Here is a 58,957-nt window from a genome sequence, read left to right as displayed (position 1 = left end):
CATCAGGTTTAAAATTGAATACGCCAAAGACGCGCCTTGTCAAAAATCAACAGTGACGCCCAGATATAAAAGATCGAAAGTGAAAAAAGTACAAAGTTGTACAGCACTGAAGATCAAAAGTTGAAAAGGTTTCGCCAAATACGGCATTGTTTTTATGCCCGGGATAAGAACATTCTTATTATATAGATCAATTCATGCTATTGCAAACAGTAAATTTTATCAAATGTATATGAAAGAGTTAACATAAAGAAACTGAGGTATTAATGTAATACACACAGAATCGAACTATAATATAACAATGGCCATATTCCTGACTTGGTACAGGGCATTTTCAACAATGCAACATAAAACAAACAAAAAACAAACATTGGGGTTTTAAAGTGATTTTTGTTGTTTCGAAGATAATAAAAAAAAGTTAAACGGTATCACATTGCTGTGCACAAATAAATAGGTTGTATGTTTGTCTTTCCGGAAGAAATCTTTCATTCTAAGTGATTTTCTGACTTAGTGTTCTGTTTAGTTTTTCTCGTCACTATTACTGCGATCTATAAAAGATCATCGTACCAAGTCATTCGATGTGACAATTATAGACATATTTTAATTAAAAAAAAACTTAAACATTGTTTATGTACTTATCTTATACAATTTACTTATGTAACATATTTCTGATGGATTGATGTCTCATTGACAACCATATTAATTTATTTTAAATTTTACATTCATAGTGTTAAATTGAATTCTCTGTACACCGAAAAATATTTTAATTTTTAATTTTATTGTTGAAGCATATGTAGACTTGCTCATTACCTTCGTCACTTGCGTCTTACAGCTTCAAAATACGTTCTTTAATAAATATTTCTTGATGCAACATAGGTATTTAATTACCAAAAAAAAAATTTAACTTTTGCATAATAAATGTGATTTGTAGTTGGTATGCAAACTTTTTTTTTAATTTTTATTTTTTTTATAACGAATACATTAATTCATCATATAATTATAACTAATACATTGTTAATGTATGTACTTTTATTATACTTTATGCAAATTTCTTATATCATCCTTTCATCTCAGTTGACATGCGCCATTTGTTATTTTTCACTAACCTTTCATAATCCGCATGCACTTTTAGCAACAAGTAATAAAATTAGAAATGAGTGCTTATGTCTAAAATTAACCCCCGCCTAAACCCGAAGATTTTCGACTCGGAACAATTAACACCCTTTACGGTATTTACCGATTCTTAAATCTACATCATTTTCGTCGTTTTGTAGTTGTTATTAGTAAACTATCTCAAGTTATGATTTTTTTACTTTTCATTATAATTTTCCTTCAAATAACATAGTGCACACTGGAATTATAAGGCACTTAGTATAATAAAACAAAACATACTGTCCTGGAATGAAGGTGTTAGCGATATTAACGTATTCGATGTAAAAATCTTCTCCCGTACCGTCGTCTTGTGAAATATGTTTTGCCCTCGTGTGTTAATCTTCACTAAAACCTTCACCCAAGGACAGTATGTTAATAATAGCGAATACATTGTTAATGGATGCAAGAATAACGAATACGAATTTGTCATATCAATAGTGGAATGGAATGTTCCAGTTCTTACAATAGTAGTCGAGGGTGACTTAGATACAATAGAAGCTGTTAACAAAGTTCTGCAGCAAGATTTGCCTATACTGATTATAAAAGGTTCGGGAAAAGCAGCGGACTTTATTGCTGAATTCATTGAACAGTAAGATATTATATTTCGAAATATTTCAATAACACACAGAAAGAAATAAGCAGTATTGACTCTCATGTAAATGTTACAGTAACATTACTCTACATCGTACAACATTCATTCGAATACCACATTCAACACATAATAATAATGTTCTTTACATTGTTTTTTTAAATTGATCCGTAAACCGATATAGAAAGTTTGTCACACATTTCGAGTGTGATAATAATGATATTACTGAAAAAGGGTTAAGGTTCACATTAGGGGTTTATTTAAAGCGTTAATTCACTAAAATAATACAATATTTAAAGTTGCTCTTTAATCAAGATCTTTCTTTTTCTTGAATGAGTTTTTCAAAGAATTTATCAGCTGAATGAACCAAGAGAACAAACGTCGACTAAGTAATTATTTCGCCAGTGAATAGTTAAACACAAAACTCATCAAGATTTTCTACTTTAGGATGGAATGACCTTATTTTTGTCCATCTGATGAGTTAAGCCTTTTTCAACTGATTTTTATAGTTCGTTCTCATGTTGTACTGTTATACCACTGTCCCAGGTTAGGGGACGATTGGGATCCCGCTAACATGTTAAACCCGCCACATTATTTATGTATGTGCCTGTCCCAAGTCAGGATCCTGTAATTCAGTAGTTGTCGTTTGTTTATGTGTTACATATTTGTTTTTCGTTCATTTTATTTATACAAATAAGGCCGTTAGTTTTTGTCGTTTGAATTGTTTTTCATTGATTTATCGGGCCTTTTATAGCTGACTATGTGGTATAGGCTTTGCTTATTGTTGAAGGCCGTACGATGACCTATAGTTGTCAATGTCTGTGTCATTTTGTTCTCTTGTGGACAGTTGTCTCGTGTGGAATCATACTACATCTTCCTTTTCATATTTGCTTTATTTTGCTAATCCATTCGGAACTTAGGGTTCTTAATGATCTTCAACTTCGTTCTGCTTCTTGCCTTTTCGTTACTTTTGATTCAACCGTCATTTTTGAGTCTTTTGAAGGCGTTTGACTTACACAATCGTATATCCTGGTATCTCTGATGAGTGTATTCACCTACTTTTTATGTGTCTTTTGAGGGACGGTTGTGCTCGAAATTAATTCTAAGCAGGTACCTTTCAAATAGTCTAAATTTGTGTATAATATCGCCATCTTAATTCACCTTATCACTAATACCGGCTGACCCGGCCGCTTAAACTTTTGACGCATACAGCAATCACTTTTTCGTTGTGGCGTCAGATATTTTGTTTTATGACGACAACATTTTCCGGGAACCTTGGTGATATCCAGTTATGACGGACAAATAGCGGTAAGGTGTATTGATCTTATTGCCGTTTTTTTTGTGAGAAGTGAATACTTCTAAATAATTCTGGAAATATTTAATACTTTGAATAATAAAGGCAACAGTAGTATACAGCTGTTCAAAACTCGTAAATCCATGGACAAAAAAACAAAATCTTGGTGACAAACTTAAACTGAGGGAAACGCATCAAATATAAGAGGAGAACAACTACACAACATTAAAATGTAACACATACAGAAATGGACTAAGCATTAGACGAAATCCGATGAGAATAACAAATATAAACATATTCTATTTGAGGGCCAATTTGTTTCAAATCGTACCTAATCTTTACACAAAGATTAACAAATTAAAGTGTTCTTTCAGTGATACCATTAAGATATCTGAATATATCAAGGACAAAACACCACTGTTATTTGGTATTTCTTCTCACGACCTTATGAACAGAGAATTTGTCGGTAAAGATTCTGGTTCACAAAAGCATCAACGAAATGACCTTCAATCAAATATGAAAGCAATTAAACAGAACAAATGCTTGGTAAGTTGTAAATAGATAAATGAAGCTAAAAGACATCAAATACAAATGGTGATAGAAGTTTATTAAACTTTATGGTCAAAGATAAACATTACTGGATGATGCGTCATCATAAGAAAATTGCACTGGCCATATAGCTATTCGTGTGCTTTGGTTATGTTGTTTTGCAAGACTGTTATTTTATTTTCATGACTTTCAATACGATATAGGTTAATCTTTTTGTTGTTGTTATATGTCTTTTATTAGTGTTGTTACACATTTATGGTGACTTCAGTGTTTCTATATGCTTTTTGATGTATTAAGATATTTAAAATGAAGTCGAAGTGATTGTGCTCAGGAAGAGGGATTGTATCATCTCAATTCATTTAGTTATGTTGTAAGTTTGTTTAACAGCCACTTTTGAGTGTAAATCCAGACGCATATACATGTTTGACATATATACAATATAAGGTCAATATCAGAAAATATTAACGTTTTCGTATGAGGCTGAGAAACTGGGGAAAGTTTTGCGCTGAATACAAAAAAGTTAATATTTCTATCATTACATTGACCTAATATAGTTGTTAAACTGTAACTTGAATTGATACATTGATATCATTTTAAATTGAAATATAAATTAGTCTAACTTATTTTCATCCCTTAATTAACCCCTGATTGTGGAGAAAAGAGAGCAATGATGCAATTGACATTGCACAAAATATAGCTGTGTTAATATATTTCGGAAATAAACACAACTAGTTGCAGTATTGTATCCTTGCTCGGGTAGTTCTGTATACGTACAAACTGTAGAAATCACACCTGTGTTCAATTTATCATAACAGATAACTATTCTTGATATCCACAAACAAAAATAACCGAAAGAGTTTACTGACGCAGTTACAAAAGCGATCATTAGCGGGTGGTCCCGGAACAAACCAAACGAAGACGAAGAAGAACCGATTTATGGCAACATAGTTAACCAAACTAAACGAGGTAAAGTATTTAGATTTTTTGTTATATCCTTGATTTATTCAATTTGCATCAAGCTGTCCCTCTGCTCCATCTATTCTGTTTTGTTGTACATATCTCAAACTTTTTCACGATCAGGTTTCAGTATTAGAGAAATAGAACGAACATAGATCGTGTCAAACGTAGATTTTGCTGAAATGCACCAACACAGTTCAAAATTCAAAAAGACTAAACGCAATAATAATTGTTCTGGAAAATCAGTTGGTCCAAATAATACATGTAAATATAAGATATAACTTATCTTCACTTCTCTATCATCTTCGACCATTACAAAAATATGTCATACTTATAATATTTTACCAGGAAATTTGATTATTTTGGATTCAATAAGGAATCTGTACGGCAAACTACACAGTAATTGCTACGAAATTCAAGACATTGGTAGTGGAAATAACAATATGAAGCCGCAAATATATTGTGCACATCGTAGGCAAGTTGAATATAGAATTTAACTATTTTTGTAAGGTTGAAATGCCATTCATTTTGAATAAAAGTCTTGATTACATACATATTTTACAGCACAAAGCTATTACAGTACTTCTATCGATGACAAGCAATTTTCGTCACCAACAGCCGTATCTATCAATGCTATTAGCGGGACATTACGAGCTGATAATCGGAAATTTATGAATTCGTATAAGGAAATACTGACGCCATCCTCTTTACCACTGTATTATTACATTGCATATCAGTTTATACAAGAAATGCAAGCAGAGAAAAAGGTTAAAATAGAGGTATAATTTTCATATGTATTTCGATATTATATTCAAATTACATTTATCTTCAAAATCATTTTAATGCGTTAATCAACGAAGAATTACCATAACCTTTAAAAGTCGGATTTTTAAATCAAAATTAAAATAAAATTTGCTTTTGCGAGTATTTTACAATTATTTTTCTCAATACTTTTAATCATCGTCTAATTACCTGGCTAGACAAAAAAAACGTTGCATGTAAAATGGATTCGAAATTGCTAAGAATATGATATGTTGTGTGCCACGAGTGGTATATACTCTAGCTTCTCTGCCGGTGCACCTGCAATCGCCTCCTGGTTTTAGGTGGGTTCGTGTTACTAAGTTTTTATTTTTTAATGATTTATTTTTGAAAAAGTTGCTTGTGTTTTGTTCTTTTTTGTATTTGCCATGGCGATGTCGTTTAAAATGTCTCTTTGTTAACTTTTTTTACCGATTAAGAATAGACAAAAAAATAGGGTTATAATAATTGGAACATATCTGGGGTCATCTGAGACGCATTTCCCCATAACGATTTATCCACTCGCGATGTCGGATGTATAATTTTCGAAGCGATAAATTCAACTTGATCATTTGGAAACTTAACGTCATATAACTCTATATCCAGAAAATAACGACAGGAAACGCAACCTCTGGAATATCGTACGTATCAACTGGAAGATCAACTCCGTAATCAAGCAGATACTCTAGACAGATACATTCGTGGATATTGACCCGGAACTTAAAAATATAACAGTATTTTTAATGATATTAATTAAACATGATATTTTGCAATAAACATAGTTTCGGGGAAAATGATTTATCTGTGACCGATATCATAGAGGTGCTTTTAATAACGTAATTTCCAATTGCATTAAGAAAAATAAAGGCCTTTCTTTTTTATTAGAACTTTAATATGCTGTTAAAAGAAGCCATTGTAGCTGACAGAGATGAATATGTGTCGGTACTTTTAGAAGAAGAAGGTGTCCATTTTGATGATAAATACTTTCCAGATATTTATAAGGTACATTATCAGATATCAAATCGTTTTATTCTTACTGTTGTATGTTTAACAGATGCATTTTCAGGATTAATAAAGGAGTTATTTTGTTGCGTTTGTTTTATTTGTAGAGACACATCTTTTATATTTTACCACAGGAAGTAAAAAAATGCTTACGATTCAATCCATAATCAAATTACGGTCTACAAAACATTCAGTTTAGGTTATATTTAAGGCATGTATGTCTCCATACCTGTGTAAATGTTAACTAACTTAAGCCATTCATAAAATTGAATAGATTTTCATTACATTAAAGCACTAACTCAGTCATTCTTCACCATGTTTTTTTTCAATTTCAGGAAACAATTCAATCTCAAAGAAAAGCAAAGACAGCCCTTAAAAATGTTTTTAAGGTAACATAACATTGAAGGGTAGTTATTGTAAACATATAAATTAAAAATTAGATGTTACGCGTCTTCTGATTGGCTGACGTTATTTTGTTATCAGCCCATAGACATAATTTATTCATGTGACCGTGACGTCATCAACGTTTGTTCATGGTTTTCTACGGTTTAAAATGGAATTTAGAATTCAATTATAACAAATGACTATAATATTTTTTTCTGTCTATTGGAAATAACATAAAAGATGTGGTGCACACTGTTAAATAACCCGCTTCGGGCGTTTTTCAGTGTGCACCAAATTGTTTATGGTATTTCTTTATGGACAGAAAAAATATAACAGTCATTCCTTAAATAGATGGTAAAACGTATTGTTCCGAATTATTTTTTCCATATTGCACAAATGTACATACTTAAAGAATATGATAAAGCGCATTTCATGGTAAATGTGACATGGTCCTTTTGATATACTAAAAACAATCATCCAAATAAATATGTATAGTACGGGAAATGTATACCAGTTTGAAGCTCTATTACAAAAATGGAAACAAACGATAGTCACAGTCTGATAAGGTCTATTTTGCATCAACTATATTTGAATGTTAGTTACTTAATAATTTTTTACTTCATCAACAGAGAACGTTAGTAATAATTTCAATACTGCCATGACTAAAACAAGTATTATATTATAATACGTGTGTTAGTTATATTATTTTTGAAAAAGGAGAGACAACACGGGAAAGCCGATGATGATGGTTATATCCAATATATATGCAGCTGTTGAATAAAAAAAACATCAAGACGGGCATCATAATAAACTAAACCTAAGCATAGGACTTGTTAGACAACCGCATACGGTGAATTCATTATCATTCGTTACAAATCTTTTTTTGCGGATTTCGTCTGAACATGGGAACCACTAATTTGAATATTCAACGAATTACAATTACTGTCAAGGAATATGTGTAGTCTTTTGCAAACTTCTATATTCTATATCCACCAAAATGCTTGCTTTCCTCAATCGGTAAAAATGTGTAATTACCGAAAATAAATGAATCTGCAGTAATACAATTGTGAATGGCGATGAAAGATGTTTGATATTTTCTCAAGTATTTAAGAAAGAAAAAAAGACAAGAAATTAAATCAAATCGAAAGATGTTCCACAGTCCATTTTCTGTTGGTCTGATAAATTTGAAGAGTATACGTTGTCTGGATCATTTGGACGCCTCAATTATGTAGTTTGTCAACGAATGCATGAAATATTATATAACATACCTTGTTTAACACTTGTAAACATTTCTAAATCAAATATTTGTTTTTAAGTGGGGTTCCTCGCCAGTTATTAAGCAGTTTAAGGAGTTATGCTTTCACACGAAAGATAAACAGGACAAACAGGTTGATCAACTCACACCGACTGAAGTGTGTATGATCGCAGGTCGACAGATCTGTCAGTCTTTGTTAGAGTATCCTAGATGTAAGTGTGTATGATGGCAGGTCGACAGATTTGTCAGGCTTTGTTAGGGTATCCTAGAGGTAAGTGTGTATGATGGCAGGTCGACAGATTTGTCAGTCTTTGTTAGGGTATCCTAGAGGTAAGTATGTATGATCGCAGGTCGACAGAATTATCAGGCTTTGTTGGAGTATCCTAAAGGTAAGTGTGTCGACAGATTTGTCAGGCTTTGTTAGGGTATCCTAGAGGTAAGTGTGTATGATAGCAGGTCGACAGATTTGTCAGTCTTTGTTAGTGTATCATAGAGGTAAGTGTGTATGATCGCAGGTCGACAGATTTGTCAGTCTTTGTTAGGGGATCCTAGATGTAAGTGTGTATGATCGCAGGTCGACAGATCTATCAGCATTTGTTAGGGTATCCTAGAGGTAAGTATGTATGATGGCAGGTCGACAGATTTGTCAGTCTTTGTAAGGGTATCCTAGAGATAAGTATGTATGATCGCAGGTCGACAGATTTGCCAGGCTTTGTTGGGGTATCCTAGAGATAAGTATGTATGATCGCAGGTCGACAGATTTGCCAGGCTTTGTTGGGGTATCCTAGAGGTAAGTGTGTATGATGGCAGGTCGACAGATTTGTCAGGCTTTGATGGGGTATCCTAGAGGTAAGTGTGTATGATGGCAGGTCGACAGATATGTCAGGCTTTGTTAGGGTATCCTAGGGGTTAGTGTGTATGATCGCAGGTCGACAGATTTGCCAGGCTTTGTTGGGGTATCCTAGAGATAAGTATGTATGATCGCAGGTCGACAGAATTATCAGGCTTTTTTGGAGTATCCTAAAGTTAAGTATGTAAAATCGCAGGTAGACAGATTTGCCAGGCTTTGTTGGGGTATCCTAGAAAAAAGTATTTATGATCGCAGGTCGACAGAATTATCAGGCTTTGTTGGAGTATCCTAAAGGTAAGTGTGTCGACAGATTTGTCAGTCTTTGTTAGTGTATCATAGAGGTAAGTGTGTATGATCGCAGGTCGACAGATCTGTCAGTCTTTGTTAGGGGATCCTAGATGTAAGTGTGTATGATCGCAGGTCGACAGATCTATCAGCATTTGTTAGGGTATCCTAGAGGTAAGTATGTATGATGGCAGGTCGACAGATTTGTCAGTCTTTGTAAGGGTATCCTAGAGATAAGTATGTATGATCGCAGGTCGACAGATTTGCCAGGCTTTGTTGGGGTATCCTAGAGATAAGTATGTATGATCGCAGGTCGACAGATTTGCCAGGCTTTGTTGGGGTATCCTAGAGGTAAGTGTGTATGATGGCAGGTCGACAGATTTGTCAGGCTTTGTTGGGGTATCCTAGAGGTAAGTGTGTATGATGGCAGGTCGACAGATATGTCAGGCTTTGTTAGGGTATCCTAGGGGTTAGTGTGTATGATCGCAGGTCGACAGATTTGCCAGGCTTTGTTGGGGTATCCTAGAGATAAGTATGTATGATCGCAGGTCGACAGAATTATCAGGCTTTTTTGGAGTATCCTAAAGTTAAGTATGTAAAATCGCAGGTAGACAGATTTGCCAGGCTTTGTTGGGGTATCCTAGAAAAAAGTATTTATGATCGCAGGTCGACAGATTTGCCAGGCTTTGTTGGAGTATCCTAGAGATAAGTATGTATGATCGCAGGTCGGCAGATTTGCCAGGCTTTGTTGGGGTATCCTAGAGACAAGTATGTATGATCGCAGGTCGACAGATTTGCCAGGCTTTGTTGGGGTATCCTAAAGGTAAGTATGTATGATCGCAGGTCGACAGATTTGCCAGGCTTTGTTGGTGTATCCTAGAGATAAGTATGTATGATCGCAGGTTGACAGATTTATCAGCATTTGTTAGGGTATCCTAGGGGTTAGTCTGTATGATGGCAGGTCGACAGATTTGTCAGGCTTTGTTAGGGTATCCAATAGGAAAGTATGAATGATCGCAGGTCGACAGAATTATCAGGCTTTGTTGGAGTATCCTAAAGGTAAGTGTGTCGTCAGATTTGTCAGGCTTTGTTAGGGTATCCTAGAGGTAAGTGTGTATGATCGCAGGTCGATAGATTTGTCAGTCTTTGTTAGTGTATCCTAGAGGTAAGTGTGTATGATCGCATGTCGACAGATTTGTCAGTCTTTGTTAGTGTATCCTAGAGGTAAGTGTGTATGATCGCAGGTCGACAGATTTGCCAGGCTTGGTTGGGGTATCCTAGGGGTTAGTGTGTATGATGGCAGGTCGACAGATTTGTCAGGCTTTGTTAGTGTATCCTAGAGATAAGTATGTATGATCGCAGGTCGACAGATCTATCAGCATTTGTAAGGGTATCCTAGGGGTTAGCGTGTATGATCGCAGGTCGACAGAATTGTCAGCATTTGTTAGTGTATCCTAGAGGTAAGTATGTATGATCGCAGGTCGATAGATTTGTCAGTCTTTGTTAGGGTATCCTAGAGATAAGTATGTATGATGGCAGGTCGACAGATTTGTCAGCATTTGTTAGTGTATCCTAGAGGTAAGTGTGTATGATCGCAGGTCGACAGATTAATCAGGCTTTGTTAGTGTATCCTAGAGATAAGTATGTATGATCGCAGGTCGACAGATTTGTCAGGCTTTGTTAGGGTATCCTAGAGGGAAGTATGTATGATCGCAGGTCGACAGATTTGTCAGTCTTTGTTAGGGGATCCTAGAGGTAAGTATGTATGATCGCAGGTCGACAGATTTGTCAGGCTTTGTTAGGGTATCCTAGAGGGAAGCATGTATGATCGCAGGTCGACAGATTTGTCAGGCTTTGTTGGGGTATCCTAGAGGTAAGTATGTATGATCACAGGTCGACAGATTTGCCAGGCTTTGGTGGGGTATCCTAGAGATAAGTATGTATGATCGCAGGTCGACAGATTTGTCAGGCTTTGTTAGGGTATCCTAGGGGTAAGTATGTATGATCGCAGGTCGACAGATTTGTCAGCATTTGTTAGTGTATCCTAGAGGTAAGTATGTATGAGCGCAGGTCGACAGATCTATCAGCATGTGTTAGGGTATCCTAGGGGTTAGTGTGTATGATCGCAGGTCGACAGATTTGTCAGGCTTTGTTAGTGTATCCTAGAGGTAAGTGTGTATGATCGCAGGTCGACAGATTTGTCAGGCTTTGTTAGGGTATCCAATAGGAAAGTATGAATGATCGCAGGTCGACAGAATTATCAGGCTTTGTTGGAGTATCCTAAAGGTAAGTGTGTCGACAGATTAATCAGGCTTTGTTAGGGTATCCTAGATGTAAGTGTGTATGATCGCAGGTCTCCAGATTTGTCAGGCTTTGTTAGTGTATCCTAGAGGTAAGTGTGTATGATCGCAGGTCGACAGATTAATCAGGCTTTGTTAGTGTATCCTAGAGGTAAGTGTGTATGATCGCAGGTCGCCAGATTTGTCAGGCTTTGTTAGTGTATCCTAGAGGTAAGTGTGTATGATCGCAGGTCGACAGATTTATCAGGCTTTGTTAGGGTATCTAAGAGGTGAGTATCTCATGCAATTGTGATCTAGATCTTTAATTATTTAAAACGAGCCTATAAACAATTAATTAATGCATATACAAAACTAACAGGCTATTTAACGGAGTTTTTCAATTGAAAATGTTTCATCTTATGGTATCCGAATTATGAATACAAGCATTTGTATGCTTTGCGTAGCATTTTTATTCACGTTTTTGAACATTTTAGCCAGACCAAAACAAGATTCGCTTTTGTGACTGTCAATGCAGCAATGATTAGAGACTGACACAGACCTTTCAAATTTTCGAATTTTTTAATCAATTTTCTTTTCACTGATAGAAATTTCATTTTACTGTCAATATCTACAAAAATGTTTGCCTTGTATTTTTAGAGCGATCGACTAAGAAATTCGTTCATTACGGGACAGTTTCTTTTATAACAGGGGTAATCCCTAAAATCAAAAAAAAGATAAAAGGAAACATTTGAAAGCTTGATTGATGGTGGTAATTAATAACAGATGGTGTGATATTGAAGCTTAATTTAATAAACTTTGTGAAATTGACGGCTTATAACTGAGAGAAACGAAAAGCACTTTTGGTACATGGGTGTTGTGTATGTGTATACCTGTATGTAAAACGTCTGAGTAGTGTATCGGGATGTGAGAGATTGTTGAATTTTTCGAGAATGCTGTTTATAAAGGGGAACAAAAATGTAATAAACATGAAAACATATCCCCCCACTAATTAAAAAAAAAATCATCACAAGCATTATTTCGATAGATTAGAAAACAAATCTCCTGACGCGGTACAGGAATATTCTTAGTATTTAAAAATTAAGGCTTTTCGATGTTTGAATAATCTTTTCGATTCAAAGCTTTACTTTTTCAAATAAGTATTTTGACACTGAAAATTTGACAATCTTTGCAATCAATTTCTAAAAGTCTTGGTACAAAATGTAGATGTTGTGAAGGGACATGTGTAGTCTTATTTGAAAGATAGGTTGTATTTGTTTAAAATAGATAACTCTCTGAACAGACAGGAAAAATGTTCCCCATATCAAGATCTTCTGATATGGGCAATTTTTGTCAACAGACCAAAACTAGCCACCATATTCTGGATGAAATGCGAACAACCACTATGCAAGTATTAAATATTGAAAAATAAACAATATGATTAATTGAAAAGCTGGTAACTATTACGTTAAACATTTTAGAATGATATAATATCCTTGTTCATAACTTAATTTAATCTTTTATTGAAGTTCTCGCACTTAAAATTATATGTATATATATAAATATGTATATTGACGAGTCTAAATAGATAACAACGATCAAACCTATGATTGCGTTGGATAAAAACCGCAATTTTTATACGTGTGCATGTAAAACAAATTTCGTTGTAGAAGGGTCAAGCAACAAAGAACATTTTCCAAAAGACCAAAAAAGAGAAAAAGTATATTTAAACAAAACGCATTTGACCAGCAGGTTGAACAACTGATGTTCTTAAATCCTGCTGACTGCCCTTGGCGATTGTCAAATAAAATTGATCACGCGATGTAACAAAATGGATCTTAATATAAATATAATACTAAACAGAAAACGATAAACTTGTGGCCAAGATGTTATGCCACAAACACAAGGTGTCAATATTTTTTTACACCAAATCTAGATTTCGACAAAATATGTCTCTTCAGTGATGTTAGGGTTCGAAACGGTATTTGGAAGGCCATATAATGTACCGTCAATTTTAGATAGACTCTTGAATTTTAAGAGTCAATATAGGATGAACGGATCATATAAACCGGATGGAAAATATGATACAAATCCAAAAGAATATACAACAAAAGTATACAAGAGAATGGCAGCCAAAAATATAAACGAGTCTAAATTGAAAACTACGTTCAAACCTATGATTGCGTTGGATAAAGATATGTTTATTGTATATATATAGACATGGCCAAATGCAAGGGAAAAGTGACATAGGAAAACAATACACAATGAAGGAAAATAAAAGAAAAAAATTGACAAAAAGAAACGAAACGAAAAATACAACTACATGACGAAACACAAAAGGAATATATATTCGTTTTAATCCCCATTTTCTACATAAAGACATGCCTGTACCAAATCAGGAATATTCGTTTGATATGCGTGAGCTTTTCAGGTTGCCTGTTGATTAGGGATTTTCCGTTTTGTATTTCCTTATAGGTTTTTTTTGTGGTTTAACATTTTGAGATTTTTGTAGCTCTGACCCCATGACAAATGTCAAACAAACTTATTTAGTCGATTTTAGTCTCTGATGCATGATTTTTTACTATTAATTGGTTTTGGCTTTTAACTAGCTGTCAGTAACTGCGAGTACTCTCAAATCGTATTTTCTTGTTAATTCGACCTGTTGATACTGTTTATAATGCTTTTTTGTCATTTTTTATTTATATGGATCTTGTCTGTATACCAGCTTGGATTATTTGTAATATCTTCAATTTTTCCCTTATTCTTACAACATTTGTATAAACTTCAAGATTATAAAAAAAACGGTTTTTTTCTAAAGTGAACATTGATTGGTTAAATATTTCTCAGTGTGTTTGAATTTCTTTGTTAGCCTTTTGGTCATGAATGTTTGTCTCTAATATTTAATTAACTGTGCATTTGTATTCACATATCGCAGATCAAATTTTTCATTCATTGTGTAATCATACGTTTTTTGATTGAGTTAAGTCTGCCAATTGATATTTTATCGTATGTTTTTCTATGTTGTGATGTTATGCTATTGTTTCAGAAAAAGGGAGAAGGTTTGGGCCCATTAAAACGTTTAATCCCGCTGCAAATGTTTGCACCTGTCCTAAGTCAGGAATCTGATGTACAGTAGTTGTCGTTTGTTTATGTAATATATACGTGTTTCTCGTTTCTCGTTTTGTTTATATAGATTAGACCGTTGGTTTTCCCGTTTGAATGGTTTTACACTAGTAATTTTGGGGCCCTTTATAGCTTGTTGTTCGGTGTGAGCCAAGGCCCCGTGTTGAAGGCCGTACTTTAACCTATAATGGTTTAATTTTTACATTGTTATTTGGATGGAGAGTTGTCTCATTGGCACTCACACCACATCTTCCTATATCTAGTTATAGATGGTAGTACTTAACGTTGTTTTATCTTTCGCTAGTTGAAGCAATAGTTGAGCTTAAAGTGTCAAAACTTTGCATGTTATCAAAATATATTTTTCGTAAAAAAACCCTTTCCATGAGCTGTAAAGTGTACAGAATGTTGGTATGACACGGGTTATGTTCTTCTCATACATTTTATGATAGTATAATCTTAAACCCCTAACTGGAGGGATTGTGCCTGATATTCATATGATGTAGACACAATCTGAGCTGACATGTCAGTTAAATTGCTAGTAGTCTGTTGTTATTTATGTAGTATTGTCATTTTTTTTTATTTTCTTTTGTTGCATCTTTTGACATCGAACTCGGAATTCTCTTGAACTAAATTTTAATGTGCGAGGTATAGGGGAATGTTTGAGATCTCATAAACATGTTTAACCCCGCCGCAATTTCTGCCTGTCCCAAGTGAGTAGCCTCTGGCCTTTGTAAGTCTTGTATGATTTTTAATTTGAAGTTTCTTGTGTATAATTCTGAGCTTAGTATGACGTCCATTGTCATTGTACTAGTATACATATTTTTTTAAGAATTCAATCAGTAATTTAGTGGATGTCGTCTGTTTTTGTGTTTTGTATATAAATAAGGCCGTTACTTTTTCTCGTTTGAATTGTTTAACATTGTCAATTCGGGCCTTTTATAGATGACTATGCGGTATGGGCTTTGCTCATTGTTGAAGGCCGTAAGGTGACCTATAGTTGTTACTTTCTGTGTCATTTTGGTCTCTTGTAGAAAGTTATCTCTTTGGCAATCATACCACCTCTTCCTTTTTTATAATCAATAATGAAAGAGATAGATGCATCGTGTTTTTTTTCGATTTTCAGTTATAGCTCACTTATTGTTCACAAAAAAGCCAATTAACCGTTCCTTGACCGTTAAGCTTGGATCAGTTATTTTTTTTCAGTTGCCTCGTCTAAATTATGTCTCAAACAATTTGTATGAACGTCAATAAAACAGCAATCAAACGTCACAAAACACGGAATTTTAACCTTTTTTGCTAGAAATCATTCAAAAATGAGTGTCCTGCGAACTGAAACAAATGTGAATCACTTCAAATTTATATTGCATTATCTATCTATTGTATTATATTGTTCTCATTTAGTGTGTGCATTATTGGCCAGCAGTGTATACAAGAGAATGGCAGCCAGTGCCACTGACCAGGCAACAAAGTCTGACATGATTGCACAGTCAAGGTCATAACTTAACCTTTTCTAATACACCTTTATGTTTATGAAAATTGTATTATTTCTGCACAACTGCACTTATGAGACGAGACATGTTTTTTTTTATCTGGGAGCGACAAACGTCTAAATATGTTTGAAAAACTTAAACTTGAAAACAGTACAAAAAATACCAATTGGCCAATTGAATCATAAGTTAAAGAAAGAAAGACGAAAACATAAGTAAACGACGGAAAAACACCAAACGCAATTTAGCACTTCACAGGAAAATTAATAAACTACACAGGCCAAATACACGCATATGCATGACAGAAAACAGTTCCTGATCCGATTTTTTTGAGTGACATACGATGATACCAATGAAATATCTGTGATATATAATAACATAAAATGCATATCTGTATGTATGTAAAATGCATACTATTTTAATGCTGGTATCTAGTAGTTTATCTCCTGATCTAGAATTAAGCAGCTTTTCCAGTAGAGAAGTGGTCAAAAGAGTACATGTTTGATGACAACAAATATCAAATGAGTGGTTATATGTCATCAAATGTTTTAATTCTTATTTGTTGATTAGTAAAATTTGTTTATATAAAGGATCTACTGAAACTAATAAGTAAAACAAATCTACTTCATGTTTTAAAGTTTTGCCCGTCTGATATCAACAATTAAATCCACTGAAATCAATCTCCTGCTTCATATTTCTTACCACAAAACTGTTTAAGTGTTATGAACCTCGGTATATTGTTGCAATAATAAAACACACAAAAAATACGTGTACTCAAAGAGTAAGAAATCATATTAAAAGGGTGACTTTGAGATAAAAAGAAAAAAATGGTTGGACAAACTTAATGCCTGAAATATTAAAACTAAACATTTATTTACATGGTTAAATAATGTTTTTCTTCAACCAACACTTGTTAGATGTTACGTAAAAACAAAAACGAAAATGCTAACACCCTTAACTATTTTTAGAACACTATGAAAAAGCCTTGACTGTCTGTTTTTACAGGCTCTTTGCAGATAGAGCATTAGATTTGCAATCGAGATTGTATGACGATGACGCTGAGCTTGCAATGGATTTAGTTATCACAGAACGGATTGTTTGGGATATCACTTTAAGTCCAATGCAGTGTGCCTATGAACATGATATGCTGGACGTTCTTGCTCAAACATGTCCCCAGCGACGTTTAAACAGAATATGGTATAGCGGAATAAGTTCTAGTCTTGGAGGATTTTGGAAGGTAAAATTGTTTAATTATCCAGTTAAATTAAGACAGAATTGGTGTTTATGGTATTATATGATAAACTAAATAAAACTTACTTCGGGTCAAACGTAAAATAATATAAATTTTAATTAGCACTAGTCAGTCTTTTGTCAAAGGGAATATCTTCTTTAGTTATGAAACACTGCTTAGGCTTAACTGGATGTAAGGTAAGGAAAAATTCACACATACACACTTTAATCAACATTGGAAATTAAAAAGCGCGACTTTTTCAAAGGATGTCACTTATACATAAAAATAATTTTATTGTTTTCCCATGTATAACTGTGTTATTGTCATGCAGTATGCAACTAGCAACTCTGAAAAGGAGACAAAAGAGTTGTTGGTTTTTAAATCTTATAGAGCGACACCACTTTCTGACAACAAATTTGTAAGAACTATAACGAATTTATAATGGATGAAGCTAGGAACTTGATCTCATAACAACGGCATCAAGTAGACAACATTATGTTGATATGGTTTAATTGTGAACGAGTTGGAATCATCGTAACCATCACATAGATTGATAAGACAGTATTAGTAATCGAAAATTATAAGAGGGACGACAATAATAAATTTTGTGTACAACTGATTCATTCAAAATTTGCTGACCGTCCCATGCGAAATCTAAGACGTAGAACATCGAAATCTCTTATAACTCGGATCAGTAGAAAATGTAGGTGTTTGGGCACATACCTTGTCAATCATGTTCATTATGTTTAAAAAGAATCTACTGCAGCAATGGACTATAAAAGTTTATATCACGGATAAACTTTGTCTTTTTGTCTTTTTCATTTTTAGCCATGGTGTTGTCAGTTTGTTTTAGATTTATGAGTTTGAATGTCCCTTTGGTATCTTTCGTCCCTCTTTTGATATCTCAGACGAAGATATTTCTTGAATTTGTCATTTTGCAATTGATGATGAGGTCTTCGATGGCAATTTGGATTAACTAAGTGTAACAGATTTTCATTTTGATGAGGTTTATCGGGAGGATGACTTACGAAAGTTTCAAATATTCATACTGTTTGGGGAGCGTCAGTTTATATAACTTACCTACTGCAGGTTGATCATTTGAACAGTAATTTTAAGACGTATTTAATATAACCATGATCAGAACTACCACAGGGAAAATGTGTCAACTTACGTTTTTCCTCAAGAGCATATACTATAGATCTTTCTTTAAATTTTAGTAGCGATGACATTTTAAAATCTTAATAAATACATTTCTTTTTGTGCAGAAAGGCTTGAGTTATGGTTTGTGCTGTTGCAGAAAAACAACTTCACCGGATAAAGGACTTATAAAGTTAATCGGCGCTCCTCTAACGAGGTTTTTGCTACATTTCGTAAGTAGTACCATTCATTAAAAATCAAGGTAAACCGTTTAAATTTATAAAAAAAAAGGAGATATTTGAAATATAGTAGTGTTACACAATTTTTCATTTCCATCGAGCCATTTATTTAAACGCTTATTCAAAATATCAGCAAAAAGTTTACATTGGATAGATAAATTAGTTATACCGCTATATGACATTGGATCAAATTTACAACCACTATCATTTTTCTTCTTCTGAAAGCACAATTAAATAAGTTTACATAACAGGTCTATACCTTTTGGTCATGAATGTTTGTCTCTAATATTTAATTAACTGTGCATTTGTATTCAGATATCGCAGATCAAATTTATTCGTTCATTGTGTAATCATACGTTTTTTTATTGAATTAAGTCTGCCAATTGATATTTTATCGTATGTTTTTCTATGTTGTGATGTTATGCTATTGTTTCAGAAAAAGGGAGAAGGTTTGGGCCCATTAAAACGTTTAATCCCGCTGCAAATGTTTGCACCTGTCCTAAGTCAGGAATCTGATGTACAGTAGTTGTCGTTTGTTTATGTAATATATACGTGTTTCTCGTTTCTCGTTTTGTTTATATAGATTAGACCGTTGGTTTTCCCGTTTGAATGGTTTTACACTAGTAATTTTGGGGCCCTTTATAGCTTGTTGTTCGGTGTGAGCCAAGGCTCCGTGTTGAAGGCCGTACTTTAACCTAAAAAGGTTTAATTTTTAAATTGTTATTTGGATGGAGAGTTGTCTCATTGGCACTCACACCACATCTTCCTATATCTATACATATGCTATTGCGTAAACTTTCCACAGGAATATAGTCAAAACATGCAGCTTTATTCAATTTAGTCTTATTTACAGAATCAATGACATTTTGTCTCGTAACAGGGCAGTTTAAAGTGTCATAGTTCCTAGTCGGGAAAACATGATTGTTTTTACTTTACCCAGTCTAAATTATTGTTACCAATGTTGCTATTATCACCATATATAAATAGTTTTCCATAATCTGTTTTCCCTTTGTCCATGACAACATCTTCACATTGAATAATCCGCGAAGCGGATTATGTAAAATGTAAAGAGTCAAAAATTAGTTTTATGGTTCAATAAAATCAAAATAAATCATTGCCATTCATTATAAATAAATTTCTATCAAAAATAAGGCTCAAAGAACTTTTTATATTATTTATATTAACAATAACAAGCGTACACACATGTTGGCGTATGAATACTCAAGGTCAGAGTGGGCGTGTCGCCATCAAAATTGACAACATTGAAAATAAAACTAATAATTTTAACCAATCAGAAGACAGTAAAAACACCAAATTTATTTACTTTGATATAATTCTCCCCTGTTTACAATAGCGTACGGCGACTGTTATGATTTACTTTGTTTGAATCCTTTCAGGTTTTCTTCTTTGCAGCTATGAATTCTGGCAGTATCTTTCTGATGCAAATGAATGTATACAAAGATATAAGATCAATTGGTGTCTTCGAGATGATATTTTATGTGCATCTAGCTGGTGACATTTTAGAGGAGTATAGGAATATGGTATGATCTGTTCAATTCAACAATGAATTATCTGTCAAGAGCATATTCAATAAAATGTTGACACCACAATAGGAATGCAAAGGCCTGAATAATTTGCATTTTTCAATCTGTTGTCTGTTCATCAACAATTTTTGTGAACGGATAAAAATGTGTAGAACGCTGACATAATCAATTAAATGCATCGTGTATTTATATTTTATTGGAGACAATCGCAAACATGCATAGTTCGGTGTGAGCCAATGCTACGTGTTGAAGGCCGTACTTTGACCTATAATGGTTTACTTTTTAAATTGTTATTTGGATGGAGGGTTGTCTCATTGGCACTCGCACCACATCTTCCTATATCTATAGGCTTGTATAATACGCTTTTTTATGAACGCAAATTGTCCAAAAGTATAAGCAAAACTAAAAACAAACACTTTGCAAAATATATGCTTGCGAAGTGCCTTGTCTAGATTTACGTTCGCAAGGAACACTGAAAGCCGAATATTTGAATATTTGAGAGCCGCCCAGGAATTTTCAAAAATCGAAACAGTTGAAGAACTATATAACCAAAAATGACATACAATGATAGCCAAGTCAATATAATAATAAAATTAAAGGTACCAATTTTCTTGCACTAGATGGTTCATATGATATCAAATGTTGATATGCAAATAAGTGAAAACAACGGACATAATGCGCTAAATCAGAGTTAATCAATCTTTTAAATGTTCTACCAAGGACATGCCTGTACCAAGTCATGACTATGACAAGTGTTTCCCGTTCATTTTATGTATTTAAGCTTTTGATTTTGCATTTGATAAGGATCTTTCCATTTTGAATTTTCCTTGGAGTTCGGTAATGTTGCTACTTTTATTTTTTCAACTTGTAAAGTTGAAACACATTAATATTAGATGTACAACGTTGTCTTTATTTATTTTTAGATTTCGAAAGAAGTTTTAATGAAAATGTGTAAACGAACATCTGCACAAGAGAATACATTAAGCCATTCACCATGGTATAGATTTAAGAAATACATATGCGATTTCTGGAACCTCTTGGATGTTATTTCGTATACGCTGATTATCACAGCTATATGTTTTCGTTTCTTCCTTTTATCAGATGGTTGGCAAAAATTTAGCAGACGTTTTTTTAGCTTGAGTCTATCAACTACTTATATTAGATCCTTTCGAGTCCTATTGATGTCAAGGTTCCTTGGACCAAAAATTATCATGATCAAAGAAATGGTATGTTGCTTTTCATTAATAATTGACTACATACATGTATCCTTATTTTGACGTTCATGTACGTAATATACCCGTACAGTCGTTTATATATATTGCGATTAGTTCGGAGCGATTTTGTAAAGACACGTTTATGACCTAAATCTCGCCTTTATATAAATAAGTGTGTGAGAGGGACTTTTCATTGATATCTTCATCATGAACGCTACAACCGTAACATCTCAGAAAAAATGAAGTATATATACGTAGAGACGGTTGAATTTCGGGTTTGCAAGTTTCCTCAACTGCTGCATATGTTTTTACTTATGTTTCAAACGGACATTTTATGGACGTTAAAGATATATATAACATATGTGGAAATTTCTGTGAAACGATAAGATATATATGCAGATACAAAGAGATGAGGCCCCAAGTTTATTTTGTCTTTAAAAAATAATGATCCTTATACCATGCATTCTGTGTACTACGTACTTTTTATTCATTTTGAACTTTCAAATTTAATGTAGCAGCATTTCGTTATGTTGATAAAGTATGTTCTAGTTGATACGAATTTCAGAGCCAGAGCTTGCATATTCTGTCATAAACATATGAGTTGGTGAAATTATTGAGCCGGAATATCATAATTGTTAAGATTGAGTAATTTCTTCGTACGTTTTACGATCATCATCATGATTTGGTTGACCGTTAAATGATAAATTGATCCCCTAATGACCATAGAATTGTTTAAATGGTCGTTGACACAATCCAGTCCTCTTATTTGCAGTTATGAATTCTCCAGAGTGTGACTAACCGTCGATATTTTTACTTGCCATGAGCAATTGCAACAACACAATGTATACCACTATTAAGGCAAGATCTACTAACTGTTTATACCCATTTTAGATCAGCACGGTTGTTGTGGGTTCGTGTTCGATCAGTTTTTAATTTATTGGGTTGTGTTGTTTTTTGTAGACAAGTTATTTTCGGTTTTTTTTCAGTAATGTGCGTGTGTTTTTTTTTTTACTATTTTGCATTTTAAAATGTTTACTTGTTTTGTTATTCCTTTGTTCAGTGACCAGGGGTTTTGTTCAATTATATATATATGTGTCTATGTGTTATTCACATTATGATGTTTTTTTTCAGATAAAGGATCTCTTTCGATTCATCGGAATTCTATTTTTATGCATGCTTGGTGTTGGAGTAATGTATCATGCAAACATGTACCCCGAACACGACTTAAAAATGTCGAAAATAGGAAATTATCACCACTGGAGAATATGGAAAATCATTTCTATTCCCTATTGGCAAATATATGGGGAAACTATGCTCGCCAGTCTTCAGGGTAAGCTTTTAACTCATAAATCTTAATAACGAAGTCATTCAATATGAAGACACTTTAAACCATAATGCAAATGATAAAAATACTCAAATCTGTTAATGACCTAGTTATACCTTTTATGATGTAATAGGTTGAGTTAAATCCCAATAAATTATATTTTTGCAAGTGCAGAACAGCTGCGTTATCGAGTTCAGGTTTTCTGTTTTGAAAATAGTAGGTATATAGTTAAACTCCTATAAAGTTGTTTAATCGTTTAGCCGGTGCAGAAGGCGTATCGTTATATTGATTTAGTAAAACAAGTTAAAACTATAATAATTTGTGGGACTGTATGACAAGAGTCTTTGTCATCCTAAACGGTATTTTTTTAAATCAATATTATTGAGACCTAATCTACACTAAATTATACGGCGTTTAAAGAGTTTTGGATTTAGTCAACAAGGAAATGCATCGCTCGGCTTTTTCTCCATAACCTTGTTTGTCTAGTGTTCAGGGTGTTGGAAAAATGCTAGTTATGTTTTGTTTTGATGGGTTGACCGCTTTGTTTTTTTTAAGCCATAACGACCATGTTTGTTGATGGATCAAAACTTCGGATACAGTTTATAAACTAGATACCATAAGAAACGTTCAGTTTAAGTTAAGAAGTATAAATCCACTAGGTTCATAGGAGAAGATTTCTAAATGTTAGGAAATATGATGAACACATTGTGTAAAATTGTCTTTATAGGGCAACAACTCCTTGAGGGGTCAATTGACATGTTTGCTAAACATTATTGCAGTTAACAATTAATCTCTATCTATAATTATATTCAAGCTCATAATAAAAAACTGCAAAATTTTATTAAAAGTACCAATTTAGTGCAAGCAACTCAACATTGGGGTGTTCGATTCTTCTGAAAATTCCAGGATTGATAGATCTTAATCAATTGAACATTTTTATCCCTATAAGATTTGCTCTAAAAGCTTAAGTTTTTAAGATTGAAGCCAAAAACTGCATATGACCCCTATGTTCTATTTTTGACATAGCAGCAGTGTTTGTTAGGGAATCAAAAATTAACTTCAGATACAATCTATAAACTAGATACCCTAAGGAACATTCTGTCAACGTTTAAAGGTATTTGGCCCAGTAGTTTACGATGACGACAGACGTTCACAGGTGACACAAGTAAAGTAATTTCAACAGAGAATGCGTAGATGTATATACCCGATGAGTATCTGGTTAAGTTAGAGTTTAGTAATCACAACAGAGGCTTCGTGTTTATACATCCCAAATGAAAAGCAAATGTTCGATTTGAACTGGTACAATTCTTTAAATTAAAGTTAAAGTATGTCTATGATTAGATTTGGGATCCCACAAACATGTTTAACCATTCGTGCATGTGCCTGTCCAAAGCCAGGAGCCTGTTATTCAGAGAATGTTGTTTGCTGCTGTGTTACTTATTTGTTTTCGTTACTTTTTTGTACATTGACTAGGCCGTTAGTTTTCTCGTTTGAATTGTTTTACATTTGTGATTTTGGGGTCTTTTAAAGCTGACTATGCGTTATCGGATTTGCTCATTGTTGAAGGCCATACGGTGACCTATAGTTTATTTCTGTGTCATTTGGTCTCTTGTGTAGAGTTGATGCAATGCATTCTACTACATCTTATGTTTATAGTAATTAAAACAGATGCTGCATATGAATACATCCCAAATGCATACCACTGTAATTTACTATAGTACAATTCTAGAATTGCAGAGTTGACGAAAGTAAAGAAACTACAATAGAGACTGCTTAGTTATACAACCCAAATGAATATCACTGCGCAAGAAGAACGAAACTTTTCCATTGATCCCATTTGATGCCAACGTTCTTATCCAAAATCTTTCGCGAGTTTTTTTTTCGTTCCTACAACAGGCAGTGATATGAATAGTCAGTCGATTGACGTCTGCCTTAATGTGACCAAGAAATCTGAAAATGTCAGATGCTGTTCTGAATCACAAATATACTGTTTACCACAGATTATATAAACTCTTACAATTATTTTCAGAAAATATTACATCACCATGCACCATGACGCGCTCCGTATGGGAGAGTGACACGGAGATAGAACGATGCAATCAGTATGACTGGGTACTTATTGTGATCGCTGCAATTTATATGTTGATTTCAAATCTCCTTCTGGTCAATCTTTTGATTGCTTTGTTCAGGTATGTCATTTTTTGTATCACGAGAAAATAAAACCGTTCAAATCATGAAATATAAAGAACATTGTTGTTTGTTTATGTGTAACGTATATTTGTTTTTCGTTCATTTGTGTACATAAATAAGGCCGTTATTTTTCTCGTTTGAACTGTTTTACATTGTCTTATCGGAGCCTTTTATAGCTGACTATGCTGTATGGGATGTGCTCATTGTTGAAGGCCGTACGGTTACCTATAATTGTTAATGTTTGTGTCATTTTGGTCTTTTGTGGATAGTTGTCTCATTGGCAATCATACCTCATCTTCTTTTTTATATTGAATAAAACACAATTTATTGACAGTGTTGTATTATCATGCTTACACTTTTAATAACTTAAATGGTTTGATTGTTTTGTTGCAATGTAGAATAATTCAAACTGCGATTTGACAATTTGTACATTTCCACTCAACGTGTTGATGATTTAAAAAAGTATAATTTACGATAGAGCGTTGCTATTTTATATTTAAAAACAAAGTTAAACGCTATTGCAAACCATTATACATCATTGCTGTGTCTAAAAAAAGACTTCTGAAGCTAATGATATTTCTATTCCTTTCAGCATGCAATTAAATAAGATGTTTTAAAAAGCATCTAATGTATGCAGTCACTGTTAAACAATTAAACAATCATACATCATTCAGATTCGTCTGTCAAATCTAACCTAATTAAATTTGTGCAAACCGTATAAGAGTTAACATGATTTTCATTATGTATTGCCCTAAATTATTAAGACGATACTTTTAATAACATTGAGAATTGAAATGGGGAATGTGTCAAAGAGACTTCAACACAGTGAGAAAATCGAGCCAAAAATACAACAAACCCATTAAACAGAAGAAAGCAGCGGCGGCCACCAATTGGTCTTCAACACAGCGAGGAAATCGAGCCAAATAGACAACTACCCCACTAAACAGAAGAAAGCAGCGGCGGCCACCGATGGATCTTCAACACAGCGAGAAAAACGAGTAAAGTAACACCGATACGTTATGAATTTTCATTGATGTGTATGACTGTTGGCTTTTTCATATAAAGAACGATTAGATATATTACAGAGAATGAAAAGAACACTTTGATAGCTTTTTGGTTTATTCAAAACTATAACTTTCTCGAAGTATAACGTAAGATGTCTACATAAAAAAATAATGAATCGAAATATTAGTTCAATATTTAATGTTTTACAGCAGACTTATAGGTAGTTTAATGCTATAATTGTAATTGTTGCTACTAACCTACAGCTATAGATTTGAACGAGTCCAGGAAATCTCAGAAAAAATATGGCGATACTTGAGATATGAAGTCATCATGGATTATCGCACCAGGATACCTGCTCCTTTTAACCTTGTGATCAGACCAATTTACATCGTTTACTGGTGCTGTACACAAATAAAGAAGACACAATCAGATGAGAAGGCTAATATTCGTGAGTATGATTTTGGTGTTGCGTTCCTCTTGTTCTGCATGTTCTTATAGAAGAACTGAAATTGAATGAGAACATTTCTGCACCGAGTCCTTTAACAACCTACTTGTCTTACATCTAATCAAATTCGTAGCGGGTAAGCTAACATAATTCGACGGTTTTTCGAATATCCTATTTCATACTAAAACACTCAGATATATATTAGTTCTTAGTAAAACATTCAGAAATATGCATTTGTATATTTACCAATAGCATCTTTCACAACAATTATAATGCAACGTATGGTGTAACGCTATTCTTGGTTGACTGGAGTCTTCAGTCAGTCATATTGTTGACGGTATGGAACAGGGTACAGCGCTGCAAAGTCTTAGGTCAATCCTATTTTTGACGGTATTAGCATAAACTTGTTAAATCATGTCAGTATATTGAAAGTAGTTTATAACATACAATATAACATACACAGGTAATACGAGAGTGGTCACGAGTGTACAGTTACAATATCACCAGGAATATAATTTGCCAATAAATCATCTTACTTTAATTTGGAACTAAATGGATTTGGCTTTTATTTCGTGACACTCTTGTTCATACAGCTTTTCAAATGTGTCGATTCATATATATCCGTGGCTTTCAAATATTAAGTTTTAAACTTTTCTGGTAAAGGTAAATCCAGAAAAGCAAGTCGAACACGTACAATTTTTAAAGTGTGATTTTCATTTTTATGACGCGTCAAATTTACGTATGATAAAAATATTTTTTTTCTAGTGATAGAACCATAGCCACTTGTCTTTGAAAAAGATACACTATACGTTAATATAACTTAAGTTAATTTTAGTAACAGCAAACAAAAGAACTATGTCGATTGGACCTGCTTTAATACGACATCTGCACTTGAGTTTTTATTAGATAAACAATTTTGTTCGCCCAAGGCACTCCTTATATCGTCAAGTTATCAGAATTTCAATTGGGACTTACTGTGCACCACTTATTGCGGACCAGTTTCTGTATTGTCTTAAGTTTCAAGTTATAACCAAAATAAGCAAAGACCGATCGAAACAACATATGATACAGAACTTTAATAACATTTTCAGATATTTCGATGACGTATTGGCTCTCAATATTGACGACTTCAGTATGTACTCTTAAAGAAACTAGCATGCTGAACTGACTTAATTAATGCTAATACTAACAATGAACACTGTCCTTTCCTTGATTTTTGTATTTATACATCTAACGACAAGCTTAATACCAAAATTTACTATAAAAGAGATGATTTTTATTGCCTATTGTTAATTATACATTTTTAGATGTGAAGTTCCCCTGTCAACATCTTATGGTGTTTATATATCCTAATTTGTTCCATTCGTACAACGTATTTGATTTTATCGTAAAAACATGCTGTATTACTGAAAATTATGACACCACGTTTTTCGATATCACAGACTTATTGTATAGTAAATTTTTCATCGGTTCAAGAACATTATTCAAAAAATTAACGTGCAGACATCTTATACGTTCAAGTATTTCACATACAATCTTTTATTGTTCTATTCTTTAAAAAGCACAATATGATCTCATTCACATCGAAAGCAAATCAGACCTTTAACCGGACTTTATCAGAAGGGATATAGTTACGATACTGCTGTCATGTCATTAAAGATTGCATGTTTTGGAATTTATATTGATTCATTCTGAGGGTCTCTGTACAGGAAATAAACGCATAAATTTTAATCCAGTTGTTGTCATTATACGGGTTATGTTCTTCTCGTATACTTTCATAATGAATGATACTAAACTGCTTACTGTTCAATTTTGATATAACAAAATCTATGAATCAGTTTAAATGAGGTCTTCAGCTGTCATGTCAATATCTCCTAATAGTCCTTTGTTAATTTATGTTGATCATTGTCATGTTGCTAAGCTTCTTCTGTTACCTATTCTATTATTAGACTCGGGTTTCCCTCAAAGTGTGTTTAACCTGGCGTATTGGTTTGTGTTTGTTTATTCTACATTGGCTGCTAGAGGTGTAAGGTAGGGTTGAGGTCTCAGAAAACATTCTTTGTCGAGCCGTATGATATGTTTTTTTTCACTTTTGGTTCATCTATATGTTTCGGAGTTTAGTGTGACGTCCATATTCTCTTAACTAGTACACGGTTTTATTTAGGGATTAGCTGAAGCTCACCTCTGGCTGCAGGATTTGCTGGCTGTGTTGGAAACCCATTGGTGGCATTGGGATATTTTCTGCAATTTGGTTGGGTTGTTGTCTCTTTGACACATTCCCCGTTTTCATTCCCAATTTAATTGTTATCATTAAATATAAGATTATAAATTGAACTTAATTGATTATTTGTTCACCTACGTATGCATATAATAATTGTTGTGTTTGTCTTTTTAGATAAAAGGTCGCTGGATAGGATCAATGAACTTCAATCTACCAACGCAATTAAATGCGTTTACAATATTTGAAGAATAAAAATGTCGACTTACATTGACAAAATCAGTGCAATTTGCTTATCAATAAACGGATGAAAGATTTTGGGGAGATGAAGGAATCAATAATGAAAATGTGATTGTAATATTATATACATAGCATTTTACAACCTTTATTTTAAGATCACGTGGTGACCTTCCTTCTTTTTTTTTATTAGTTTGACCTCAGGATATTTAATACATGTATTTGATTTAAAATGTATGTACATAATGAAAAATGATGTATTACCTTTTCTTACGTCCTCAAATCTTTCAGAAATGAAAAATCAGTATCTTATGTTTTAATTATTTATCTACATGCACACGCACATTCTAACCTATATTTGTCCTGATCTGTTTCCCAAATAGTGTGTAATTGATATTTTATTATAGATATAACTTTTGAGTGAATCGCATAAAATTAAAACTGACTAAAATACAAACCATACTTGATGTATTATTAGGTGTGGGTGGATCCACTCTGTCATCCTAAGAGTGGATTTGTGGCAGATTTTTCTCCCCACCTTTGTTATTCTTTGTCATTTGTGATATGATATAAGTTGATATAATTTTGTATCAATTGTGTATTAATATTCTATATTAAGTATGCACTTTAATGTCAAACATTTTATTTGAAAAATGTATTTTTTGCATTTTACGATTTTGAATTAAGGTCCTTTTTTCGTCAGTTTTGTTTTCATATCATATAGTAAATCAAGCTCAGACTCTGTGATTACATAGTATGTTTATGGTAGCTAGCTGTCTGTTTTAAGGTAACACTACATAAACATTCAGAATTTTCTGACTCCAATCAACAGTCTTTAAAGATTAATTTCTCTACTCAATGGATTTTTAAATCTTTAACTCGTTTTAAAGCTTAAATATGACTTTTTTCTTAATCTATAGAAAGATTTATATTTGGTATGATTAATCTCAAAATATAGGTCATTAATTGCCAAAAAAAGTGGTCTTCCAACTTGGATATTAATGACACAATCAGGTCAAATGGTAGTAAACATTTGTTTTCATTCCTTTAATCAAACATACACAATCTAATAAACCGTGTCTCAGATATTTAGTGTTTGCCCCCAGTAAGAAGTTATATTGATTTTACTGCTGGATGTAAACCTCATTTCACATTTCATCTTTGGAGACCTACAAATTATCAAAAAACTTGGACATATAGTATTGTAGACAATACTCCATTTAATCACATATATCAAAGTCAAGCCAAATGGGGTACCCATAAAGTTTTTATTTTCATTTTTACCTAACAATTCTCATGAAAAATGTTCTGCAAAATAGCTTAAAAACGAAATTTCCCCCTAAGAGCCCCTTTAAATGCAACATAATTAAAACAAAATCTACTGCAAACACCCTAATGATTGTTCTAACACCATTACTTTTCAATAGAACCACACACTTTGTGTCTTTGATGCTTTATTGCTAGAAATGTTGCATTAGGGGTGCTGTCAAACACTAATTTGTCATTTGGCGAGAGTTTGACGTCACAGATTTGACCAACATCTGTGATGTAGTATTTAAATATATACAAAGCTCCTTCTCTGTTCAGACAGTCTAAGATAAGAGAAAAACAGGATTGACCAGATACACACAATCAATATTTAACATCCTTATTATCACTTAAAATAATAATTTTTCATTTGTATTCTAAAAAGAAATATAATAAGACTGAAATTATAGCTGAAAAAATAAAACTTGTGCAAATTTGTGCATCTATAGTTATGTTCATAAAAAGATCAAGACCATCCCCTTCTTGAAAATAGACTGTCCCACATGTTTTTTGAGTTTTATGGAATTGAAAAATTTCACATAAACTATAAATTGATTAAAATGCCTAAAACTGTAATATTTTGGAGGCAAAATAGAAGAAATTTTAACAGGAAGTCAGCCGTCATCAAAGATACTTTCACACTCTTTCCATAGTTTTTTGTTCCTTTTTTGAGGTTTTTGTTCCTTTAGATTTTTCCTTTGTACTTCTTTTTCCCTTTTTACTTCCATGCTATATAAATTACTTTTGTTGCAATACACAATGAGTTAAGGCCACACTATTTATCTTGTGGTCAGGGATTAACAGCTGGACACTGGTATCAACAGATGAGTGACATATTAACCCCTCCTAAATGCCTATATATTTAGATTAATAACCATGTGCTTTTATTTACATAGGTTCATTATCAATTTACTCCCTGTTGAGATATAACAATGACATTGGGACGTTTATAAAAGGTGCAGAATAATACTAACTTGTATTATATGATAAAAAAATATCTTCAAAAAATCATTGTTAGACTGTAGTGGTACCATAAAACCAATCTCATTTTCTTATTGAAAAGTAAAATCACAAAAATACTGAACATAGAGGAAAATCAATTAGGAAATTCCATAATCACAAGGCAAAATTAAGCTGAATAAAATAATTCAAGACAGCAGAGCAGATAATTGGGTTTCAATTGTTAATCTAAGACTTAAAAAAATAAATAAAATTTATACTGTAAAAAGATGTCTTGAGTCTGGTCAAAGGGTCAGAAAGTCCTACTTAATTATCCGATAAATTGTTAAACATTAGTTAACTTTCACGTGCAGAGAAATTTCCCATATGACCAATGCATCATTTGATTTTGTCTTTCTAGTTAGTCAATGATCTTGCTGGGTCAGCACGAGTGCACGTGTATGTGCGTTGTGGTCACTTCCTTTTATTAACAGCATTTGATGTGTTAACATGTGATTTTTATCAAACAATTTGTTAATAATTCGTACTATGTATATATGTTTATTTGTGGGGCAGACTTTTCTCCCAACCTTAGCTTCTCTTTGTCATTTATTCAATTGATATAATATCAGTTATGTAATTTCATATTAATTATGCATTATTATTTCATAGTAAATATGAACTTTTATGTCAAATGTATTATTTGCAAAATGATTTTTTTTGCATTTTATGATTTTGAATAAATTGCCTTTTTTCGTCAGTTTAGTTTTAATATAATATAGAAAATCAAGCTCAGACTCTGGCCTGTGTATACATAGTATGTTTATGGTATCTAGCTGTTCGTCTTAAAAGGTTTGATTGAATTAGAATAATTGCGCAAAAAAGAAAATATCGAACGTATTAAACAAATATCAAAAAACAAATATGTAACATAAACAAACGACAACCCCTGAATTACAGGCAATTTTTTCAAGGACTTTGTTCTTCTCAAAATAAGTCTAATATATTTTCTATTTCTATTTCTGTGTGTATTGCGTTTCTGTGTTGTGTCGTTGTTCTCCTCTTATATTTAATGCGTTTCCCTCGGTTTTAGTTTGTTACCCCGATTGTGTCCATGTCCATGGATTTATGAGTTTTGAACAGCGGTTTACTACTGTTGCCTTTATTCTACACTTGGAAACTATGATTTTAGTTTTCTATACTTTTTTCAAACCTACATTGATGCGCTTTCAATTAAAAATAAGTCCAACCCTGTACCATCCAATCAGGAGTCGCACAATGATTTTATTCTTAGTATTACTAATGTACAATAAACATTATCTTAAAAAAACTCAGTATAGATACTTCGATTACAATTGTGTACGTCATACGCGCGTTTCGTCTATAAAAGACTTGTCAATGAAGCTCTAATTATTAAAGTTTAAAAACATAAAATACAGTACGAATTTTAAGAGCATTGTGTGCCAAAAAGAAAAGTTTTGCCAACTATATCTAAGGTAATCTATTCCTAGGATAGAAAGTCATTACTATTACGAACATATCAACTCAACTACTTATTACTGTGCTAGTTATATAAGAACATCAGTTATACGGCCTGCTAGTCAAATGCGTTGTTAAATATATTTTTTTTCTTACTCTTTTGTTCATTTCGAAAATGTTGATTGTGCGGTATTTATACTCTTCTACAACGAAATTTGTTACATGCACACGTTTTTAAAGTGTGTTTTTTTTTATCTAACGCAATCATAGGTTTGAACATTGTTTTCAAGTTAGATTTGTATATATTTATTTAGTTTTGGCTTGTATCATATTCTCCCTCCGGTTTTTATAATCTGCAGATGATTGTTTTGTAGACGAAACGCGCGTCTGGAGGTTATATAAAATGTTGATCCTGTTATCTATGATGAGTTTATTATTCATCCTATTTTGGCTCTTTAAAATTCAAGAGTCTATCCTAGATTGAGGTAAATTAAATGGCCTGCAAATATTTTGATCCCTCACATCACTGAAGAGACATTAATTGTCGAAATCCGGATATGGTGTAAAACAATTATCCCCTCATGTTGTGGTTTACCATCTTTGTCCCCAGTTTATTGTTTTCTGCTTGGTATTAGATTAATATAGAGATCCACTTTGTTACACATTGTTATCATTTTTTTTACAAACGTCTCTGGCAGTCAGCAGGGTTTAAGACATAATTTGTTTTGATAAAATACATTTTTGGGCCTTTCAAAAAATTATAATGCAATAATGTTCTTCTTTGATTTTAAATATTTAGAGGTAATTTGTGACTGTTAAGCAGATATTTCTATCCGCGTTTTGATTTCCGTTTACTATGAGTAAACTGTAAATCTTGTATAGCAGATATATGTTTGGTTTTATAACTATTTTGATCTGAGCGTCACTGATGAGTCTTATGTAGACAAAACGCGCGTCTGGCGTACTAATTATATATAAACCATAAACCGATATTGTATTTTTTATTATAACAACAGCTATATATGGAAGGTAAGTTGACAATGATGTCTAAGAAATGATTCCAACTTTGAGTTAATTGGTCTGCGATAAAAGTTCCGGAGGAGACTTCAAAAGACGATTAATGTGCCTTATTTTCAACAGTTCAGCGATGGCAATAAAAGGAAGGAGTAGATAATTAGTAATATCCATCAAAGTACTTACTGATAGAAAATGACTGTCTATGTGCTCTTTATAGTTAATTCGGTCATCGGGGAAAATTACTGGTCAATGAAAGATCAGCCGGGAGATTTAACTTCAATATTCAAACGGTTTTGTCTTAAATGTTTATGTTTATGTTCTTTTGATTTTATGTTATCAAACTTATTCGGCTTTCAAAACTATTTGCTTCGGTCGAACCTGATGAATACCATGCTAGAACATTTTCCAAACACAGAGAAACGGCTTCCTATCATCATAACTTCTATTGATGTGGTACTGCTGTTGCTGTCCGGTTGTTTAACACCTTTTAAGTAGCCAGAATTAAGTACTAAGGTACAGCCATGATTGGATTGGCATTTCTAAAATGATTTACAAAATTGTGAAATGATCAAAGAGTAGGATTAACCAAAAATGTGTCAAAAGGACACGGATGCCCCACTCGCACTTTAATTTTCTATGTTCAGTGGACCGTAAAATTGGGTCAATAAATACAATAGGTAGGTCTTGTCATAATAAAAGCCATACGGGATGATGGTCGGGAAAATTTCGACTGCCACTGGAAAATGAGGGTATATTGGATAGGGGCAGAAATTTTGCCTTAAAACAGGCCACCTACGGGCTCTCAAAGACTTGTTGAAAGGGTTCTTTACGTGCAAAGAGCGTGGAACTCTCTTTAAACGAGACATCAGATTTAAGGGCATACGATACAGTCTTGATTACGTATTTACAGTTTTTCGAAGGAAAGACATAACTTTTTGTTTCAAATAAAAAAATATGAGGGTTCGCTCTCATCCCATATAAAATTTACTCAGCCGATATATATCGTAATAGCCTCACTAGCATGCCGTGAAAAAGAGAGGCGAAAGATATCAGATAGACATTCAAACTCATAAGTAAAAATTAACTACAACGCCATAGCTTAATTGAAAAAGACAAACACACAAAAGTACACAAAATACAACAATGAAAATTGTGTATTATCAAAAAGATTTCAGATAACAAATATCTTTCTTCAGTAAGATGTCACATGTATCTTTTTAATTATGTCGTACTTTCCTAGAACAATCTTGAACGTACAACAAAATAAAAACCGAAACACACCCTTAGTTTCAGTATAAAAATATTTGAAAAGAAGAAGTAATAGGAATATTTATTGAATCCATTTATAAGGCCCGTTACCGAGCATATACATAATGTTTATATATAGTATTAATTATACAGTAATTTTTACGTACAATATTGAAAATAAATGATTAAATACATGTAATAAAACTCCATACCAGATGGTGTTTGAAAATTATTAAAATAGAATATCAACACTTTATTGCAATACTATTTATATTGTATATTATTCAGTACGACTGCTGAATTTACTCGCAAAATGTATACGTCTTTTCAAATAATGTCCGCATATCCGCTAAGATGTTACGTTCGAGAACCTAAGCAGAGTTGGTTCCAAACCAGTTCTAAAATATTAGCATAACAAATGCTATTGTAACGACTGGGTATTTGATGAATGGACGTGAACTCAGTTCTTTTTTGCAATAAGCCTTCTTATACACTTATATCGACATACTACATAAATAGGACAATCATATAAAACTGAAAACGATGCAAACTGTAAAATTTTGCAAGCGATTAGTTTTCAACTATTGGACCTCGATGAAACTATTTGACTGCAAAAGTCATTATATTTCGCGATATTTAAAATACAGCTACGGGATTGATGAATTTTGAAAACTACGCGGTAGTGACGACGTCGCGTTTAACCTATATATCTAGGGCTGACGTCGGTGCAGGATGTATGTAGCCTTAGCATTTTAGAATATTTAAAATGAAGTAAAAGTTTAATGCTATGGCTGGTTCCTACTTTTTGTATTACGATAGTTGATTTATTCCCGCCAGTTATCATCTGTTGTTATTTTTGATATAATAATCACTTAATAACTGAGTATTCATGGAATAGTAAGTTTGAAGTAACACTTCTTCTGTATTGAATGGATGTTGTACCATAAGAAATAATTTAATGATAATAAGACATGTTACAGCCGCAATACGGAAGATCCGTTTTACTGACGTGGTACGGACGTTGTACGGACATATTATATAGCGTCCGTAATATGTCCGTAGCTATTTTACCTGTGTTAAAAACTATTGGAAAGAATTTATTATTTACAACCAGGAAACAGACTAACAATAAGCGCACATGTGAGTGCTATATAAGGCATATAATACCTGTTTTTCTGTTGCAACAAATTAGAGAAGGTATATCGGACTTTTTTTTAATGTTTAGAAAGGTTTTTGACTGGTTTAAACAAGTGGAAAAGTCGAAATTTAATAGTGCTTGTTCATGAATGACAGACACTTTTAAGGGTAGCTATTTGAAATAAAAATAAGTGGATTGTCCTGATACACACTTTTATCATACCTCACATCCTGGCGTTTACTGAGGTTATAACATAAAGTGGACTGTAGGTGGACTGTAGGTGGACTGTTCTTATTACTGCAAGTGGACTGCAAGTGAATTTTCCGTATTACTGTAAGTGGACTGTCCGTATCTATTTTCATGATCCTTTAACAAACTAAACGTATTGATGAAAGTAATGTTCAAAGTTCAAATTGAACCATATGTAAAACAAAGATGTAGCGACAGCACCAATTGAAACTTGGGTAACCATTTTAAAAGCATGTTAACATTCTTTATACATTGAAGTAAGGTAACTCTCGAATAAACAATGATAAATTGTAACATAAAGAAACAAAACAAATGCTACGAAGCATAACATATATAGTAAAAAACGGGTATGTGATGAATGGACGTAAAGTCGCTAAACTCAGTTCTTTTTCGTAATAAGACTTCTTATACACTTATATATCGACACACTTCATAAATGGGACGGTCAGATAAAACTGATTTCTAGTTATAACGATGCAACCTGTGAAATTTTGCATGCAATTAAACCAAAGGATAGGTTAAAAAATAATCAGAGAAATTTACAATTCCAAAAAAATGTATATGTTGTTGTCAAGATTAAGGGAAAAAGACAACAAACTGAATTATGCTATTAGTTTTCTCAAATCAATTGTTTTATGTGTTTCAAGTCGGGACCTTTTAAAACTAACTGTATGGCATGGTTCATCATTGTTGAATGCCGTACGGTTACCTACACAGGCGAAATGACGACGCACGTAAAACTTCTGTATTAGATGGATGTTATATTATGCAATGTTTTTTTAATGAACATAAGACAGGTGCTTATACAGCAGTAATACGGAAGATCCATTTACTGACGTGGTGCTGATACGGATTGTTAACGGACATATTTCATAGCGTTCGTGATACGTCCGTAGCTATTTTAACTGTGTAGAACACTATTGGAAGGAAAATATAATTTCCAACAAGGAAACAGACTAACAATAAGTGCATATGTAAGTGCAACATTAGGCATAAAATACCATTGTTTCCGTTGAAAATTTAAATTAGAGAAGGTATGTTAAAGGTATGTAGGATTTATAAATGTTTATTATAAAGAAACGTTTTTGACTGGTTTAAACCAGGAGGAAAGTCTGAATTCAATAGTGCCTGTTCAAGAATGAGGGTAGCAACTGAAAATAAGATTAGGTGGCTTTTCCTGAGGCACACTATTATAGATCTTCTCCATACTTTACATCCTGGCGTTTACTTAGGTTATGACATTAAGTAGATTGTAAGTGGATTGTCCGTATTAATGTAAGTAGACTGTAAGTTGACTGTAAGTGTACTGTCTGTATTTATCTTCATGATAGCAAAAGCCTTTCACAAATGTCTTTAAGAAAAGTAAGTTTTAATTGAAACATATGTAAAAACAAATGTAAAAGCAAAGCATGTTAACATTATTTAAACATTGAAGTAAGGTAACCCTCGCATAAAACATGATATATTGTAACATAAACAAGCAAGAAATAAATGCTACGATGCATGTTAACATATTCTTAAAAGTTATTAATTCAACACCGCTGTAAACTCTTTGTTATTGGCGATACTAACATTTACTTTGAATTGTATTTCAGTTATGCAAAACGAGAATCGCTAATTATGTACTCATATTTTGGCATTGCACAAGGACACATTCTTTATGACTTTTTTTTTACACCAGAATCAATTGGGTGTATCATCATAGATAAAAAATTAATCATCTAATTATTACTACAATTTGATATTAATTAGTATTGTTATGTTCATTGTTATTCATAAATGTTATATCAACATTATAAACCTAATTTTGAGTTCTATCCTATTTTAGGGAAATTTTAGAAATTCAAATGTGACGTCACTTTTAACTTTGTGCGTTTATCTATCATTTATGGGTAGACTTTACATAGATAATTCAGCCGTATAAGAAAAGCAAAATGAGAATGTTAAATTTGATGTATGCCTTTTTGTCCTTCTTCGTTACATTTGTTGTTTTTATAGTGATATTAAGATGATAACACAATATTGACTGTTGTACCCCTATTTTTGACATTTTTACTCTTTGAGTATGTTTGTTTTGTTCATGCATCATTGACAATGTTATGGAATTTGATGCGACTGTCATACAAGTGAGAGGTTTAGCTAGCTATAAAACCAGGTTCAATCCACCATTTTCTACATTAGAAAATGCCTGTACCAAGTCAGGAATATGACAGTTGTTATCTTTTCGTTTGATGTGTTTGGACTTTTGATTTTGCCTTTTGATTTTTGATTTTCCTTTTTGAATTTTCCTCGGAGTTCAGTATTTTTTTTATTTTTTTTACTTTTTATTGATTTGGTTAACGCGGCTGTGAATTTGTATATGCTGGTTTATGTTATTTATCTATCCGTCTTTATTTTGTAGTTAGTCACCGTTTTTTTATTTATATCTATCATAAAGTATTTTAAAAAAATGAAATTCTAAGGCTTTTCTACCTCAGGCATAGATTACCTTAGCAAAAGTATTTGGCAAAACTTTTAGGAATTTTGGTCCGTACTGCTCTTCAACTTCGTACTTTATTTGGCCATTTTAACTTTTTTGGATGCGAACGTCACTGATGAGTCTTTTGTGGACGAAACGCGCGTCTGGCGTATGTACAAAATTTAGTCCTGGTATCTATGCTGAGTTTGAAAAGTATAAGTAAGTAGTAAGTAAATCTTATTTAGAGTCGGCATATATATACATAATAACATTTGAACTTGAACTCTGGTGACCTCTTTAGAATATGTATGAAGTATGAATTTTTCTAAATAATAAAGATGGTCTTATCCCAGGCAGAACACCCTATTGGGCACAACATTTTGGAACATTTGGTTCCCAATGCTCTTCAACTTTGTACCTGTTTTTGGGGGTGGGGTGGTGGTGGTGGTGGGTTACGGACTTTTTTCACCGGAGCGTCACTGGTTTGTCTGGTGTGGACGAAACTCGAGCCCGGCGTAATTAAACCTGGCACCTTTTGTCAGCTATTATTCACGGTTTCTCTGTCTATATGCTCTCCCATTTATTCGTACTGTAGTCCTATAATTTAATGTTGTCATTTAAATGTTATAGTTAACGTAATGAAAACGTTGAGCTGCATAATTTTACAGCGTTATCTCTCTGTAGTGTTAGGTAACACCTTTACTTAGTTTGAATTACTACTCCATTCCTCTTGATTCTTTTAAGGTCCTTAAACAATTTATACATAGCTATAAGAAATGTAAGTTACATGCATACCTTTAAAAAATCAGAGGTTTCCACAGAATCATGTTTAGGTACATATTATGAATTTTATTTGGTTTTAAATATTTTGAACTCATTTAGTGATCTTTAGTGTATGTTATGAAAAGTATTGACTAAAATCTTAATTTGCATTTGTTTTGGTTTCACCTTTTTAAAGCTTTGATGATAAAAATGTTAAGTTCTAAATTATTTTCTTGTCATGCAATTTGTGGTGCAATATCATTATTATCATTACAATAGAGTTAAATTTGAGAAATTTTCCGGTTTCCAATTTCTGAGATTATATGATAAATTCTTAGTAATAGTCTTAAAATAACTATTTTGTGGTCTCAAAATATGGTCAGTTTCCTTGTATAAACATTAGTGTTATGTTTCAAAGAGTGATATTGTAAGAAAAGTGCTACTCCAAAAGAAATTTAAATCCCAAGTTTGTATTGATTAATGTTAATTACTGAACAGTACTGTAGTTGTAGAATTGCCACCGTCAATTGTAGATTTGAAGGTCGCAAATGCAGTTTTACTGGCGACGCGTATCGTAGCGTTATTCCGATTCTATTGCATTACAAAAAGAAAAAAAATACGATTTTTTGGCACAAAGACGTCATGCCTAAACGTGAGGTAAAACTATCTTTTATGTCACAGGAAGAAATTGCATAATTTTGTATTTGGATACTTTGTAAGCAATTACAAATTTGCTAATAAAGGGAAATAGTTTACATTATAATTATCAAATTTTGTTCTTTCAACTACCAACTTCCCTTATATCGACATTTCATAATTAATTTATTCTCAGCATCATTTCCGTGATTATTTGACTATTTTCTTCTGTTTTTTATTGAACACCGAATCTTTTTTTAAAATGATCAAAATAATTGTTAAAACATTTTACATGTATGTGGTGATAAGAGTTTGCATACATATATTCAAAACTATAAATAGTGATTCATATGTTCAAAACTATAAATAGTGATTCATATGTTCAAAACTATAAATAGTGATTCATATGTTCAAAACTATAAATAGTGATTCATATGTTCAAAACTATAAATAGTGATTTATATGTTCAAAACTATAAGTAGTGATTCATATGTTTAAAACTATTAATAGTGATTTGTATGCTCAAAACTATAGATAGTAATTTGTATGTTCAAGACTATAAATAGTCATATGCATCCATATGGTCGAAACGATACATTAGCTGGTCGGTTAAAATTTGAATCGTTAAATTTATTGAGGATTTGTTACCCTAATTATTAGATTACTTTTAAGCAGTATTACATGTAGCAAAAACCTTTCGAAGTTTTGTTTCCTCAACTTTATACTGATTTAAGAATATTTTTATTGGAGCTTTACTGGTGAGTCTTCTGTGGACAACTCTTGCTTCGAGCGTACACAATCATAAGTTGGTATCAGTAATTGTTTAAGCAAAAAAATATTCAAAATACGACAACTTCCTGTAAGAAAACAAAGCTATATTTAATGGAATAACCAAACAATTATTATAAATAATTGTTCATGAAAAGTCATTAGCATAGAAGTTTTCCGGTCAAAGTCCGAACCTTTTAAACCAGAGCCTTTTATTGTATAAGTTGATTATTTTATTTCAATTTCACTGACGTTGGAAGGTAAGCATTATTTTTATTTTACTAGCTAAACACTTCATACTTTTAACCTTTCAGTGAAGGTATCCACCATGATGTCTTACTAATTGATCTGTTTGTGGGATACATGCATATTGCAATATGGCAAATTGTTTTAACAATTGATATTATGATATTATGATAGGTCAAAGCCTTCTGAACAAAGCCACAGTGAATTAAAGAAAAGACAAGACATGTATATAATTGCGTCCATCCTCAGATAGACAAATCAACATGTCATTCGTCAAACGTTTTACAAATAAAAAGATGGAGAGCCAATGATACAACTATTCAACATAGGTAGATGTGGATGTAAAGCATGATAGCTAACGTACGGCCTTCAATAATGATAATTATCATACTGTATACTAGAAATCGGCTATGAAAGGTCTCAACATGCAAGATATGAAACAATTAAAGTGAGAAAAGAGGGACGAAAGATATCAAAGGGACAGTCAAACTCTTAAATCGAAAATAAACTAACAACGCCATGGCTAAAAAGTGAAAAATACAATCAGATAAACATTGGTTCACATGACACAACAAAGAACCTTCACGGTCTTATTAATAGCAAAGCAATTAACGAAAAACAAATACATGTATAAAATTAAACTAAAGGCATATGACTTATCAGAGGAAAATTAAAAAAAAATGTGACGGGATTAAAACTGTCTTAAAGCGCCAATCCTCCTTTGACCTATAGTTGTGTAACGGTACAACATACGAACAAACTATAAAAATCATTTGAAACTGGCTATCAAACATATAAAATCGACCGAATAGAATGATTATGTATCTAAGACTAAAACATGTTTACGTAACACTACCATTCTCATTGGAAAACAAATGATAGATTTGGTTAGTTTCATCATTTAAACAAATAATTAATATAAAAGGTTACTTATGACCATGATTAAAGAAAATGCAACTTCACTTATCAATGAGTCGTGTCTCCGATTATGACGGTTGCATTACAGTTTTGCACGTAAGTTTAAAAACGGACATAAAGTAATGGTACATTGCTTCTAAAGAAGTCTTTGATGTTATAAAGTAAACATAAAATTGATGTTGATAACATAATTAGGGGATGTCGCATTCTTATTTTTCTTTTTCTTATACACCTATGCATTCTCACCGATATGATCCAAATAATATGATGCAAATAATAATTTTTATTTTTCTTTTTCATATGTTGTACTGTAACACTCCTGTACCAGGTCAGGGGAGAGTTTGCTGGCCGCTAATATGTTACATCGCCACATTATGTATAAAAACTCATCATAGATATCAGGACTTAATTTAGTATATACGCAAGACGCGCTTTTCGTCTACAAAAGACTCATCAGTGACGCTCGAATCCCAAAAATTAAAAAGGGCAAATAAAGTACGAAGTTGAAGAGCATTGAGAACCAAAATTCCCAAAATTTTTGCCAAATACAGCTAAGGTAATCTAAGCCTGAAGTAGAAAAGCCTTAGTTTTAAAAAAAATCAAATAAGCGCCTGTCCAAAGTCAGGAGTTTGTAATTCAGTGGTTATCAGTTGTTGTTCATAATATATATGTGTTTATCTGTCTTATCGGGGCCTTTTAAAGCTGACTATGCGGTATGGGCTTTGCTCATTGTTGAAGACGTACGGTGACCTATAGTTGTTAATGTTTGTGTCATCGTGGTCTTTTGTGGATAGTTGTCTCATTGGCAATCATTCCACATCTTCTTTTTTATATTAGTCAATTGATTTTACGTAAATCCGAGCATTAGTTTTTCTAGTTTGAATTGTTTAACCATTGTCATTTTGCGGCTGTTATAACTGACTCTGCGGTATGGAATTTCCTCATTGATTAAGGTCATACAGTGAAGTAAAGTTGCTTACTTTTATTGCATTTAATTTCTATTGCAGAGTTGTTTCATTGGAAAATATACCACATCGTCCTATTATTTTTATTTATACAAACATACACATTGTTTTATAGTAAACTGTATGTGCATACGTTTTTTTTATAATTAGGCTGACCCTGATATGTTTTATAATACTTTACTTTTAATTCAAAAAGATTTCATCTAATACCCTGAGCTGCACTGATAAAAATGGAAGAGAATTTCTTGTGGGAGAATTTTCTACAGTTGCTGAAAAAGAAAACGATTGAATTGGAAAACAAGCAAAAGGGATGGTACCGCAAACCAGAAACAACTAAACTTGTCCTTTCTGTCATTGGTGATTCAAAAAGCTTTGTACCTAAACCATGGCTCGCATCAGTATTTAAACAAGGACTAATAGCAACCGCTAAAGGTGCAAAAGGTATATTTCAGCTTGTTGCGTGGCTGCCGTTTTTACAGGGAACATTGTATGGTTAAAAACAATATGATAATTTTCGAAGTATCAGTATTTTATTTTCCATGTATGTTTAATAGTGTCTATTGCTGAACAGATGAGAGTTTCCGTATCAGTCGATAAAAAAATTTAATTTTTCGTAGAATCTGATTAAATATTTCAAAATTAACCATAAGTTACCGTATTGGTATAGCTATTAAAACAAGCGATCTTTATTGAATTGAGCAATTCAACTGATGATTTAAATTGCTAAATTCAAATTTAATGAATAGATATGTAAAATAAAAAGATCAACGGTTAAAACAAATAGTAATGACATAAATCTTTCATTTCACTGAAGAATTTAACTACTAAGGTAATAGAATATCATAGTATATGATTAAAAGAATTACGTAATTTCAATTTGGTTACTTCAAATTATATATTTGCAGATTGTTTGATTCTCTACAAAGGTTCATCGGAAAAGGTTAGCTCTATCGTTAGAGAAGCGGTTGAGGATTTTAGTAGACTGCAATCAGAAGGTGATGATGTGTTTATGAGTCTAGTGGGAATTCTCCCGGAATATGAAGAACACGCAAAACATTATAGATGGGTAGGATTATCTTATTCATACTGTAATAATTATGTTCTGTAATAATTGGAACATTAATTTAAAAAGTCAAATTGAGAAAGGAATCTACAAACTGTAGAACAGATTTTATTTCCAGATTTGAAAGAAAATTGGGGTAAAAAATGTAACGTGAAAAAATCTATTTTTATGATTCAAAATAGTTTTATAGAAAATCGAATATTTGACATTTTTTTACTGGTTGTGGGATTTCGAGTTCACCAAATAAAAGACTTTTGTAGTCTAGAGATAGATAACTAAATAAATAAAATGTGGCGCTAAATGTTGCGAGTGTTACGTCAAAGACAGCGAGACGTCAATATGTGTCATTTGCATAAATGAAATTCAATAAACACAATATAAAGGAAAAAAAGTCAAAACCGGAAAACTGGTGACATGTTGACAGATCTAGACATTTGTTTAAATTCTTATATATAATGCATACATTTTCCGACGCACCTATTTTCAGTACTAGAATTATGCCAAATCGTAAAAACAACGTATTATTTTTCCTGTTTCATATCATGTACAGTTGATATGGTTTCTGGACTTACTGCAAACAGTCGTAGGATTAAGAATTTCAGTAATAATACGTATACTTAATTTAACAATAATGAAGAAATGGGATGACAATAACACAAATTATTCTTCCCAATGAATATATGATTGACATTGAGAATACATCTAAAAAAATGAATTTTAGATTATCAAGGTTTACGTAACAAGGACGTCACATTTAAGAAAGACAAGCTGTCTTTATCTCTTAGCACCAGTTATACTTAATTTATTCTCTTTATCTCTTAGCACCAGTTATACTTAATTTATTCTATCTATGTTTTATGATGTAATTAAACCATTCTGTATACGAAATGGAAACTTTCAAATTAACGTATTGTAGAATATCATTTTCTTTTTATTTTATTCTGAATGAATTTTCATGTTATTAGAAGAAATGATTCTCCTATTTTGTTTCGTGTTTTAATTGACTAAATACATTTTTTTAGGGCTGAATTTGCTTTGTATAAAATTTTAGAATTCTAACTAAATTCTGCTGTGGGTAAGAATGCGAACAAATGATTAGAGGCCGGAATTTTTAAACTAGAGAAAATCAATTGACAATTAATAAATAGAACAATGTAGATAGCGTTTTACATATATCTTAAAAGCAATCACTTTCAAATACATATGTGATTTATATATTGAAGGTCAAATTCTATTATTTCTTGACAATCGTGTCATCCTTCCATTAATGATCAAACAATAGAACGTTTATTAAAAACATTCGGACCAAAATTAGTTTTAATAATTTAATTTTTTATTTATTGTTAGGACTATTGGCAGAAAAAGTTCAGCGACTGCATACTTGGAGAAATATATGAAATCCAGATGGAAAACAAGAGGTCATATGCTGAATTTCATGCCTCCGTACTGAAAGGGATAATAAAAAATAAAATATATTTCATGACCCTTGAAGACAAAGCATGTTAGTTCAATTTCCATACAAATGTTTTATGTTATTGTTTTACATTGCAATGCATTCTTTAAAGTGCCAGTATTTACCAAAAATCACTAAAGCAACTACAATCATTTGGGTAAATCTGCGAACAACATAAAGCAGAGGTTATAGCAACATGTATCAAAACGCTTCCTGTGTAGAAGTGAAAATAATTAATATAAACAAATGATGAATTTCATGTCTGAATATAAGAATTGAACACAGGTTAAAGAAAACAAGAACAAAAAAAAAATAAAAAAATTGGGGCTTTAAAGTGACTTTTTTTCTCGATTACCTAAAAAAAAATTATATCAATAACACATAGCTGAGATGGTTAATTATAGAGCAAATTTTACCCCGAAAAAAACATTGTCTCCTGAGCGAAGCCATGGTGGACTGTTTTTTCGAGGGGTAATAATCTGCATATCACCCTCTTAGCTAAATGTGATTTAATTCATTTAAAGTTTAATTTAGATTTAAAGTATTTAACTATTTCAAATGTCAACTGAAGAGAGTCAAGATACTTTTTGGAATGTTTAAGACATCAAATGAGCTAAAATATAGAACATGAACATTGTCTTTAATTTTATAAATTCAATTTGATGTCGTATAAATTATAAATGTTTGAATGTACGAGAGGGTGACATTAAACAAAAATGTCTCTTACTCAGCCATGGAATAGGATGCATTGCCTCCTTCGTAATAGCCTATTAAAATCTGTTATTTTATTGGGAAGAAGAATTATAAACGATATCATTCTGCTGATAACATCAGTTATATATGTTTGATGCTGATTTTTACCCGGACGAAATCTGTAAGTCTAAGTGGTTTTGTGACTTTGTATACGATTTAGTTTATCTCGCCTATTTTTCTTCTAATTGTAAAGATTATCATAGAGTTACTCAAAATGACAATTGTAGACTCAGTCATATTCAATAAATGCGTATACTTTATACATGTTATATTTGAGTAACTTAGTTCACATGATTGTGTGTCTCCTGGATAGTTGTCTCGTTGACAATCATATATAAAACATAATGTTATATTTATAGTGTCAAATTCAATTCTCAGTACACCAAAAACATTTTCATACTATAATGTTTTTAATCGATCATACTACTGTAAGTGTACATTTGTCACTTTCAACTTACAACTTAAAAATACGTTCTTTGTTGCTTATACGTGTAAATATTTGTCGGATCGACTCGACGCAACATATGACTTCAATTACTGAAATTTAACGTTTTCACAACTAATTAGACTGACAGTTATATATGATGAGTATATTTGGTTAGCGAACATATTTTTACATTATATAAATATAAATACTACGAGTTGTTAATTTATGAAATTATGACGAAATTATTGTTAATTTATGCAATTTGAATGTTTAAGAATTTGTTATCATTAGTAGAGTGGAACGTTCCAGTTCTCACAATAGTAGCAGAAGGAGACTTAGATACAATAGAAGCTGTTAAGGAAGTTCTGAAGCAAGACTTGCCTTTACTGATAATAAAAGGTTCGGGAAAAGCATCTGACTTCATTGCGGAATTCATTGAGCAGTAAGATATAATATTTCGATATATTTAAATAATAACAAAAAATGAAAAGTCTTTAAAATGACGCTATAAGCGAGCTCTGACAGTTTTTCGTTTTATCAAATGATATCTTAGAATGTAACGCCTACAATAACCAAAATCATACACGTCGACCAGCGATATGGTTACGAGTGAATAGTACCACACAAAAGTCAAAAACGATTTTCTACTAAAGGAATTAAATACTTTACCTTTTTTGGCAAATCCTTTCGGAATTTGGAACCTCAACACTCATTAATCATTAATTCCTCTTCAACTGTTTTTAATTTACCGTCACTGATGAGTCTTTTGAAAATAAAACGCGTGCCTTATGTAAACAATTTCATTTCTTGTATCTATGATGATCATGTCCTTGTATACTTTTTAAATGCCTCGGCGGACGGTTTTGCTTTTCATCAATTATAAACATTTACTGGTCAAATATTCTAAAGTTTGTGCGATATTGCATTTTTACATTTGTAATTATACTTTTAGTTCGTTCTGAAGTATTGAATATTTAGAGATGAATTTTATTTTGAGGACTAATTTGTCTCAAATTGTACAGTTTCTTTACAAAAAGTCCATATGTAAGTGTTTTTTCAGAGATACCATTGATATATCTGAATATATCATAGACAAAACACCACTGTTATTTGGTATATCGTCTCACGACCTTATGCACAGAGAATTAAACAGCAAAGGTTCTGGTTCGAATCAACGAAATGACCTTATGTCAAATATGGAAGCAATTAAACAAAACAAATGCTTGGTAAGTTGTAAAAAAGATAAATGAAGCTAAAAGACTTCAAACGAATGGATAACAATTGTCATATTTCTGAGTCATTATTTTGGCGACGATGAGTTAACAAAACAAACAGACATAATAGGTAAAAATATCATCAAATAGGGTATAGCAGTCAAAATTGTGTTATAATCTTAATAAACACAAAAAATCAAGTATGTTATAAAAGAAAGCTCAAAAGGCAAATAGACAAAGCACATCATGTAAAGCAAAAGACAAAAATACAAAAAATTTCCATACCGTAATAACACAATATCGGGATGTATAAGTACAGAGCCACGTCATATGTAAAAATGTATCAATAAAATGCATATAAACAAAGAATATTATCAGAATGAAAATCTAGAATACAAAAATATACCATAGCTCTATAATACAAAGGCGGGATGCATAAGAACAGCGCTTCGTCAAATGGATATCACCGAACATAAACTAAACAGTCACAGTAATATGCATAAAGACAAATAAAAGATTACTATAACTACTATCTTAGTTCAATCTTGTTTCAATATAAATGTTATCATTGTTTTTGCACATATATGTAGACTTGAGTTCTCCTATGATCTTTCACACTCGTATTTCTCGTATAAATGATGTCGTGCTCTTATCGGGGTTGAATGATTGTATATTTAAGTATATAATGTTAAAGCATACAAACTTTACGAGGATAACAGATCACAATTACTTTTTCTAAATGCACGGAATGTTTATTTTAGTGTCGAAACCAAAAGTTGAAGAGTTATTGTTTGTGAACATACAGCTTGTGACAATACATAACTTTTGGTACTAAAATGTATTCTGTAAAAAGATTGGATAATATTTTTTTAGCTTGTATATATTGTCTATTTTTATTATTGAAGTGTGGCCTTGTTCGAGCAGAGTTATGTATAAATTGTAGAAATCACAAATATGGTAGGAATGCATTATGAATGAATCTATTTATCATGACAGATAACAATAATTGATATAAACAAACAAACACAGCCGAAGGAGTTTACAGACGCAGTTACAAAAGCGATCATAAGAGGATGGTCCCGTAACAAATCTGGAGCAGACGACAATATTTATAGCTTTGACCCAATTGAACGAGGTTAAGTAATATCACTGTAATATTTAATATCGATAAAGCTGTCCCTATCGCCCAGTTTTGTGTTTTCATAGCTATAAATGTAGATTCTACCACTGCATCGAGTGTGATACGATATTAATCCACTCGAGACTGTAATTTTTTAATTTAAAACGCGAGGCTCGCCGAGCGTTTTAAATATTTAAAGTTTAATTGTCGAGAGTGGATAAATATCGTATTACTTGAGATTTGGTGGTCGAATCTTTTTCTCTTATGATTTTCAAACAATATGCAGGCAAAAGTATTCCTTCTTTTCGAATGGTCTGCAAAAAGATGCATACTTTCTAAGTGACGTCATCAGGCATGATCGCATTTTTTTGTGCCGTCACAATAGGAATTTCAGAGGAAAGCAAGAAAATTCGACGTCATAATCGGATTTAAACCAATAAAGAACTGAGATCAATTGAACCACCCGTTGATTAATTTTGTTATACAATAGTGCAGAAAGGGATATTTTGACAAAGAGTTAGGGAATGTTTTTTATGCACATTTAGCAATTCATATTCTGTACATAATCGCAAACAGCATTTAATATCATAAAATTACACGAATGTAGATCGTCACGATATTCAAACAGCATTTAATATAAGAAAAATAACACGAATGTAGACCGTCACGATATTCAAACTTAGATCACAAACCATAAGAAACAAGTTTATATCTTATCATCAATTCTATAAAAAATATCATTGCAAAATTATTTCATACACATATTTTATCCGAAGCTATAATTATGTTATATTTGCCTGGATAGAGAATGTGTACTGCAAATAATACAGTAATTGCCTAGAACTTCAATAGTTGATAGTAGAAATAGCGTAATAAATCTTTTTGCATTTACTAATATTTTTTAAGGCTGAAAAACTAAGGAATAGCGAAGAACATTTATTTTGAATAAAGGTCTTTAAAGCTTACATATTTGTCTTTTTCATTTTTAGCCATGGCGTTGTCAGTTTATTTTCAAATTATGAGTTTAACTGTCCCTTTGGTATCTTTCGTCCCTTTTTTACAGAAGGAAGATATGACCAAGATTGTATCGATAACGAGACATATTCGTTACCTGTAGAATCAGAGACAAAAGAAAGAGTCAACCCAACAGCCGTATCTACAAATGCTATTTGCGGAACATTGCAAGCTAGTAATCGGAAATTTATGAATTCATATAAGGAAATACTGACGCCATCCTCTTTACCACTGTATTATTACATTGCATACCAGTTTATACAGGAAATGCAAGGAGAAAAGAAAGTTATAATAGAGGTATTGCTATGGTTTTTTTTTATTAAATTTATATTTTTAAATCATAATGATCTTCAAACTCCTTTTTAGGTTAGCTAGTTAACCTACATTTATCAGATCTATCAACAGTCTGATATTTTAATTAAAATGGAAATACAATTTGCTTTTATGAGAAATTTCAAAACTTACTCATCTTAAAAAATAAGCTGAATATTGTTACATAAGAGAGAATTTTTGAGTGGAAATTGAAATTAAATCTGTCAACTCACGTAGATAAAGGCAACGACAGTATGCCGATGTTCACTGTTCTGGAGGAACGGATTATTTGATTAAACTTACCATTATCCTGACTTGGAACAGGACATTTTAACATTACGTGACAGGAGTTCAGTACAGTAAGATTTATTAACACTAAGCAGCTGTTTTAATATTTAATGTTGGGGATTAGGAGGAAATGTCAGATATTTTGGCCAAAAACATTGAAAATATCGTTTTGATGGAAATTCATTGAAAAACGTCAATATGTCTGTATTTGCATACTTTTCAAAAACGTATGGTCGTCAAATATCAGATTTTTTTTAAATGAATTGCATGGTCACCTAAAATTGTTTTACAAAATTGTGTCATTTATTTTTTATTTCCAAAATGTTTTTTTAGTGTGTGCCATGAGCAGAGCAGTGTCTGCTTGCACTAGTACTAGAGCACCAAAAATCATTTGGGATGTTAATTTGGTTTTTGTTGCTCAGTCTTTATTATTGTATGATGTGGTTTGTGTATTCTTGTTTATATTATGGTCTTATACTATCTTGAATATTATTATGGATAGAGATAAACTGTAGGCAGCAATGATGTTCTGCAAAGAATTTTTTGTAAATTTTTAGAAAATATTTTCCACTGTTATTACTGGTCCAAGTTCATTATAGATAGAGATAATTGTAGCAACAAGAATGTTCAGTAAAGTAAAATCTACAAACACATCACCATCACCTAAACAATTTCTCATGCATGTATCTGTGTCCATTGTTTGATATGCAAATAGACCAAAGTGAGCGACACAGGCTCTTGAGAGCCTCTAGTTTAGATACGTTACACCTACATTTATCACATCTGTAAAACAGTGTAATATTTTAATTAAAAATGGAAATACAATTTGCTTTCATGAGAAATTTTAAAACTTACTCATCTTAATAAATGAGCTGAATATTGTTAAATAAGTGAGAATTTTTGAGTGAAAATTAAAATGTGTTTATATTTGAAACGTGAGACAAAAACACTTCCATTTAGGCGATTTTAACAAGACAAATTCGAATGTTTGACGCATATGTTTGTTTTCGTATTTAAGCTGAGGACTTTTTAGAACAAAATACAATACGTATTTTATCAATTACACATGCAAAACATATGTCGTACTATTTTACCGTCCTTTGTTTGCCTGTACTAACATAAATTACACTAGACATTACTCAATATTTCAAGAATTATTTTACAATTATTTCATTACGTTCTAAATAAGTAGCAAAATAATAATAAAAAACCTATCTGATTAAACATATGAAACCGATAGACGTGGCTAGCACATAACACTTGGATAGAGAGTTGTCTCATTTACACCCATACCAAAGCTTCCTATATCTATGACTACATACACATATTTTCTTTCCTAATTCGTCAATTTTCAAGACAGATCTCCTATATCTGTCTTAAACATATTGTTTTAATTACGGAACCTCAGTTCATGAGGTAGACGGATTTTCAAACACTCAACGCTTTCGAATTCAGTAAATGAAGGCTACAGAAACACTAAACTGCAACAGAATATCAACATTATCTGCCAACTCACGTAGATAAAGGCAACGACAGTATGCCGATGTTCACTGTTCTATAGGAACGGACTATTTGATTAAACTTACGTGGAACAGGTCATTTTAAGGGAAAACAATAATAGTGCTGAACCTGATTTTATGACTAGTCAAACATGCCGTTTATAATATGGTTATGTTAAGGATTCCGCGAAAATGACAACATGACGTGACAGCAGTTCAGTACAGTAAGATTTATTAACACTAAGCAGCTGTTTTAATATTAAATGTTGGGGATAAGGAGAAAATGTCAGATATTTGGCCCAAAACATTGAAAATATCGTTTTGATAGAAATTCATTGAAAACTATTCATACGCCAATATGTCTGTATTTGCATAATTTTCAAAAACGGATGGTCGTCAAATATCAGAATTGCATGGTCACCCCCTCAAAATTGTTTTAAAAAATTGTGCCATTTATTTTTTATTTCCAAATTTTTTTTTAGTTTGTGCCATGAGCAAAGCAGTTTCTACTTGCACTAGAGCACCAAAAATCATTTGGGATTTTGATGGGGTTCTTGTTGCTAAGTCTTTATTGTTCTGTGTTGTGGTTTGTGTACTGGTGTTTATAGTATGGTCTAATACTGTCATTATTATGGCGTTGTCATATGGATGTCACTTTGGTATCATATCTTCGCTTTTTTTTTTTTAGAATAAACCAAATTATGATAAAGATAAAGTAATATATCTGGTGTATCTGGGACCCATGTCTCTTATAACGTTCAATGAAGTTACGATGGCGTCTGCATGTTTTCGAAGGGATACAGTTCATTTCACTTGCTGATGACCTTCGTTTTATAACTTCGTTAAAGCATATATCCAGTATATAACAAGATGAAACTCGAGAAAATGACAGAATTATCACATTAAATTAATCAATACGAGAATTTGTGAAAGACTTCAGTTTCAAGAACAACAATTTACTTGTGACGGGTATCATTTTTATGTTAAAAAAATGGTAATTTCATATTGAAGAACTATTGCATAAGAAAAATAAAAAGGCAGTTCTTTTTTATTAGAACTTTAATATGCTGTTGAAGGAAGCCATTGTAGCTGACAGAGATGAATATGTGTCGGTACTATTAGAAGAAGAAGGTGTCCATTTTGATGATAATTACTTTCCAGCTATTTATAAGGTATGTATATAAAGTAATTACATTGTTTTATCTTGGCTATGGTATGGTGTCACAGTGTACATCACGATTAACAAAGTATTTATATTGTGTTCGTTACTTTTATTCCCTTTTTTGTACCGTTAGATTTTTTCTTTAAATTAGCCGTTTTTGTAATGTCAGAGCCTTTAGAACTTACTTCTGTCATGAATTAACTGGTTTGAACAACATAATTCATATATAAAAATATCATATCTTTTATTTATGTATACGGAAACGAAATCTTGAGAAATAAGAATTAATACATCTTAAGATATCTGACGATAAGAACTAATTGAATACTGTTATGGCCTTTGGTTATAATGATCGATGCATGACCAGTAAATACCGGAATAGTACTATTGCCTTTATTTACGGTTCATAATCAAATTAATGTCCACAAAACGTTACAAAAATACACTTACGGCTGGCGAACACTAGCCATAAAGTAAGAACAGGTTGAACTCAAGTGCTCATGTTGTATGTAGGATATATAGAAATCAAATCGTGTGTAAGTATAAACACACTTAACAAAGCACACTTTAATTGTTTTGAATAGTAATTTGAATTCGCACAAAATGTCTGTACATATACATTAGAAAATAACAATGAAATTCTTTACTATAAAATAAGTTTTCTATCTAATTTCAGGAAACGCTTCAATCTCAAAGAAAAGCAAGAACGGCCCTTCAAAATGTTTTTAAGGTAAAATAAAGTTCTAGGATGGTTATTATAAAAATAATAAGGGAAACAATTTTTGATCAAATCATATTTTCCATATTGCACAAATTTACATGTGTAACGAATATGATAAGGAGCTTTTTTTTCATATTTGTAAAATGGTCCTTTTGATATCCAAAACCATATTTAATAAAAAAAAAAAAAAACAAAAAAAAAAACAAACACATTGAATCTGTGTGAATTAGTGACATAGTATAAAATTCATAAACGAAAATATTGTGCGTGATGCTTGGTTGATTTTTTTAAGGAATATTCAAAAATAGTATTTGAAAGCAAATGGTGCAAAAAATCACATGCACATTGAAAGCATATAGAAAAATAGGATCATAAGAATAACAAAATGCATGTATTGGAAACTTTTTTATTCTAAGGAGTAGGAACCCAAATTTTCTAGTAATAACTGAACTTATTAATTGAAAATAATAGAAATATATTGTACATATCATTTCTGTACAGAAGCATAATCAACCATTAGAGGTCTCGACCAAGTGCCGGTGTAAAGAAAGAACATTAAACTCCGTGCGTCTCAATAGGTTTTCGAGGTTAACTCTCATAATAAATTTAAGCATCCAAAAATATTTTCAAATTATTTTTTATTAAGATTGAGCTGTGTAAACCTATCAAATTCAAAAGGAGTTTTTATATATCCCGGTTCATAGAAAACAAAGACTATACGAGACAGCACATGGTGCTTATTAATTTTAATGCACATGCAGCTGCTGAATTTTAGGTTATATAATATACTTAACATAAGCATAGGGCTTGTCAGAATAAGGTATACAGTGAATTTATTATTATTTAGTAGAAATATTTCTGGTAGATTTACTTGGAACGTGGGAACCACAAATTTAGATATTCAAATAATCACAAATTGTGTTCAGTAATATATGAATAATTTGGCCAAACACTGAAAAGATATCAATAAAAATGCATATTTTTTTTAAATCCACGAAAAGTTGTACACAGCGAAACTAAATAAATCCGAAGAAAAATAGCATTTCTAATTAGTGTTGAGAGTTATTTGATATTTTCTAAAGAACTTTAAAAAAAAAACCCCACAAGAACCTAAAGCGGCAGATGTTCGATTGTCCATACCCTGATAAATAAGAAGAGTATACGTTTTATGGCTCAAAATATATGTATCTAGTCAACGAATGCATTGATAGCATGAACTATGATACAACATGCCTTTACTTAAATTTGTCAAAATATATAAATTAAATTTGTTTAAGTGGGGTTCCTCGCCAGTTATTAAGCAGTTCAAAGAGTTTTGCTTAACCACTACAGAGAAAAAGGACAGCCAAGTTAATCAACTCTCAACCATTGAAGTGTGTATGATCGCAGGTCGACAGATTTGTCAGGCTTTGTTGGGGTATCCTAGGGGTAAGTATGTATGCAATGTAATCGAGACCTGTTATTGTTTTAAAATACAAACATATATTTATGTTTATAGTATAACGCTTTTATAACAGAGGTAACACATAACATGTAATAAATTAAAGTATACATTTGTAACCATGAACGTGGTTACTTTTAACATATGGTTAACATGGAAGTTTAATTGAGTATACTTCGCTAGTTTTAAGCCTTATAACTGAGGACAACGAAAAAGGACATATATTTACACTTTTAAATAATGTATTTGTTTACCTTTCTGTAAAACTTCGCAATAACGTGAGCTTTGTTATATAGATTTTAACTGTTTACAAAAGGGCATTACACATCTGATTAACATCATTATAGAAACGTTTTCGCTTTTTGAGGAATAGAACCCTGTAAAACATATTTTATATTAGACACAGGAGTTTTCTATGTTTTTAAAAATATCAGGCCTAAAACAGGTATTTTGACATTGAAATTATTTCAATAATTTCACCCTACATCTTCAACTCGCTGTGCAAACTGTATATATGGAATATTTACCTTTCTGTGTGAAGTCTTTATTGAAATATAACTGTAATTTGTTCTAATAGATAACTCTCTGAACAGAATGGAAACTTTGTCCGCATATCAAGATCTTTTGATATGGGCAATTTTTGTCAACAGACCAAAACTAGCTACCATATTCTGGATGAAATGTGAACAACCGCTATGCAAGTATTTATAATTGATGAACATACAAAATGGACTATTTAAACGCCCGGTACAGTTTATTACCCTATCCTCACATTACAGTATGAAAACCCCTTTAATCTATGGTTTGATCGAATATCATAAATAAAAAACCATATAATGTAAAATTGACCTAACTGATTGTTTTTTTTTTTTCAATAATATTTTCTATTTAGAAAACATGATATTTTGTCTATTTATATATGTCGTCGGGTTGCGTTCCATTTGTTTTGTTTTGTGAGAATTCGATTTGCTTTTTCGATTTTGTCTTTTTTCTTCAATTTTTATTGCGTTATGTATTCATTTTTTATGTTTGTCCTATTCATTGCTATGGGGAAAAAACAAAATACATAAGTCAATTATTACATATGAATAAATGAAATCAAACAAAAACAGAGAAAACCGGCACAGAAAAATAAAGCAGCAGAAACTCTGACAAATACATTCACCCGCCTTTAATTTTTGCTTTTAAGTGTTTAATAAAACTTGTTAGAGTGAACTTCTAAATTATTCAAGTCAACTAAAAGCCCATGATAATGTTTCCAATAGCAACATTAAACTTTTTTAACAGACATTTCTACCATTTTTTTTCACTGATTCTTTGAAAAAAGTCAAATTATAATGAGAAACATATTCTCAAGTGATTATTTATCTATATAACTAAATTAAGGTTTTAATTTTCTTGACTTTATAAGTGAATCCTGAATTTTACTTTGTATGATATGATAAGAGACCTTTCCATTTTGAACTCAATATTTTTTTAAATTTTACTTTGTATGATATTGTACTTATTTAGTGTGCGCATTATTGGCCAGCAGTGTATACAAGAGAATGGCAGCCAGTGCTAATGACCAGGCAACAAAGTCTGACATGATTGCACAGTCAAGGTACCAATTAAAACATTTCAAATATGTTTATAAAAAGTGTATTACTTCTACACACAACTGCATAAATTATATTAAAATCTGGGAGCGAAAAAAAAGTAAGATAAAAAAAACTAGAAAAGTACAAAAATATACCATGTGGTGAATTCAATCATAATTTGAAGTATAAGACCGACAAAAACATAACTAAGAGACAGAAAAAACAACAAAAGCAATTTAACACTACACAGAAGAAACATCAAAATTCACAGACCAAATACAAACTCATATACACTAAAAATGCATGAAATATAAATAGTTACTTATCAGCTAATTGCGTCGAACCCTAAAGAGTACATGTATGATGACGACAAATAGCGAATGGCTGGTTAATTGTCGAAATGCACATCTGGTGCAGCCAAAATGGTTTCGTTTATTTTATTGTATTCGATGAAGTGTTTTGTTTCTAATATGTTTCTTAGCTTTTATTGTGTTTTCTGAATTCGAAAAGAAAAAAACAACATGTATACTAAATGTGTTCCTGTTTTCCAAGATCCCTTAAAATCTGTTAATAGCACACTACTGTTGAATTGTTATGAACCCCTATATGTTTTGGCAATGATAACACTAGCATAATACTTGTGCTGCAAATTCGATAGTACCAATCAAAGATAAATTTGAGTTCAAAAAGTAAGAATTGATAGAAAAACGTAATACTTAAATTATAACACTAAAAATTTGTTTGCATTTACTGTCGGTATTTTTAAAGGCTGTTTGCAGATAGAGCATTAGATTTGCAATCGAGATTGTATGATGATGACGCTGAGCTTGCAATGGATTTAGTTATCACAGAACACATCGTTTGGGATATCACTATAAGCCCAATGCAGTGTGCCTATGAGCATGATATGCTGGACGTTCTTGCTCAAACATGCCCTCAACGACGTTTAAATAAAATATGGTATAGCGGAATTAGTTCTAGTCTCGGAGGTTTTTGGAAGGTAAAAGTAATTGATAGGTTACATTTGAATAGGGTTGAAGTGGTAAAAACTCAAATTAATCAAGAGATTAAACGTTGTTTATGCTAAACTTCTTTACTGATTAAAAAGTAATCGAAAAACTAATTGTAAAAACGAAATATATACACATTTTAAGTTTTAAAAGCGGCTAATGACTTTGAAAAACAATGCATGGCTCTTATTAACAGATAATGATTATATTCACTTTACTGTCATGTATTCTCTCTCCATAGTATCATCGTGGTATTGTCATGCGTTGTATATATCTAGATTTGACCGGTAATTGGTATAGTTTTTGTCCTTTTTGAAAAAGATATGGATTTTCAAATATTTCGGACACCATCATTCAAAATATATTTATACTGCAATCAGCTATTTTACTATACAGATAAAGCTATACGTATAAACGTAAGCTTTATACGTCAATGACCCCAACTAACCTATAAGCCCCGCCTCCTTATTGTATTTCATCAACAACGTCACGTCACGACCATGACAACGTATAGCAACAATGGTCAAACTTTTATGAATTTAAACTTTTTTGTCTTCAAATTGGTTATTTATATACCATGGTTATCAAATGTTATCAATTAAGTTCATTTTCCCTTTCTAATTCCTTAATGTGTCAATGTTATACCGCCTGGACTACGCTCTTAGGGAAATACCCCAAAATGGCACCCCAAGAGGGAAATTCCAAACACTTTTTTTAACAATTTTTGTTACATAGTTTTTTCATTTTTAAATATTTTTTTTCGATTTCAGTATAAAAACAATATACGTATAGTGTCTTGAAATATGAAATGTATTTGTATTCGGCACGAAACGGGAAAATACTCGATAAAACTTCGCATTTTCCCGTTTCTAAGCCTCTTACAAATAAATTTCATATTTCAAGACACTATACGTATTTTGTCTAATTATTGTCGTAAAGTACACCTGTAGAAGTAAACTTGGTACTGTTGATTATTTGAAAAGGCTT

General features: G+C 32.1%; 2 protein-coding genes across 2 annotated transcripts in view; both read left to right on the top strand.

The window, feature by feature from the left end:
* Positions 1 to 1,466: 1,466 nt before the first annotated feature.
* On the top strand, positions 1,467 to 30,190 carry LOC134714384 (transient receptor potential cation channel subfamily M member-like 2). The gene is made up of 16 exons (XM_063575625.1): positions 1,467 to 1,738; positions 3,407 to 3,585; positions 5,103 to 5,317; positions 6,222 to 6,338; positions 6,674 to 6,727; positions 8,039 to 8,189; positions 12,676 to 12,795; positions 15,913 to 16,003; positions 17,004 to 17,235; positions 18,495 to 18,599; positions 20,003 to 20,146; positions 21,073 to 21,375; positions 22,495 to 22,693; positions 24,717 to 24,876; positions 26,146 to 26,330; positions 28,723 to 30,190. Exons 1-16 carry the CDS (start codon positions 1,467 to 1,469, stop codon positions 28,791 to 28,793), a joined length of 2,598 nt encoding a protein of 865 aa, XP_063431695.1. The 3' UTR covers positions 28,794 to 30,190.
* A 26,705-nt stretch (positions 30,191 to 56,895) lies between these two features.
* LOC134714491 (transient receptor potential cation channel subfamily M member-like 2) overlaps positions 56,896 to 58,957 on the top strand; it is a 14,671-nt gene continuing 12,609 nt past the window's right edge. Inside the window, exons 1-2 of the mRNA XM_063575778.1 lie at positions 56,896 to 56,983; positions 57,729 to 57,960. Of these exons, the coding sequence (XP_063431848.1) occupies positions 56,928 to 56,983; positions 57,729 to 57,960 (288 nt within the window). The 5' untranslated portion in view covers positions 56,896 to 56,927. The remainder of the gene's footprint in view (positions 56,984 to 57,728; positions 57,961 to 58,957) is intronic.

The sequence above is a fragment of the Mytilus trossulus genome, chromosome 4 (assembly GCF_036588685.1).
Source record: "Mytilus trossulus isolate FHL-02 chromosome 4, PNRI_Mtr1.1.1.hap1, whole genome shotgun sequence".
Classification (NCBI taxonomy): Eukaryota; Metazoa; Mollusca; class Bivalvia; order Mytilida; family Mytilidae; genus Mytilus; species Mytilus trossulus.
This window is presented reverse-complemented; position numbering and strand designations above follow the sequence as displayed.

What these genes read in the sequence shown, in the direction of transcription:
- LOC134714384 (XM_063575625.1), top strand. Translation starts at nt 1,467, where the DNA reads ATGTTTTGCCCTCGTGTGTTAATCTTCACTAAAACCTTCACCCAAGGA. An exon ending in GAACAAATGCTTGGTAAGTT is followed by an intron (nt 3,586 to 5,102) that starts GTAAATAGATAA and finishes CATATTTTACAG; the next exon opens with CACAAAGCTATTACAGTACT. An exon ending in GTCTTGGAGGATTTTGGAAG is followed by an intron (nt 17,236 to 18,494) that starts GTAAAATTGTTT and finishes CTTTTTGTGCAG; the next exon opens with AAAGGCTTGAGTTATGGTTT.